General features: G+C 44.2%; 3 protein-coding genes across 6 annotated transcripts in view; 1 reads left to right on the top strand and 2 right to left on the bottom strand.

Annotated features, from left to right (window-relative positions):
- LOC121581628 (protein APCDD1-like) overlaps positions 1-3301 on the top strand; it is a 14397-nt gene extending 11096 nt beyond the window's left edge. Inside the window, exons 6-7 of the mRNA XM_041897117.2 lie at positions 2255-2576; positions 2731-3301. Of these exons, the coding sequence (XP_041753051.2) occupies positions 2255-2576; positions 2731-3188 (780 nt within the window). The 3' untranslated portion in view covers positions 3189-3301. The remainder of the gene's footprint in view (positions 1-2254; positions 2577-2730) is intronic.
- Positions 3302-18129: 14828 nt separating this feature from the next.
- On the bottom strand, positions 18130-41573 carry LOC121580564 (vesicle-associated membrane protein-associated protein A). Of its 2 annotated transcripts, none has more exons than XM_041895504.2 (6): positions 41420-41573; positions 34031-34183; positions 33543-33646; positions 26964-27044; positions 20893-21087; positions 18130-18876 (listed from the first exon to the last, which is right to left on the bottom strand). In XM_041895504.2, the coding sequence occupies exons 1-6, from the start codon at positions 41475-41477 to the stop codon at positions 18703-18705; spliced, it is 765 nt and encodes a 254-aa protein (XP_041751438.1). In that variant the 5' UTR covers positions 41478-41573; the 3' UTR covers positions 18130-18702. The 2 variants fall into 2 exon arrangements, with proteins under 2 accessions (XP_041751438.1, XP_041751439.1); XM_041895505.2 differs by having other exon boundaries at positions 20893-21084.
- A 7483-nt stretch (positions 41574-49056) lies between these two features.
- Positions 49057-71333, bottom strand: LOC121580563 (ras-related protein Rab-31). 3 transcript variants are annotated; one of them, XR_006661714.1, is made up of 8 exons: positions 71129-71333; positions 58720-58799; positions 58337-58418; positions 55484-55555; positions 53782-53888; positions 51275-51384; positions 49979-50673; positions 49057-49937 (listed from the first exon to the last, which is right to left on the bottom strand). XR_006661714.1 is itself a non-coding variant. In XM_041895503.2 (7 exons), exons 1-7 carry the CDS (start codon positions 71162-71164, stop codon positions 50576-50578), a joined length of 585 nt encoding a protein of 194 aa, XP_041751437.2. In that variant the 5' UTR covers positions 71165-71333; the 3' UTR covers positions 49057-50575. The 3 variants fall into 3 exon arrangements, 1 of the variants encoding a protein (XP_041751437.2); XR_006661715.1 differs by having other exon boundaries at positions 49057-49650; positions 50061-50673; XM_041895503.2 differs by having other exon boundaries at positions 49057-50673.
- Between the last annotated feature and the right edge of the window lie 756 nt (positions 71334-72089).

Below are 72089 nucleotides of genomic sequence, written 5' to 3'. Positions count from 1 at the left end.
GATCAATTGTAAAACATTATCTGTAGATACATTTAAAAACATTATCTGTAGATACATTTAAAAACATTATCTGTAGATACGTTTAAAAACATTATCTGTAGATACATTTAAAAACATTATCTGTAGATACGTTTAAAAACATTATCTGTAGATACATTTAAAAACATTATCTGTAGATACATTTAAAAACATTATCCGTAGATACATTTAAAAACATTATCTGTAGATACATTTAAAAACATTATCTGTAGATACATTCTAAAACATTATCTGAAGATACATTCTAAAACATTATCTGTAGATCAATTATAAAACATTATCTGTAAATAAATTATTATCTGTAGATAAGTTGTAAAAGTATTCTCTGAAGATGGTAATTCCTGAGCCAGTACAGGAACAATAGATAGTGGGGAGAGAGTCTCATTCTGGTCCACACAATTTTTGCAAACAATTTAATTTAGTCAGGTAAATGTATTCAAACTCACATTTCACGATATGACATAGTGGTTGGCAACCTTTTAGGCTTTACATTAGAAATGTGCTATTTTTCATGGTTTTTCATCCATGTTTAAAGACATGCTCTGGAACTTTGGCGACTACTAAGTATTTTCTTTAAACCTCCCGCTTTGGGATGTGTCAATGTGTAGTTCATACATGCATAATATATGAGCAGAATTACTGTCTTTTAATTAGCCACAAAATATTAGTTTGAAAGAAACTGTTTTTCTGGAAGCTGTGCTGCACCATTTTCCCTACATTTCCCCCCACATGGGCCATCCCCCTTTACAATTTGCATTCAACCAATGAGCTCCAGCCCCTCGCCATATGAATGACAGCTAGCAAGATGCACAGCATGCACCCACAGTGAGAGAGAGAGAGCAGTGACGTGGTGCACATATCAAATTTCAGGGACCACTTTTGGCTCGTGAACGCTACTTTGAGAACTACTGGCTAGAAAGTACACAAAAGTATCGGAGAATCCCTTTAAGTACTACTGAACGAAGAGCCGTTAGCGGAGCCCAAATGAACAGCTCATTTATAGGTGAGCGGAGCCAAAAGATCCGGAAAGCACATCACTGTCTAGGACTAAGAGTTATATATGATTAATTCAGCTAAAGATTCGTACCGCTAAAGATCCGCGCTGTTGGGCGATTGAAATGTCAAGGTAAATTTCCGGTTGAGCCGACATCTGCAGCGTTTACCGTGAATGCAGTCTCCGCTAACGCGGGAACATTGCCTTTCAATTTCTATCGCACTAGTAGCGCAGATCTTCAGCACTACGGATTGAATCCAGCCCTAGAACTAGCTTCTAATTAGCATCAGTTTGACACACAGAGCATATTAAATAGAGATGCCTCTGGACAATACCTCATCGTTTTATAAAACACATCAGTTATAATCATCAGCTCACCAGCCCAGCCCATCCAGACACAGACAGGTTATGTTTTCATTTTTTATTGCCAAGGTGATTATATCCTGTCCATTAATGTTAAGTGGGTATAGCTGGGCTGGTGAGCCTGTTAGCCTGTGTCTCAAATGGTACCCTATTCCCTTCAGTAGTGCACTATATAGGGAATAGGGTACCATTTGGGATGCACTCCTGTGGTTATTGGGTGGATCTGAGCGGCGACGTAAGAACGGCGAGGCAGCAGACTCAGTTTTTACTCCCATTTTTAGTAAAAAAAATACAAATAAATAAATAAACAATGATATATATATATACACACACACAACAACAACAACAACAACAACAACAACAAAAAAGTGGTCAATGCAGATAGTCCAGGTAGCCATTTCATTAGCTATTTAGCATTCTTGTTTAGCAGTCTTATGGCTTGGGGGTAGAAGCTGTTCAGGGTCCTGTTGGTTCCAGACTTGGTGCATCGGTACCGCTTGCCGTGCGGTAGCAGAGAGAACAGTCTATGGCTTGGGTGGTTGGAGTCTTTGACAATTCTTTGGGCCTTCCTTTGACACCGCCTGGTATAGAGGTCCTGGATGGCAGGAAGCTCGGCCTCAGTGATGTACTGGGCCGTACGCACCACCCTCTGTCGGGTGCCTAGCAGTTGACATACCAAGCGGTGATGCAGCCAGTCAATATGCTCTCAATGGTGCAGCTGTACAACGTTTTGAGGATCTGAGGTCCCATTGTCAAATCTTTTTCGGCCTCCTGAGGGAAAAGAGGCGCTGTATTACTAAAATAATACTTTGAGTGAATTACCCCTTTAACTCTCTGAATCTTCTTTTCCTCCTCCAGAACCATGACAACGGCTGCGTCGCCTGTCATATCATCTATCGGTCAGATGAGTTCCGCCCTCCCATCCTGGTGCCGCGGGCGGACATGACAGTGGGGCTGTATGGCCAGTGGGTGAGCCAGCGCTGCGAGGTCCGCCCTGAGGTCCTCTTCCTGACCCGTCACTTATTCTTCCATGACAACAACCAGACCTGGGAGGGTCACTACTACCACTACTCTGACCCCGTCTGCAAACACCCCTCCTTCAGTATCTACGCTAGAGGGAGGTACAGCCGAGGGACGCACTCTACTAGAGTTATGGGAGGCACAGAATTTGTCTTCAAAGGTAAAGGTTGAGGTTAAACCCTGTTGAGGTTAATTTTGAAGTGTGTGGTTGAGATGCTGATCTGTGCATTTCAGAAAATGTTTTATCAATGATCTTGATCTCTTGCATTCTTTCTCTCCCCCCCCCCTCCCTCCCTCCCTCCCTCCCCCTTCAGTGAACCACATGCGTGTGATGCCCTTGGACCTGGCCACCACCTCCCTCCTCAACGTGTTCAACGGTAACGAGTGCGGCGTCCAGGGCTCCTGGGAGGTCGGAGTTGAACAGGACGTCACCCTGACCAATGGCTGCGTGGCGTTGGGGATACGCCTCCCGCACACAGAGTACGAGCTGTTCCGGATGGAGCAGGACGCCCACGGACGATACCTCCTCTACAACGGACAGAGACCCTCCGACGGGTCCAGCCCCGACCGGCCGGACAAACGAGCGACCTCGTACCAGATGCCCCTGGTCCAGTGTTCCGCTAGCAGTCGGAGGTCAGAGGGCATGGGAGGGGAGGACGAGGACCAACCCCTGAGGCTGAGTAATGGTGGAACGACGTGGAACCAGAACAGCAGGAACTTTTCTGCCGTTCTCGCATCGTTGGTTTCACTTCTGTTGTTCCAGTGCCATTAGTTAAGGAATAGACTGACTGACTAAAGTATGTTTTTTTTTTTACATAGAGACACTGACGAGAGAGATTATAGTGTGAGTGTGAGTGTACTGTGGACCGTGATTATAGTGTGAGTGGACTGTGGACCGTGATTATAGTGTGTGTGTACTGTGGACCGTGATTATAGTGTGAGTGTGAGTGTACTGTGGACCGAGATTATAGTGTGAGTGTGAGTGTACTGTGGACCGTGATTATAGTGTGTGTGTACTGTGGACCGTGATTATAGTGTGTGTGTGAGTGTACTGTGGACCGTGATTATAGTGTGTGTGTGAGTGGACTGTGGACCGTGATTATAGTGTGAGTGTACTGTGGACCGTGATTATAGTGTGTGTGTGAGTGTACTGTGGACCGTGATTATAGTGTGTGTGTACTGTGGACCGTGATTATAGTGTGTGTGTGTGTGTGTACTGTGGACCGTGATTATAGTGTGTGTGTGTGTGTACTGTGGACCGTGATTATAGTGTGTGTGTGTGTGTGTACTGTGGACCGTGATTATAGTGTGTGTGTGTGTGTACTGTGGACCGTGATTATAGTGTGTGTGTGTGTGTACTGTGGACCGTGATTATAGTGTGTGTGTACTGTGGACCGTGATTATAGTGTGTGTGTGTGTGTGTGTACTGTGGACCGTGATTATAGTGTGTGTGTGTGTGTACTGTGGACCGTGATTATAGTGTGTGTGTGTGTGTGTGTGTACTGTGGACCGTGATTATAGTGTGTGTGTGTGTGTGTGTACTGTGGACCGTGATTATAGTGTGTGTGTGTGTGTGTACTGTGGACCGTGATTATAGTGTGTGTGTGTGTGTGTGTACTGTGGACCGTGATTATAGTGTGTGTGTGTGTGTGTACTGTGGACCGTGATTATAGTGTGTGTGTGTGTGTGTGTACTGTGGACCGTGATTATAGTGTGTGTGTGTGTGTGTACTGTGGACCGTGATTATAGTGTGTGTGTACTGTGGACCGTGATTATAGTGTGTATGTGTGTGTGTACTGTGGACCGTGATTATAGTGTGTGTGTGTGTGTGTGTACTGTGGACCGTGATTATAGTGTGTGTGTGTGTGTGTGTACTGTGGACCGTGATTATAGTGTGTGTGTGTGTGTGACTGTGGACCGTGATTATAGTGTGTGTGTGTGTGTGTACTGTGGACCGTGATTATAGTGTGTGTGTGTGTGTGTACTGTGGACCGTGATTATAGTGTGTGTGTGAGTGTTGTACTGTGGACCGTGATTATAGTGTGAGTGTGTGTGTGTGTACTGTGGACCGTGATTATAGTGTGTGTGTGTGTACTGTGGACCGTGATTATAGTGTGAGTGTGTGTGTGTGTACTGTGGACCGTGATTATAGTGTGTGTGAGTGTACTGTGGACCGTGATTATAGTGTGAGTGTGTGTGTGTGTACTGTGGACCGTGATTATAGTGTGTGTGTGTGTACTGTGGACCGTGATTATAGTGTGTGTGTGTGTGTGTACTGTGGACCGTGATTATAGTGTGTGTGTGTGTTACTGTGGACCGTGATTATAGTGTGTGTGTGTGTGTGTGTACTGTGGACCGTGATTATAGTGTGTGTGTGTGTGTGTGTGTACTGTGGACCGTGATTATAGTGTGTGTGTGTGTGCTGTGGACCGTGATTATAGTGTGTGTGTGTGTGTACTGTGGACCGTGATTATAGTGTGTGTGTGTGTACTGTGGACCGTGATTATAGTGTGTGTGTGTGTGTACTGTGGACCGTGATTATAGTGTGTGTGTGTGTGTACTGTGGACCGTGATTATAGTGTGTGTGTGTGTGTTACTGTGGACCGTGATTATAGTGTGTGTGTGTGTGTACTGTGGACCGTGATTATAGTGTGTGTGTGTGTGTGTGTACTGTGGACCGTGATTATAGTGTGTGTGTGTGTGTACTGTGGACCGTGATTATAGTGTGTGTGTGTGTACTGTGGACCGTGATTATAGTGTGTGTGTGTGTGTACTGTGGACCGTGATTATAGTGTGTGTGTGTGTGTACTGTGGACCGTGATTATAGTGTGTGTGTGTGTGTACTGTGGACCGTGATTATAGTGTGTGTGTGTGTGTGTGTACTGTGGACCGTGATTATAGTGTGTGTGTGTGTGTGTGTACTGTGGACCGTGATTATAGTGTGTGTGTGTGTGTGTGTACTGTGGACCGTGAGAGAGGATTCAACCCCTGAGAGGACTAACTACTGTAGCTTTCCTGTGGGAAAGGAGACCGCTTGGTGACTTAACGCACTTGGACTTTTAAAAGCTCTTTTTGGCTCTTTGAACGTTGTGGAAGCTATGGAAACTGGGGTTGACAAAGGTGGAGAGCAAGTGGAGAGAAGAAGAAGGTGAGTTGAGGGCGAGTTGAGAGAGGAGAGCGAGTGGAGACTAGTTCCATTGATGCCTGGGTTCCTTTGATTTGAACTCCATTATTACCAAAGACGTGACACTGCTGCACCACCGTAACTGCACTTTAGTAGGGTGGATATGGAGAATTATAAACTGGGTAGTTGGAGCCCTGAAAGCTGTGGTATATCAGACACTATACTGTACAACGGGTATGACGCATAACTACTTGTTTACTGTTATAATTACGTTGGTAGCCAGTTTATAATAGCAGTAAGGCACCTCGGGGGTTTGTGGTATATGGCTTGCGAAATCATTCACCCCCCTTGGGCATTTTTCCTATTTTGTTGCCTTACAACCTGGAATTAAAATTGATTTTTTGGTGGGTTTGTATCATTTGATTTACACAACATGCCTACCACTTTGAAGATGCAAAATATATTTTATTGTGAAACAAACAAGAAATAAGACAAAAAAACAGAAAACTTGAGCGTGCATAACTATTCACCCCCCCCCCAAAGTCAATACTTTGTAGAGCCAACTTTTGCAGCAATTACAGATGCAAGTCTCTTTGGGTATGTCTCTATAAGCTTGGCACATCTAGCCACTGGGCTTGTTGCCCATTCTTCAAGGCAAAACTGCTCCAGCTCCTTCAAGTTGGATGGGTTCCGCTGGTGTACAGCAATCTTTAAGTCATACCACATTCTCAATTGGATTGAGGTCTGGGCTTTGACTAGGCCATTTCAAGACATTTAAATGTTTCCCCTTAAACCACTTGAGTGTTGCTTTAGAAGTATGCTTAGGGTCATTGTCCTGCTAGAAGGTGAACCTCCGTCCCAGTCTCAAATCTCTGGAAGACAAAAACAGGTTTCCTTCAAGAATTTTCCTGTATTTAGCGTCATCCATCATTCCCTCAATTCTGACCAGTTTCCCAGTCCCTACTGATGAAAAACATCCCCACAGCATGATGCTGCCACCACCATGCTTCACCGTTGGGATGGTGTGCTCGGGGTGATGAGAGGTGTTGGGTTTGCGCCAGACATAGCGTTTTCCTTGATGACCAAAAACTCAATATTAGTCTCATCTGACCAGAGTACCTTCTTCCATATGTTTGGGGAGTCTCCCACATGCCTTTTGGCGAACACCAAACGTGTTTGCTTATTTTTTTCTTTAAGCAATGGCTTTTTTCTGGCCACTCTTCCGTAAAGCCCAGCTCTGTGGAGTGTACGGCTTAAAGTGGTCCTATGGACAGATACTCCAATCTCCGCTGTGGAGCTTTGCAGCTCCTTCAGGGTTATCTTTGCTCTCTTTGTTGCCTCTGATTAATGCCCTCCTTGTTTTGGTGGGCGGCCTTCTCTTGCAGGTTTGTTGTGGTGCCACATTTTTTAAATAATGGATTTAATGGTGCTCCGTGGGATGTTCAAAGTTTCTGATATTTTTTTATAACCCAACCCTGATCTGTACTTCTCCACAACTTTGTCCCTGACCTGTTTGGAGAGCTCCTTGGTCTTCATGGTGCCGCTTACTTGGTGGTGCCCCTTGCTTGGTGGTGTTGCAGACTCTGGGGCCTTTCAGAACAGGTGTATATACACTGAGATCATGTGACAGATCATGTGACACTTAGATTGCACACAGGTGGACTTTATTTAACTAATTATGTGACATCTGAAGGTAATTGGTTGCACCAGATCTTATTTAGGGGCTTCATAGCAAAGGGGGTGAATACATACAGTGGGGAAAAAAAGTATTTAGTCAGCCACCAATTGTGCAAGTTCTCCCACTTAAAAAGATGAGAGGCCTGTAATTTTCATCATAGGTACACGTCAACTATGACAGACAAATTGAGAAAAAAAATCCAGAAAATCACATTGTAGGATTTTTTATGAATTTATTTGCAAATTATGGTGGAAAATAAGTATTTGGTCACCTACAAACAAGCAAGATTTCTGGCTCTCACAGACCTGTAACTTCTTCTTTAAGAGGCTCCTCTGTCCTCCACTCGTTACCTGTATTAATGGCACCTGTTTGAACTTGTTATCAGTATAAAAGGCACCTGTCCACAACCTCAAACAGTCACACTCCAAACTCCACTATGGCCAAGACCAAAGAGCTGTCAAAGGACACCAGAAACAAAATTGTAGACCTGCACCAGGCTGGGAAGACTGAATCTGCAATAGGTAAGCAGCTTGGTTTGAAGAAATCAACTGTGGGAGCAATTATTAGGAAATGGAAGACATACAAGACCACTGATAATCTCCCTCGATCTGGGGCTCCACGCAAGATCTCACCCCGTGGGGTTCAAAATGATCACAAGAACGGTGAGCAAAAATCCCAGAACCACACAGGGGACCTAGTGAATGACCTGCAGAGAGCTGGGACCAAAGTAACAAAGCCTACCATCAGTAACACACTACGCCGCCAGGGACTCAAATCCTGCAGTGCCAGACGTGTCCCCCTGCTTAAGCCAGTACATGTCCAGGCCCGTCTGAAGTTTGCTAGAGTGCATTTGGATGATCCAGAAGAGGATTGGGAGAATGTCATATGGTCAGATGAAACCAAAATATAACTTTTTGGTAAAAACTAAACTCGTCGTGTTTGGAAGACAAAGAATGCTGAGTTGCATCCAAAGAACACCATACCTACTGTGAAGCATGGGGGTGGAAACATCATGCTTTGGGGCTGTTTTTCTGCAAAGGGACCAGGACGACTGATCCGTGTAAAGGGAAGAATGAATGGGGCCATGTATCGTGAGATTTTGAGTGAAAACCTCCTTCCATCAGCAAGGGCATTGAAGATGAAACGTGGCTGGGTCTTTTCAGCATGACAATGATCCCAAACACACCGCCCGGGCAACGAAGGAGTGGCTTCGTAAGAAGCATTTCAAGGTCCTGGAGTGGCCTAGCCAGTCTCCAGATCTCAACCCCATAGAAATCTTTGGAGGGAGTTGAAAGTCCGTGTTGCCCAGCGACAGCCCCAAAACATCACTGCTCTAGAGGAGATCTGCATGGAGGAATGGGCCAAAATACCAGCAACAGTGTGTGAAAACCTTGTGAAGACTTACAGAAAACGTTTGACCTGTGTCATTGCCAACAAAGGGTATATAACAAAGTATTGAGAAACTTTTGTTATTGACCAAATACTTATTTTCCACCATAATTTGCAAATAAATTCATTAAAAATCCTACAATGTGATTTTCTGGAAAAAAATCTCATTTTTAAGTGGAGAACTTGCACAATTGGTGGCTGACTAAATACTTTTCTTCCCCACTGTATGCACGCACCACTTTTCCGTTATTTATTTTTTGTAATTTTTTGAAACAAGTAATTTTTTTAATTTCTCTTCACCAATTTGGACTATTTTGTGTGTGTCCATTACATGAAATCCATTTAAATTACAGGTCGTAATGCAACAAAATAAGAAAAATGCCAAGGGGGATGAATACTTTTGCAAGGCGCAGTACACATGCGGAGTGTCACTTAGACACGGCGGTTGGAACCAAAAGGTCAAAGGTCGTGTTTCTTCTTATTATCATCCTTTAGTAGTGGTTTCTTTTTTTTTCTTTTTTTCCCCCAGCTTTAATATTGAAGATGCAGTTGAAGTCGGAGGTTTACATACACTTTAGCCAAATACATTTAAACTCAGTTTTTCACAATTCCTGACATTTAATCCTAGTAAACATTCCCTGTCTTAGGTCAGTTAGGATCACCACTTTATTTTAAGAATGTGAAATGTCAGAATAATAGTAGAGAGAATGATTTATTTCAGCTTTTATTTCTTTAATCACATTCCCAGTGGGTCAGAAGTTTACATACACTCAATTAGTATTTGGTAGCATTGCCTTTAAATTGTTTAACTTGGGTCAAACGTTTCAGGTAGCCTTCCACAAGCTTCCCACAATAAGTTGGGTGAATTTTGGCCCATTCCTCCTGACAGAGCTGGTGTAACTGAGTCAGGTTAGTAGGCCTCCTTGCTCACACACGCTTTTTCAGTTCTGCCCACACATTTTCTATAGGATTGAGGTTAAGGCTTTGTGATGGCCACTCCAATACCTTGACTTTGTTGTCCTTAAGCCATTTTGCCACAACTTTGGAAGTATGCTTGGGGCCATTGTCCATTTGGAAGACCATTTGCGACCAAGCTTTAACTTCCTGACTGATGTCTTGAGATGTTGCTTCAATATATCCACATAATTGTCCTTCCTCATGATGCCATCTATTTTGTGAAGTGCATCAGTCCCTCCTGCAGCAAAGCACCCCCACAGCATGATGCTGCCACCCCCGTGCTTCACGGTTGGGATGGTGTTCTTCGGCTTGCAAGTTACCCCTTTTTCCTCCAAACATAACGATGGTCATTATGGCCAAACAGTTCTATTTTTGTTTCATCAGACCAGAGGACATTTCTCCAAAAAGTACGATCTTTGTCCCCATGTGCAGTTGCAAACCGTAGTCTGGCTTTTTTATGGCGGTTTTGGAGCAGAGGCTTCTTCCTTGCTGAGCGGCCTTTCAGGTTATGTTGATATAGGACTTGTTTTACTGTGGATATAGATACTTTTGTACCTGTTTCCTCCAGCATCTTCACAAGGTCCTTTGCTGTTGTTCTGGGATTGATTTGCACTATTCGCACCAAAGTACGTTCATCTCTAGGAGACAGAACGCGTCTCCTTCCAGAGCGGTATGACGGCTGCGTGGTCCCATGGTGTTTATACTTGCGTACTATTGTTTGTACAGATGAACGTGGTACCTTCAGGTGTTTGGAAATTGCTCCCAATGATGAACCAGATTTGTGGAGGTCTACAATTTTTTTTTCTGAGGTCTTGGCTCATTTCTTTTGATTTTCCCATGATGTCAAGCAAAGAGGCACTGATTTTGAAGGTAGGCCTTGAAATACATCCACAGGTACACCTCCAATTGACTAAAATGATGTCAATTAGCCTATCAGAAGCTTCTAAAGCAATGACATCATTTTCTGGAATTTTCCAAGCTGTTTAAAGGCACAGTCAATTTAGTGTATGTAAACAAAGAGGGACTTCGCCATTAATTGCAATTCATCTGATCACTCTTCATGATATTCTGGAGTATATGCAAATTGCCATCATCAAAACTGAGGCAGCAGACTTTGTGAAAATTACTATTTGTGTCATTCTCAAAACTTTTGACCACGACTGTACATATATACATATATATCCTTTTAAAAAATGTATTTCCATTTATTACTTTCCAACCCCGCCACCCCTTCCCTAATTGGAGTAAACTAGTGAACAACAACGCTTAGGCCTCTACTTCCAGCTTATACATACTATATACATTTTATGGACACAGTCAATTTTACAATAATTATATTTTGTTTGTTTTTACTCCTGAGCTTCCTCTACCCTCAACCTCTCTGATCATTTTCATGATGTCCATCCGGTTTGCTTCTATATGCCATATCTTTCTAACTGTGCTCTTTCACAAAATCTCTCAACCTATAACCTATATACTTATTATGGACACAGTATGCTTACATTATTAGTTATCTTGTTGTTATTAGTTGTTGTTAGTTGTTATTAGTCCCATCCTTCAACTCCATTCAACACATCCCATCTATCTCTCTTAACACCATCCATATTGGATTTCTATTTGCCATATAATTTAACTGTACTGTGATGTTTTACAAAAGTTCTGAACCTTTCTATTCTCATTGTTTCTACAGATTGTAAATTGAAAATAAACATTTTTGCTAAAAGTATTATTATGTTATTGATCGATTGACTATGACTTTTCAGATCACCCAGTAATGCTATCTGCAGGGTTAGCTCCAGGTAAATATTGCAATCCTTTAGCCATTCCTGGACCTGTGTCCAAAAACAAGCTACAAATGGACAGTACCAAAACAAATGATCTAATGATTCTGTCTCTTCGCAGAAAAATCTACAGAGCTGGGAAGATTGTATCCCCCATATAAATAACATTCTAATGAGTAGGTGTTCTAAAATTTATGACAGGGAGTGTATATATTTTTTAAGTAATACTTTTGACAGCCAACATTCTAACTCCGGCCATAACCTTTGGACTATAACATTCCCAGAAGGCATGAATTATTGAGTCATTGTTAGTTTTACACTTAAGACATGACTCTGTCGTTGTGTTGTAGAATTTGTGAATTTTGTCTCTTGTATAATACATTCTGTGCGTTAGTTTATACTGGATTAGGCGTACATTTGCATTAACTGTAATTCCGTTAGTTATGTTCCAACATTCCCGCCATCTTGTGTCAGTCTTGGTTCCAATAGTTTACAGTCCAAAATTGCTTTTTAATCCAGTCATGGAAATAAATGTATTTCATGTTACCAAGTAATTTACGATTTCCATGCCTTTAGTTTTCCATGTGGACCAATTTACCGGTGAATTCTTAAAAGCTATCCAAGGTTTATTCCATAGGGTTGTGTTTTTATGGAGCGATATTGGTTCTTGTAGAATACGTTTCATTTTCTTCCATATTGTTACAGTGTTCCTATTTAGTGCATTTAACTATATGTCGCAAGTAAAAAGCTCTGGGTGGTGAGTTGATACAATTCCAAGTCCGAAGATTAAAACCACCCTTTAGACTTCGGAAGATGTAAAACTTATTTTTATTCTATTGAGTTTTATTTGCCCATATAAAGTCTCTTATGACGAGCATACTTTTTTTAAAAGAACGTCTTCGGTATTACCGAAAATAAATATAACACCTTCATACCTGTAAGATTTATGGTAAGATTGTTCCCTTTAATTAGATCTGCTTTCATATTGTTGAGTAATGGGATAAAGTTACCTTTATTTGTTTGTCCCTTATAAAGCATCCTGAGGATTTGTTATGGTTTATGGTCCACTTAAAGGATTGCTGTACATCATGAATTATTCATTTTCCTATTGCCATTATTTCAGGGGTTTTCCACGTAACATTATTCTTTAACAAGGGGGGGGGGTTGAGTTTTCAGTATTGGTCAGGTATAATCAGGAGATCATCTGTAAATAAGTTTGGTGTATATTCATGTTTATCAATACTGATACCTGTTACGTTTGGGTCCTGTCTAATTCTTTCTGCAAGAGGTTCAATTGCCAGTGCAAACATGAGGGGGGAGAGAGGACATCCCTGTCTTGTGCCCCTTTCTAAAGCAATTTCATCAGATAATGGATTGTGTGTGTGTGTATACTTTTGCTTTAGGACATTTATATAATATTTTTTATTAAATTTATTATTTTAGCTGGAAACTTTCAAAGTTTTGAATAGAAATGGTCATTCAAGAAGGTCGAAAGCCTTTTCGGCATCAACAGCCATTATTGATAAATCTATGTCTTGTTTTTTAGCGTATTGAATTAAACTGAAACATGTTCTTGTATTAGTTTGTGTCTATTTTTAATTAAACTCTGTTTGATTGATACGTATCAAGTCTGGTAAGACTTTTGCCATTCTACTGCTTATGAGATTTGTTATTATGTTATTGTCACAATTTATTAAACTTATGGGTGTGTAATCAGCAGGGGACTCTCCAGATTTTCCTGGTTTTTAATATAACTGAAATAACACTTTGATACATGGACCTAGGAAGGGCTGAATTGAGTGACGTGTGTTGTCATTTGTGTAAATAGGGGGACTACTTTGTCCCAAAATGTTAAATAGAATTCTATGAAAAAGCCGTCCATTCCTGGTGCTTTTCTCTGTGTGAACGTTTTAACAGGTGTCTAACATTTATTTTTGGGTGATCTCCGTTTTTAGTGATTATTTGGCTATTTGAAGAATCCCAAATATAAAAATATATTTTGATTTGTTTAAAATTGTTATGGTTACTACATGATTCCATATGTGTTATTTCATAGTTTGTCTTCACTATTATTCTACAATATAAAAAAATAGTAAAAATAAAGAAAAACCCTTGAATGAGTAGGTGTGTCCAAACTTTTGACTGGTACTGTATGTGCAAACTGTTTAGACTGGGAAGCATAGGGTAAGCTTAACAGGCTTTGCAAGTGTGGTTCCCTTGCACGCGCTGAATACATGTAATTCAACTGCTGAAAATCCTCTTTCTTACTGGCCAACTGATGTTCTTGTGTAGTTTATATTCAATAGTATTTTTTTTATTTAACATTTAGAACCAGGGATGGGCAACTGGCGGCCCACGGCTCCAATATATATAGCGACTTGTGTCTGAATTGCCACCCAAACTCTTAAGTCCAAAACAACAACTCTGGATTTGGGGTTGTAAATATTCTGATCAGTCTCTGTAGAATATATGCAACTAGCCTGGTTACCTGTAGCTTCATCTCTCGTGGGAAAGACTACGTAAACACAAATCTGACCAATTACGCAATACTTTAGTTCCGGGTTACACGAGATTACCTGTAGCTAGGTCCAGTGAATAGATATTGTAGCACATTTGGGGGCAGCCCAGACTGTCAAGCCAACAATTTACCCGCTACGCCAAGAGGACCGAACCGCTAGACGCGAGTTCGCTAGGTATTGGGTTAAGGTTTCTACATTACCCCCTTCCTTCTGGAGAGTGTCATAGAGGAAGAGGCGAAGCCAGAGGGGTAACTCTGCCCAAAATCTCTCTCCTCCAGTGGCGTTTTTTCACCCACCAAGCGAGGAGTTTTTGTATGGGAGGTTAATGACTGTCAAATTTGGTCAACAAAAATGTTATGGCTTATTTGATCGAATATAAGTTTTGTGATGATTAGGTTGTTATGAGTGTATTGATATAAGTAGGACATGTGACATCCTGGCAACTTTGAGAAAAAACACTATAATCCAGAGTTGTCTCTGTTGAAAACTTTCTATGCATATTCATGAGGATAGCATAGCATCTCACGCTCCATTGAATACAGGCGGTTGACGTCAACACCCCTCATCAAATATTATAATAACGAGATATATCCACCAATCCACAGAGAGGAAGAGGCGGGAGCTTGACTATTCCCATTGTTAGGGAGGAGACATACAGTACCAGTCAAAAGTTTGGACACACCTACTCATTCAAGGGTTTTTCCTTATTTTTACATTGTAGAATAATAGTGAAGACATCAAAACTATGAAATAACACATATGGAATCATGCAGTAACCAAATAAGTGTTAAACAAATCAAAATATATTTTAGATTTGAGATTCTTCAAAGTAGCCACCCTTTGCCTTCATGACAGCTTTGCACACTCTTGGCATTCTCTCAACCAGCTTCATGAGGTAGTCACCTGGAATGCATTTCAATTAACAGGTGTGTTAAGTGAGACGCAGAGTTTGTGAACGGATGATCTCCACATGTGTGGTTCCCACCATGAAGCATGGAGGAGGTGGTGTGATGGTGTGGGGGTGCTTTGCTGGTGACACTGATTGATTTAGAATTCAAGGCACACTTAACCAGCATGGCTAACACAGCATTCTGCAGTGATACGCCATCACATCTGGTTTGGGCTTAGTGGGACTATCATTTGTTTTTCAACAGGACAATGACCCAAAACACACCTCCAGGCTGTGTAAGGGCTATTTGACCAAGAAGGAGAGTGATGGAGTGCTGCATCAGATGACCTGTCCTCCACAATCACCCGACCTCAACCCAATTGAGATGCTTTGGGATGAGTTTGACCACAGAGTGAAGGAAAAGCAGCCAACAAGTGCTCAGCATATGTGGGAACTCCTTCCAAGACTGTTGGAAAAGCATTCCTCACGAAGCTGGTTGAGAGAATGCCAAGAGTGTGCAAAGCTGTCATCAAGGCAAAGAGTGGCTACTTTGAAGAATCTAAAATATATTTTGATTTGTTTAACATTTTTTTGGTTACTACATGATTCCATATGTGTTATTTCATAGTTTTGAGGTCTTCACTATTATTCTACAATGTAGAAAATAGTAAAAATAAAGAAAAACCCTTGAATGAGTAGGTGTGTCCAAACTTTTGACTGGTACTGCACGTATGTCGTCATTATATCCAAATCTGAGTGTGTCCCTCACGTGTACACGTCTCTCCAATGGCCTCACGGGCGCCATCCCACTACTGACACCAATGTAGCGAATTCAGGGCACAGCCCCGACCGGGACTCGAACCCTGTCCAGCGACTATCAAGCAAACACCTTAACCGTTACGCCAAGAGGTCCGAACCTCTTGACAAGGTCGCTAGGTGTTGGGTTAAGGTCGCTACAACGTTAATTCCATGTTACGAAACAAACATGTGTCGGCTACATGGGTGATGTGATGTATGATGAGTGTATATTCTAAGAGAACACATTGTTTTCAGCTTTATTTCTTCCATTTTTAAAACCATTGGAGGGACAGGGTTGTAAAAAGGAGACCTTCTTGATTTTCATTTGACTCCAAAAGGAAGGGAGGGATATAATATGATTTGTATTGAGAAAAAGAACAATAATATAATATTAATAATATAAAGTCTGCATTGTTATTGTCAGGGATAGGAAATGACAGGTAGGACAGGACAGGTAGGACAGGACAGGTAGGACAGGAAGGTGTTATATTATAGTATTATATCCCAGATGGACTAGAAACATTCCCCAGAGAGAAAGTAGAGAAATTACAAACAGATGAAGTAGTCTACGGCCGCGTCCCTTTATGGTGCATTACTCTGACTAGGGTCCATCGGGCTCTGGTCACAAGTAGTGCACTATACAGGAAACAGGATGCAATGCAACAGGTAGTGAGGCGGTCGGTATTTGATGATTGAAGAAGTAGTGCTCTCCAATTTATCTTAAAATGATTAAAATAACATTTACAAGACACATAACATTCCATTCAACACAACACAGAGAGAACAATTGGTTTATTCCACTGCTTCAGGACCATGGTGACTCTATGTCCCCCCCAAATGATACCCTAGTACCTAGTGTACTACTTTTGACCAGAACCAGACAGAACCGGACATTAGGTTAGGACTAGGCAACTGTATCCTGGCCTGGGGCAGAGGACTGGAGGTTAGGTTAGGACCAGGGCTACTGTATCCTGGCCTGGGGCAGAGGACCGGAGGTTAGGTTAGGACCAGGGTACTGTATCCTGGCCTGGGGCGGAGGACTGGAGGTTAGGTTAGGACCAGGCTACTGTATCCTGGCCTGGGGCGGAGGACTGGAGGTTAGGTTAGGACCAGGCTACTGTATCCTGGCCTGGGGCCGAGGACTGGAGGTTGGGTTAGGACCAGGCTACTGTATCCCTGGCCTGGGGCCGAGGACTGGAGGTTAGGTTAGGACCAGGCTACTGTATCCTGGCCTGGGGCAGAGGACTGGAGGTTAGGTTAGGACCAGGCTACTGTATCCTGGCCTGGGGCAGAGGACTGGAGGTTAGGTTAGGACCAGGCTACTGTATCCTGGCCTGGGGCAGAGGACTGGAGGTTAGGTTAGGACCAGGGTACTGTATCCTGGCCTGGGGCCGAGGACTGGAGGTTAGGTTAGGACCAGGGTACTGTATCCTGGCCTGGAGCAGAGGACTGGAGGTTAGGTTAGGACCAGGGTACTGTATCCTGGCCTGGGGCGGAGGACTGGAGGTTAGGTTAGGACCAGGCAATTGTAGACCTGGGCTCAAATAGTATTGTCTCTTATCAAAAGTAGTGCACTACATAAGGGATAGTGTGCCATTTGGGATGCGTCCTAAACTGTCCTCCATGTTGATTGATAGTGTACTACTTCCTGTATGTCCCAAATAGCAGTCTATTCCTTTTATAGTGCACTAACTTTTGACCAGGGCACCTAGGGCATTACATTACCTATAAGGGCTCTGGTCTAAAGTAGTGCACTATATAGGGAATAGGGTGCCATTCTCTGGTCTAAAGTAGTGCCCTATATAGGGAATAGGGTGCCATTCTCTGGTCTAAAGTAGTGCACTATATAGGGAGCCATTCTCTGGTCTAAAGTAGTGCACTATATAGGGAATAGGGTGCCATTCTCTGGTCTAAAGTAGTGCACTATATAGGGAGACATTCTCTGGTCTAAAGTAGTGCACTATATAGGGAATAGGGTGCCATTATCTGGTCTAAAGTAGTGCACTATATAGGGAATAGGGTGCCATTCTCTGGTCTAAAGTAGTGCACTATATAGGGAATAGGGTGCCATTCTCTGGTCTAAAGTAGTGCACTATATAGGGAATAGGGTGCCATTCTCTGGTCTAAAGTAGTGCACTATATAGGGAATAGGGTGCCATTCTCTGGTCGAAAGTAGTGCACTATATAGGGAATAGGGTGCCATTCTCTGGTCTAAAGTAGTGCACTACATAGGGATAGGGTGCCATTCTCTGGTCTAAAGTAGTGCACTATATAGGGAATAGGGTGCCATTCTCTGGTCTAAAGTAGTGCACTATATAGGGAATAGGGTGCCATTCTCTGGTCTAAAGTAGTGCACTACATAGGGAATAGGGTGCCATTCTCTGGTCTAAAGTAGTGCACTATATAGGGAATAGGGTGCCATTCTCTGGTCTAAAGTAGTGCACTATATAGGGAATAGGGTGCCATTCTCTGGTCTAAAGTAGTGCTCTATATAGGGAATAGGGTGCCATTCTCTGGTCTAAAGTAGTGCACTATATAGGGAATAGGGTGCCATTCTCTGGTCTAAAGTAGTGCACTATATAGGGAATAGGGTGCCATTCTCTGGTCTAAAGTAGTGCACTACATAGGGAATAGGGTGCCATTTGGGACTCACATATCACATCCCTCCACAAACTTGTCTGTCCCTCCATCAAAGAACAGACACACACAAACAAGGAGCAACCTTCCTTCCTTCCTTCCTTCCTTCCTTCCTTCCTTCCTTCCTTCCTTGTGTGTACTAACCGTGTATAAGACCTTGTAAAAAGGCAGTGGGCCTCTGGTACATCTGATGCTGTACAGACAGACAACGTGGTCACTGCAGACAGATGTAGGTTCACAGCACTACTTCTGATATGGCTAAGTCAACAGCAATACTCTTCTTCTTCGTTAGTCAGTTCCATCCGGGCATTTTGATTCCCGGAGCTAAGGGGTTGTCGTGGGATACGGCAGGCGTTGTGTGTCTCAGAGGGCGCAACATCCGAAATGGCACCCTATTCCCTATGTAGTGCACTACTTTTGACCAGAGTTCCATGGGACTCACCCGCGTGAGGGCCCTGGTCAAAAGTAGTGCACTACATAGGGAATAGGGTGCCATTTCAGAGCCAGCCCCAGCCTACAAGACGAACTTCCCGATGAAGAAGCCGATGAAGATGGCTGCTATGACGACGAGGAGGGAGGGCAGGGACGCTGCGGTGGTGTGTTGCATCATGGAGGAGGAGGAGCCTGTCTGGTTTGATGTCATGTGATCGGAATGCTGGGCAGCCCTTCTCATTCTAACACCGTCGTCCTGGAAACGAAAAAGAGAAGGGGGCGGGGACACATCAAATACTACATTAAAGAACTAGTGATAAAGAAACTAGTAGTAGTTGTTCTCTTTTACAAACAAATTGTCGCAGCCAAACCTTTCATCTGGTTCTCCTTAAAAGACCTAACCGTTAAATTGTTCATCTCTGACCCTTAACTTTAGTTGGTTGTTTACAGAGACCGAGGTTTATTCAAACATGGAGGTTTCTGTACAGAACAACTAGTTGTCTTTTAAAATACGATGAAGAGTTCTTTGGTTCTTTATTCTAACCTTGAGTTGTCTGTTCTCATCGGTCACCTTCATCTAGAACCATAACCTACAGACATCAGCCTGCTGTTCATCTAGAACCATAACCTACAGACATCAGCCTGCAGTCTGTTGTTCATCTACAACCCTAACCTACAGACATCAGCCTGCAGTCTGTTGTTCATCTAGAACCCTAACCTACAGACATCAGCCTGCTGTTCATCTAGAACCATAACCTACAGACATCAGCCTGCAGTCTGTTGTTCATCTACAACCCTAACCTACAGACATCAGCCTGCTGTTCATCTAGAACCATAACCTACAGACATCAGCCTGCTGTTCATCTAGAACCCTAACCTACAGACATCAGCCTGCTGTTCATCTACAACCATAACCTACAGACATCAGCCTGCAGTCTGTTGTTCATCTACAACCCTAACCTACAGACATCAGCCTGCAGCTGCAGTTCATCTAGAACCATAACCTACAGACATCAGCCTGCAGTCTGTTGTTCATCTACAACCCTAACCTACAGACATCAGCCTGCAGTTCATCTAGAACCCTAACCTACAGACATCAGCCTGCAGTCTGTTGTTCATCTAGAACCCTAACCTACAGACATCAGCCTGCTGTTCATCTAGAACCATAACCTACAGACATCAGCCTGCAGTCTGTTGTTCATCTAGAACCCTAACCTACAGACATCAGCCTGCAGTCTGTTGTTCATCTAGAACCCTAACCTACAGACATCAGCCTGCAGTCTGTTGTTCATCTAGAACCCTAACCTACAGACATCAGCCTGCAGTCTGTTGTTCATCTAGAACCCTAACCTACAGACATCAGCCTGCAGTCTGTTGTTCATCTAGAACCCTAACCTACAGACATCAGCCTGCAGTCTGTTGTTCATCTAGAACCATAACCTACAGACATCAGCCTGCAGTCTGTTGTTCATCTAGAACCATAACCTACAGACATCAGCCTGCAGTTCATCTAGAACCATAACCTACAGACATCAGCCTGCTGTTCATCTAGAACCATAACCTACAGACATCAGCCTGCAGTCTGTTGTTCATCTAGAACCATAACCTACAGACATCAGCCTGCAGTTCATCTAGAACCATAACCTACAGACATCAGCCTGCAGTCTGTTGTTCATCTAGAACCATAACCTACAGACATCAGCCTGCAGTCTGTTGTTCATCTAGAACCCTAACCTACAGACATCAGCCTGCAGTCTGTTGTTCATCTAGAACCATAACCTACAGACATCAGCCTGCAGTTCATCTAGAACCCTAACCTACAGACATCAGCCTGCAGTCTGTTGTTCATCTAGAACCCTAACCTACAGACATCAGCCTGCAGTCTGTTGTTCATCTAGAACCCTAACCTACAGACATCAGCCTGCAGTCTGTTGTTCATCTAGAACCCTAACCTACAGACATCAGCCTGCAGTTCATCTAGAACCACAACCTACAGACATCAGCCTGCAGTCTGTTGTTCATCTAGAACCCTAACCTACAGACATCAGCCTGCAGTCTGTAGTTCATCTAGAACCCTAACCTACAGACATCAGCCTGCAGTCTGTTGTTCATCTAGAACCCTAACCTACAGACATCAGCCTGCAGTTCATCTAGAACCCTAACCTACAGACATCAGCCTGCTGTTCATCTAGAACCCTAACCTACAGACACCAACCTGCAGTCTGTTGTTCATCTACAACCCTAACCTACAGACATCAGCCTGCCGTCTAACCTTGAGTTGTCTGTTCTCGTCAGTCAGTTTGCCCATCTCAGCCTGCAGTCTCTTGCACTCCTCTGACAGTTTCTTCATCTCAGAGTCGTCCACGGAGGCGCTGACCGTCTTTGACGACGCCGCTGCTACCACGGGTCCGTCCGCTGCCTTGGAGAAGTTCTGCACGGCCACGTCGCTGCTCCCTTCCACGTCCTTCTGGAAGCGTCGAGAGAAACCACTCCCTTATTCTCCATCTAGTGTTTTACTTTCTGAACAGGGACCACAGGGCTATACAGGGGTACAGGGGGCTATTTGGGACGCAGCCTAAGGCTCATTCCGCAGACATGGAGAATGTTTAAGAAAACCCACTAAACAGAAACCCAGCAGCAACATTAGGGTCAGACTCAATCAGATCAAGCGTTCACCGGCAATGGTAGACACCCGCTGCTCTTGTGATCATTGTGGCCAGCACCCGCCCCACGCGTTAGATGTTCAGAATGTTAAAAGTGTAACCTACACACAAAATTACACTCAATTATTTATTTATTTTCTCATTAAACTAAATAATCGAGGTGAGGTTTAGAGGTACCTCTCACATTCTAGTGTTCGAACTTGTAAAACAAGGCTGTATGAGATTTCTGTCAATGCGATGCCGTGCAGCCAATGGCAATGTCCGCTTTAGGTATAATGCTGGCAGCCACTTGTGGATTGGACAGCTCGAACACAGTTCCACCTCCGCCAAAACAACCGCTATGCAGATGTTGGCTAAAGCGGATCTGATTGAGTCGAGCCCTAGGTGTGTCCTTAGCCTGGTCCCAGATCAGTTTGGCCTGTATGTCGCAAGCAGATCTGGTACCAGGCTACTGTATCCTGGCCTGGGGCGGAGGACAGGTTAGGACCAGGCTACTGTATCCTGGCCTGGGGCAGAGGACAGGTTAGGACCAGGCTACTGTATCCTGGCCTGGGGCGGAGGACAGGTTAGGACCAGGCTACTGTATCCTGGCCTGGGGGCGGAGGACAGGTTAGGACCAGGCTACTGTATGCTGGCCTGGGGCGGAGGACTAGAGGTTAGGTTAGGACCAGGCTACTGTATCCTGGCCTGGGGCAGAGGACAGGTTAGGACCAGGCTACTGTATCCTGGCCTGGGGCGGAGGACAGGTTAGGACCAGGCTACTGTATCCTGGCCTGGGGCGGAGGACTGGAGGTTAGGTTAGGACCAGGCTACTGTATCCTGGCCTGGGGCGGAGGACTAGAGGTTAGGTTAGGACCAGGCTACTGTATCCTGGCGTGGGGCGGCGGACTAGAGGTTAGGTTAGGACCAGGCTACTGTATCCTGGCCTGGGGCAGAGGACTGGAGGTTAGGTTAGGACCAGGGTACTGTATCCTGGCCTGGGGCAGAGGACTAGAGGTTAGGTTAGGACCAGGCTACTGTATCCTGGCCTGGGGCGGAGGACTAGAGGTTAGGTTAGGACCAGGCTACTGTATCCTGGCCTGGGGCGGAGGACTAGAGGTTAGGTTAGGACCAGGCTACTGTATCCTGGCCTGGGGCGGAGGACTAGAGGTTAGGTTAGGACCAGGCTACTGTATCCTGGCCTGGGGCAGAGGACTAGAGGTTAGGTTAGGACCAGGCTACTGTATCCTGGCCTGGGGCGGAGGACTAGAGGTTAGGTTAGGACCAGGCTACTGTATCCTGGCCTGGGGCGGAGGACTAGAGGTTAGGTTAGGACCAGGCTACTGTATCCTGGCCTGGGGCAGAGGACTAGAGGTTAGGTTAGGACCAGGCTACTGTATCCTGGCCTGGGGCGGAGGACTAGAGGTTAGGTTAGGACCAGGCTACTGTATCCTGGCCTGGGGCGGAGGACTGGAGGTTAGGTTAGGACTAGGCTACTGTATCCTGGCCTGGGGCAGAGGACTGGAGGTTAGGTTAGGACCAGGGTACTGTATCCTGGCCTGGGTCAGAGGACTAGAGGTTAGGTTAGGACCAGGCTACTGTATCCTGGCCTGGGGCGGAGGACTAGAGGTTAGGTTAGGACCAGGCTACTGTATCCTGGCCTGGGGCAGAGGACTGGAGGTTAGGTTAGGACCAGGCTACTGTATCCTGGCCTGGGGCGGAGGACTAGAGGTTAGGTTAGGACCAGGCTACTGTATCCTGGCCTGGGGCAGAGGACTGGAGGTTAGGTTAGGACCAGGCTACTGTATCCTGGCCTGGGGCAGAGGACTGGAGGTTAGGTTAGGACCAGGCTACTGTATCCTGGCCTGGGGCAGAGGACTGGAGGTTAGGTTAGGACCAGGCTACTGTATCCTGGCCTGGGGCAGAGGACTGGAGGTTAGGTTAGGACCAGGCTACTGTATCCTGGCCTGGGGCCGAGGACTGGAGGTTAGGTTAGGACCAGGTTACTGTATCCTGGCCTGGGGCCGAGGACTGGAGGTTAGGTTAGGACCAGGTTACTGTATCCTGGCCTGGGGCAGAGGACTGGAGGTTAGGTTAGGACCAGGCTACTGTATCCTGGCCTGGGGCAGAGGACTGGAGGTTAGGTTAGGACCAGGCTACTGTATCCTGGCCTGGGGCAGAGGACTGGAGGTTAGGTTAGGACCAGGCTACTGTATCCTGGCCTGGGGCAGAGGACTGGAGGTTAGGTTAGGACCAGGCTACTGTATCCTGGCCTGGGGCGGAGGACTGGAGGTTAGGTTAGGACCAGGCTACTGTATCCTGGCCTGGGGCAGAGGACTGGAGGTTAGGTTAGGACCAGGCTACTGTATCCTGGCCTGGGGCAGAGGACTGGAGGTTAGGTTAGGACCAGGCTACTGTATCCTGGCCTGGGGCAGAGGACTGGAGGTTAGGTTAGGACCAGGCTACTGTATCCTGGCCTGGGGCAGAGGACTGGAGGTTAGGTTAGGACCAGGCTACTGTATCCTGGCCTGGGGCAGAGGACTGGAGGTTAGGAGTTAGGACCAGGCTACTGTATCCTGGCCTGGGGCAGAGGACTGGAGGTTAGGTTAGGACCAGGCTACTGTATCCTGGCCTGGGGCAGAGGACTGGAGGTTAGGTTAGGACCAGGCTACTGTATCCTGGCCTGGGGCAGAGGACTGGAGGTTAGGTTAGGACCAGGCTACTGTATCCTGGCCTGAGGCAGAGGACTGGAGGTTAGGTTAGGACCAGGCTACTGTATCCTGGCCTGGGGCAGAGGACTGGAGGTTAGGTTAGGAGATTGTCCATACTAGACATGGGTTCAAATGGTATTCGTTTCCACTTCAAAACACTTTAGCGGATGTTTGATTGAGCTTGTCTGGCAGCAATGGAATCAATGGATTAGTAGCACTAGTGCATACTTTAGTCACTGATCAGTCAACGACATGTCATAGTGACACAGTGAAGGAAAGAGGATGGGAAATACACTCTGGAACACTGAGTACACAGGAAGAGGATGGGAAATACACACTCTGGAACACTGAGTACACAGGAAGAGGATGGGAAATACACTCTGGAACCCTGAGTACACAGGAAGAGGATGGGAAATACACTCTGGAACACTGAGTACACAGGAAGAGGATGGGAAATACACACTCTGGAACACTGAGTACACAGGAAGAGGATGGGAAATACACTCTGGAACACTGAGTACACAGGAAGAGGATGGGAAATACACTCTGGAACCCTGAGTACACAGGAAGAGGATGGAACACAGGAAGAGGATGGGAAATACACTCTGGAACCCTGAGTACACAGGAAGAGGATGGGAAATACACTCTGGAACACAGGAAGAGGATGGGAAATACACTCTGGAACCCTGAGTACACAGGAAGAGGATGGGAAATACACTCTGGAACCCTGAGTACACAGGAAGAGGATGGGAAATACACTCTGGAACACAGGAAGAGGATGGGAAATACACTCTGGAACCCTGAGTACACAGGAAGAGGATGGGAAATACACTCTGGAACACTGAGTAAACAGGAAGAGAGTTCTAAGTGAGCCCTTTTGTTTTTAAATCTACTGCTGACAAATCTGTCTGTCTGTCTGTCTGTATCCTCACAAACCTGCGGTGTCTTTCTGACTTTAACCTCAGAGCTGGGGGCTGTCCTGAACCCCTGTAGATCCCTCCTGTTGCCAACACTGCCTGGCGGGGTGGGGGGCAGACCTAGCCCCAGTCTGCTGCTGAAGGGGGTACGGAACTCTCCACCACCCGGGGCAGGGGTGCCCCGGGGGGGCAGGCGAGACCCCCTCTCATAGCCTGGCTCTCCTGAGAACATGGAGGAGTGTCTGCCCGACTGCACTGGGGTAGTTAACCCTGCTGATCCTCTAGTGAAGGACCTATTCTCCTGGCCCTGAGCTGCTGACCTGGGGGAGGGGGAGGGAGGGAGAGGGAGGGAGAACTATGGGGGAGGGAGGAGAGAGAGCCATGGGGGGAGGGGGAGGGAGGGAGAGAGAGCCATGGGGTGAGGGGGGAGGGAGGGAGAGAGAGCCATGGGGTGAGGGGGAGGGAGGGAGGGAGAGCCATGGGGTGAGGGGGAGGGAGGGAGGGAGAGCCATGGGGGAGGGAGAGAGAGAGAGCCATGGGGGAGGGAGAGAGAGAGATGGGGGGGGGGGGGAGAGAGAGCCATGGGGTGAGGGGGAGGGAGGAGAGAGAGCCATGGGGTGAGGGGGAGGGAGGGAGAGAGAGCCATGGGGTGAGGGGGAGGGAGGGAGAGAGAGCCATGGGGGGAGGGGGGAGGGAGGGAGAGCCATGGGGTGAGGGGGAGGGACGGAGAGCCATGGGGGAGGGGGAGGGAGGGAGGGAGAGCCATGGGGTGAGGGGGGAGGGAGAGGCGCCATGGGGTGAGGGGGGAGGGAGGGAGAGAGAGCCATGGGGTGAGGGGGAGGGACGGAGAGCCATGGGGGGAGGGGGAGGGAGGGAGGGAGAGCCATGGGGTGAGGGGGGAGGGAGAACTATGGGGTGAGGACAAATTCAGGGTGTGTTTTCAGAGCTTGGCAGAGTATCGGTTTTAACATGCCTGAAGAAGTGTTTTAACCTCTTAGGAGACACATCAACAATGTGTTTGTCCCAAACGTTACCCTACGGGCCCTGGATAAAAGTAGTGCACTACATAGGGGAAAAGGTGCCATTTGGGACGCATTGATATGACAACACTATGACCTCCAACGACCTAAACAGAAAAGAATGTGCATCTGGAACAAACACACCGATGGGGATTCCCTCTAGAATAGGGAAAACCTGCTCCGGCGGTACTTATCAGACTGCATAGAGAACATGTTGAGAGGACTGACGAACGACAAAGACATTCGATAACTGAGAACAGACATGTTAAATGTAAAAGCAGCAACATCTGCCTACTATGGAATTTCCCTCCTCATTTGGAGACGGTAAGCTGGGTTTCCTTCCAATTGGCGACAGAATTTCATGCGAATATTCTAAAGTCAGCATAGGAAAAAACTGACTTTTTAGCAGATAAATTGCTGTGCGTGATGACACAGTGCATATAAAAGCACTTTTGAGCCTTAAGAGTTCACGTACAGAATAAAATATAAAAACGGTTTCCATTTTCAACTCGAAGATGGTTTCGTCACAAAAAAAAAAAAACTGTTGCGATAAACAGCTAAACTCGCCCAATCTGTTTTGTCCGCACGCTCTCTAGAGACAACAGTCCGCCGATCAAGTGGACAAGGTAGGTTAACATGATGATCGTCATGTCACCAGCTTCATTTTTTAATGATCGTCTGCCCTCCTGGATATCTAGAGGAAATTTACATGAAAATCATCATCATCAGCACAAGTTATAAAGTTAATCGTAACTAAAAAGATATCACACCTTGTCTAGCGTATTTTGTTTCGTCGACGTCGGGAAGTTTTAGCGACAAATTTGCCGTTTCCATAAGGACTTTTTTTATGCATTCATCCGCATGAAATAGTTGGATGGAAACTTGGTACTAATCGTTAAAACTGTAAACTGGGCCTCCTCCCCTTTTAAATATTAGCTACACATCTACCAGGTCAGTTTGAACGCTTTCGACGAACAGTAAACAGCTCAGAAAAACACGGTGGAGTTTGGGTTGGAAACGTAGGATACTCTCTCCGTCCGGCAGCAGGACTTACCACTTTATTGTTTTCAGAAGGCAGGTCGAATACACATCTCAGCTTGGAATCCATGAGGTCATCTGGTTTCACATCTTTCCACTGGAGGAGGGGAGGAATACATACCGCATGTTATTCATCAGACTAAAACTACTATTAGCTGGACTTTATCCACACACACACACAGTACATAAACGCACGCAGACACACCGTCATACTAGGGTTGGGCAATATTACGACAGCATCGTCTTTCGACGATGATTGACAGCCGTCGTCGATGGCGACGACACCGTGATGTGACAGACGATGGTTTAGCCTTTTTGAATTTAAACGAGTCGGGCAGTGCAGCACACGAGTGTCATTCCGAGTAATTTTCACATTGCTATTTCCTATTTCAATAAATATGTTATCTAGCCTACAGAACGCAAGAGAAGAATGTAGTCTAGACAGAGCGGAGAATTCCACCAAAGCAGTCAGAAAATATTGTCTCCATCTCTGTCAGATATATTTCACATAAATGGCTTTTGTATTTTATAGAAAGAAATACAAGTATTTATACACAATCTGCTCTGAAGTATTTATCCACAATCTGCTCTGAAGTATGTCTGGTCCTGGAGTGTCTTAACAAAATGAAACCAAAATATTTAGTCTGACTTCATCCAGTTTCCTGAAAAATGTATATGCGGGATATGCATATTTAACGAGATAATGTCCCATTTGCATATTGTAATATCATATTTCAGAAAAATTGTAATACAAGAAAGTACTATATTTGGTAAAAGATGATTTTCATATGATAAACGGGGGAGAAAATCCCTATTAGGGTGTGGTGCCTGGCCTTAAAAAGGTAGACTCAGCGATATGACGTAGACGCAGAAAATAAATAGCATAGTGGTACATTTCCGCAACTACTTAGAGCGTTAAAGCGCGAGGCTCAACTTTTCCGCTGTTTTGGACCCCTGGCTAGAGTAGAAAATACCACAACTCTGTTGCTGCCCTCTGCTGGACTAGAGGGGAAACTACCACAATTATGTTGCTGCCCTCTGCTGGACTAGAGGGGAAACTACCACAATTCAGATAGGTGGATCTCAACTGGTTTTGTTGGGGGGTTTTTGTTGCCAAAATGCAATTTGGAAAACAGTTTAATGTTACACTGATAGTAAATGTACCAATTATATGATAAGGGAACAACAGTCCCACCTTTTACACTGTAAATAATTCAATTTTTCCCATATTCTTATTATAGGTCCCCTGTAGCTCAGTTGGTAGAGCATGGCACTTGCAACGGCAGGGTTGTGCGTTCGTTTCCCACGGGGGGGGCAGTATGAAAAATGTATGCACTCACTAACTGTAAGTCGCTCTGGATAAGAGCATCTGCTAAATGACTAAAATGTAAATGTAAGAATGTTAGGCTCACTGGTTTGAGGCCACAAAATCAACCTAATCCGCTAAATAGCGCTGCTAATAACATATAGAAAATACTGTGATTGAAGAAAAATACACTGAAGACAAATATAAACGCAACATTCAACATTTTCAAAGACTGATTGTCAATTGAAATAAATTAGGCCCTAATCTATGGATTTCACATGACTGGGAATACAGATATGCATCTCTTGGTCACAGATACCTTTAAAAAAAAGGTAGGGGCGTGGATCAGAAAACCAGTCAGTATCTGGTGTGACTACAATTTGCCTCATGTAGCGTGACATCTTCTTCGCATAGTGTTGATCAGGCAGTTGATTGTGGAATGTTGTCCCACTCCTCTTCAATGGCTGTGCGAAGTTGCTTGATATTGGCAGGAACTGGAACATGCTGTCGTACACGTCGATCCAGAGCATCCCAAACATGCTCAATGGGTGACATGTCTGATGGGGGACCAGTATGAAAAATGTATGCACTCACTGACTACTGTAAGTCGCTCTGCTTAAGAGCGTCTGCTAAATTACTCAAATGTAAGTGTCTGGTGAGTATGCAGGCCATGGAAGAACTGGGACATTTTCAGCTGCCAGGAATTTTGTACAGATCCTTGCGACATGGGGCCGTGCATTATCATGCTGAAACATGAGGTGATGGCGGCGGATGAATGGCACGACAATGGGCCTCAGGATCTCGGCATTTAAATTGCCATCAATAAAATGCAATTGTGTTAGTTGTCCGCAACTTATGCCTGCCCATACCCCCACAGCCACCATGGGGCACTCTGTTCCAGGGATGTCCCAGACAGAAAAATAAATCTTGGTCGACGAGAGTCGTCTGTTCTTTCGACCAATCGGTTGGTCTAAATTTTATAATGGGTATTTTTCCATCTCTAGCCACACCCTCTGTGTTAATAAAATCAACTATCTGTAGGCTACTGAGCTTCTCTGATGCTTTAAGCACTGTGATTAAATATGAAGACACACAAATGACTCAAGAGGGAGCTAGAGATCAATATAGCCTAACCAGAAGACTACCCGCTGCTGCTGGCTTTTGCAGATTCTGCCTTTAAGCTCCTGAAGTTGTCGGTAATAGGCTACACCAGCGGTCGGCAACCTTTTCCATTTGGAGTGCCAAGTTATCGTAACATTTCTACTGATCTGCGTGCCAGTTACGATTTTCATATGCACATTTGTCTTCATATACATCTCAAAATCAATGTCATGTGGTTAATCAAAACTATATCTAAATGAAAATGATACAAACCTAAAAAGTAACTTCTATTGCCATTGCCAATATGGAACAATAGCCTACATAAAGCCAACAAATAAAAATATTGCAGCCCACAAGTAGAAAATATCCTGATAAAAATAAATATCCTATAAATCACATTGGCTACGCATGGCCTGTCAGCAAGGAACTTGAAACATTGTATCAACTATTAACTTGGGTCAGCCTGAAGCTCCTTGAAACATTGTATAAACTATTTACTTGGGTCCAGCCTGAAGCTCCTTGCAACATTGTATAAAATATTCTGGGCCCTCAGAGTTTCCTGCCAGTGAGCTCCAGACAAACAGACACAGCTTTAGGCTATTTGGGATAAAAAGTAAATCAGGTAGACCTATTTTATGACGTTTCCACCGACCTGAGCATGACATTTATTTCCCCTTTCATGCTGAGTGGTTATCGAAAGGGAGAGAGCTGGAAAGATTTTTCAAATAGGCTACGTTGAGGAACTATTGTCACTCAATGGATGCAAAAACAGACTTCCGTTAATTACTGTTTGCGGCGAAGAAAAAATGACTTTGTCTTAACTCCCCATCACTGTGGAGCTTCTCAATCAGAAATAGTATCAGATCCCCAAATGGGCACATTTATAGGTAGCCTAGGCCTACTTCTATGCGTAATCAAATGAGTAGCTATTTTTTTTCTCAACACTTTTTTTGTTGTTTTATTTTTACTTTTTTTGTTAAAAATAAATGCACTGTTGGTTAAGGGCTGTAAATAAGCATTTCACTGTAATGTCTGCACCTGTTGTATTCGGCGCATGTGACCAATAAAATGTGATTTGATTTAATCAAATGAGTATCCTTACTCAAGATTGACAGGAGCGCTCCAAAGAAAAGACAAAGAGAAAATTGACAACTCGTCAATGAAATTAAGTAAACCAAAACTTTGCGCTCTGCAAACAACATGTCCACTCCTACAATGCCAACGGTAAACCTGTAATAATAATAATAATAATAATACATACAGAAATTACCGTAACCAAACAAACTATGAGAATTATGGGTAAATATACTACTGGTGTGCCGCCGCAATGGATTAGTCCACTGAGACAGGAGTCTCGTGTGCCATAATTTTTAAAATATATATATTTGCCACAAAATCTTGGTTGACCAACAGACTATCGACCAGTCGACTAAATGGGGTCAGCCCTACTCTGTTCACAATGTTGACGTCAGCAAACCGGTCGCCCACACGACGCCATCAGCCAGAAACCGGGATTCATCCGTGAAGAGCACACTTCTCCAGGGCGCCAATGGCCATTGAAGGTGAGCATTTGACCTCTGAAGTCGGTTACGATGCTGAACTGCAGCCAGGTCAAGACCCTGGGGACGACGAGCACGCAGATGAGCTTCCCTGAGACGGTTTCTGACAGTTTGTGCAGAAATTATTTGGTTGTGCAAACCCACAGTTTCATCAGCTGTCCGGGTGGCTGGTTTCAGACGATCCCGCATGTGAAGAAGCCGGATGTAGAGGTCCTGGGCTGGCGTGGTTACACGTGGTCTGTGGTTGAGGCTGGTTGGACGTACAGCCAAATTCTCTAAAACGACGTTGGAGGCGGCTTATGGTAGAGAAATTAACATTCAATTATCTGGCAACAGATGTGGTGGACCTTCCTGAAGTCAGCATGCCAATTGCACGCTCCCTCAAAACATCTGTGTCATTGTGTTGTGTGACAAAACTGCACATTCTAGCGTGGCCTTCTATTGTCCCCAGCACAAGGTGCGCCTGTGTAATGATCATGCTGTTTAATCAGCTTCTTGATATGCCACACCTGTCAGGTGGATGGATCATCTTGGCAAAGGAGAAATGCTCACTAACAGGGATGTAACCACATTTGTGCCCAAAATTTGAGAGAAATAGAGCTTTTATTTCAGCTAATGAAACATGGGACCAACACTTTACATGTTGCGTTTATATTTGTGTTCAACAAAAATAAACAACATGTAGTGTTGGTCCCATGTTTCTTACCCAGACACTCGCGACCCATTCAAAACCTCCCGTGACCCAAATCTGGGACACGACCCACCAGTTGAGAATCGCTGTCATAGATAATACATTACAGTATGTTCATCTTGAACAGGGTTCTCCAACCCGGTTCCTGGAGAACTACCCTCCTGTAGATTTTAACTCCAACCCTGTTCCTGGAGAACTACCCTCCTGTAGGTTTTAACTCCAACCCTGTTCCTGGAGAACTACCCTCCTGTAGGTTTTAACTCCAGCCCGGTTCCTGGAGAACTACCCTCCTGTAGATTTTAACTCCAGCCCGGTTCCTGGAGAACTACCCTCCTGTAGATTTTAACACCAACCCTGTTCCTGGAGAACTACCCTCCTGTAGGTTTTAACACCAACCCTGTTCCTGGAGAACTACCCTCCTGTAGGTTTTAACACCAAACCGGTTCCTGGAGAACTACCCTCCTGTAGGTTTTAACACCAACCCTGTTCCTGGAGAACTACCCTCCTGTAGGTTTTAACACCAAACCGGTTCCTGGAGAACTACCCTCCTGTAGGTTTTAACACCAACCCTGTTCCTGGAGAACTACCCTCCTGTAGGTTTTAACACCAAACCGGTTCCTGGAGAACTACCCTCCTGTAGGTTTTAACACCAACCCGGTTCCTGGAGAACTACCCTCCTGTAGGTTTTAACACCAACCCTGTTCCTGGAGAACTACCCTCCTGTAGGTTTTAACACCAACCCTGTTCCTGGAGAACTACCCTCCTGTAGGTTTTAACACCAAACCGGTTCCTGGAGAACTACCCTCCTGTAGGTTTTAACACCAACCCTGTTCCTGGAGAACTACCCTCCTGTAGGTTTTAACACCAAACCGGTTCCTGGAGAACTACCCTCCTGTAGGTTTTAACACCAACCCTGTTCCTGGAGAACTACCCTCCTGTAGGTTTTAACACCAAACCGGTTCCTGGAGAACTACCCTCCTGTAGGTTTTAACACCAAACCGGTTCCTGGAGAACTACCCTCCTGTAGGTTTTAACACCAACCCTGTTCCTGGAGAACTACCCTCCTGTAGGTTTTAACACCAACCCTGTTCCTGGAGAACTACCCTCCTGTAGGTTTTAACACCAAACCGGTTCCTGGAGAACTACCCTCCTGTAGGTTTTAACACCAACCCTGTTCCTGGAGAACTACCCTCCTGTAGGTTTTAACACCAAACCGGTTCCTGGAGAACTACCCTCCTGTAGGTTTTAACACCAACCCTGTTCCTGGAGAACTACCCTCCTGTAGGTTTTAACACCAAACCGGTTCCTGGAGAACTACCCTCCTGTAGGTTTTAACACCAAACCGGTTCCTGGAGAACTACCCTCCTGTAGGTTTTAACACCAAACCGGTTCCTGGAGAACTACCCTCCTGTAAGTTTTCACTCCAACCTTAAAATCGAGCACCTGATGCTAATAATTAGCTGGTTGATGAGCTGAATCAGGTTAGTTACAACTGGGGTTGGAGTGAAAACCTACAGGAGGGTCTCTCTCCAGGAACAGGGTTGGAGTTTTTTTTTTTACATTTTAGTCATTTAGCAGACGCGCTTATCCAGAGCGACTTACAGTTAGTGAGTGCATAAATGTTCCTACTTTTTTCGTACTGGTCCCCCCGTGGGAATCTAACCCACAACCCTGGCGTTGCAAGCGCCATGCTCTACCAACTGAGCCAAACAGGACCCAGGAACAGGGTTGGAGAACCCGCTCCAGCAGTTGGAACAGGGTTGGAGAACCCGCTCCAGCAGTTGGAACAGGGTTGGAGAACCCGCTCCAGCAGTTGGAACAGGGTTGGAGAACCCGCTCCAGCAGTTGGAACAGGGTTGGAGAACCCGCTCCAGCAGTTGGAACAGGGTTGGAGAACCCGCTCCAGCAGTTGTAGATGACTGTAAGAACCAGACTCACCATAGCATCCAGCTCAGACTCATTAGGGGGAGCAAAGATGCTCTGGACCATGAATTTGTGTTTACTTTTCTCATTGGGGTCGTAGTCAAAGGGCTGGAGCATTACTGGAACAGATTGATTGAAGAAAAAGTCACATATCTCAGCAAAAAAACAAAAACAAACATGTGCTTGAATTACGCTATGAATCTAGTCCTGACTGGACTAAAAAAAAGCACCAGATTCTCCATTGAACATGTTTAATAGACCAGGACATGCTGGACAACCTAATACAGTTAACATCATTTTCCTACTTCAGGTACAATTATCATTAATCAGAACCCTCCATCCATCCGATAATAATAAATGTATGAATAATGGCACCCTGGACTGTGTGTCAGGAAAACTGTCCGTTACAGTACAAGCTAATTGCATGGGATGATTTGCAATATGATTCCAATACTATTTAAATTCCAGCCTGAGAGTTCCGTCACGTGACCCATTTGACTCACCAGAGATGGTGACGATGACGCCTGCATCGATGATGCCGCTGTTTGGCCGTACGCAGTATCTCCTGGGAGCTGTGGTCTTCACTTTGAAACATACTCTTTTATCAGATGGGTTCTTCAGCGTCAGGCTGGTGGTGACTACATCTGTAAAGGGACCTGGTAGAGGGAGAGAGGGGGGGGTAGAGAGAGAGGCGGGGAGAGAGCGAGACAAGGTTTGGATCAAAACAACAGAATTAATTTGACATGATCCAGTATCTGTTATAATATGTATTCCCTGTCCTCTAGGGCAGTGGTACCAAGCTGTGGGAACCACTTATTTTAGTTACTCACTCCGGCTTTCAACTTACTGATGAAAGTTGTAATAGTAGAATGCACAAGGTGCAATTTAGAAATTGGGTAGTGCATCATCCATGTTCCTGTCATTGCATACCTTAAGAGTAGGGGTTCCGTACAGCATTGGGGAACATCCCGCGCCTTCCCTGCACGCTCCACGTCTATTTCAATGGGCACAAGCACTGTTCACGACTGTTCCCACCCCTCTGTTCACGACTGTTCCCACCCCTCTGTTCACGACTGTTCCCACCCCTCTGTTCACGACTGTTCCCACCCCTCTGTTCACGACTGTTCCCACCCCCCTCTGTTCACGACTGTTCCCACCCCTCTGTTCACGACTGTTCCCACCCCTCTGTTCACGACTGTTCCCACCCCTCTGTTCACGACTGTTCCCACCCCTCTGTTCACGACTGTTCCCACCCCTCTGTTCACGACTGTTCCCACCCCTCTGTTCACGACTGTTCCCACCCTTCTTGTTGGTGGAGAGAATTTAGCAGGTTTAAAAGCTTTATTCCTGCAATTCTACACATTTTGTCATGGAGGAAATGTTGCAGTCTAAATTCTCTCCACCAACAAGAAGGGTGGGAACAGTCGTGAACAGAGGGGTGGGAACAGTGCTTGTGCCCATAAAAATACACAGAACCTCCCATTACAACCTCAATTTTGATTATTATTTGTGTACGTACTTGTTTGACATTTTTGCTGCACTGTTAGGAGCTAGTAACATAAGCATTTAGCTGCACCCACTATAAACATCTGATAAACTGTATATATACACTCAACCAATCAACTTCGATTTGAAAAGTGCCTTTTAGTCCAGGACTTATCTTTGTCCGGGACACCGGCCACCAACACATACAAAAAAATAAAATAAAACGCAACATGTAAAAGTGTTGGTCCCATGTTTTATGAGCTGAAATAAAAGATCCCAGAAATGTTCCATACACTAAAGGCTTATTTCTCTACAATTTTGTGCACAAATATGTTTACATCCCTGCTAGTGAACATTTCTAATTTTTCAAGATAATCCATCCACCTGACAGGTGTGGCATATCCAGAAGCAGATTAAACAGCATGATCATTACACAGGCGCACCTTGTGCTGGGGACAATAAAAGGCCACTCTAAAATGTGCAGTTTTGTCAAACAAGTTGAGGGAGCGTGAAATTGGAATGCTGACTGCAGAAATGTCCACCAGAGCTGTTGCCAGATAATTGAATAATCATTTCTCTACCGGCCTCGTCGTGTTACGGACAACGAACCCAAATGCATTTTATCGATGGCAATTTCAATGCAGTAGGGCTATCCCCGACTAAAACAAATATTGGTCAACCAAGAGTCCTCTGTTCTTTGAAACAATCGATTGGTTGAAACATTTTTAAACGTGTATTTTTCCATATAGAGACACATCCTATATGTTTTAATAATAATAATAATAATAAGCCATTTAGCAGACGCTTTTATCCAAAGCGACTTACAGTCATGTGTGCATAAATTTTTTTTTAAACGTATGGGTGGTCCCGGGGATCGAACCCACTACCCTGGCGTTACAAGCGCCGTGCTCTACCAATTGAGCTACAGAGGCCCACGTTGAGCTACAGAGGACCACATCAAATCAACTATATTCACTGTCTGATGCTTTAAGCGCTCTGTTATATTATATTAAGTTATTATATTATATTAAGTTATTATATTATGTTATATTAACTTAATATCATATAACATAACAACTTATATTAAGATATTATATTATATAACTGCAGGGAAATTGTGTTTTTGTGCATGAACTGTATTCCAACGTGAAAGCATTCAAAGGCCAAACGTATGTTGTTCTCCAGACAAATGAGCAGCCGGTCTCTCGCTCATTTTCCGACACTGGCCGCACTGAACGCGCCCACATCACAGTGCCGCACTGAGACACACACTAGCACTTTGATCGAAGTTCCCAAACATTAAAAAGCACACCCAAAGGATGCTTGTTTTTTCGGGTCCACGTGTGTGTGAACAAACGTTCTCAGTCATGAATTACAACAAATCCCGTCACAGGTCAAATTTAACAAATTACCACTCGTCAGCTGTTCTGAGAATCTCTACATCAAAAGATGACACCAGACTTTGATGCCCTTGCCAAGAGAGGTGACCAGACCCATTGTTCACATTAAGACTCGAATAACCTGACTGACTGGGGTATGCAAGGATTATGCTTTTTCATGGTGATGGTTATGCAGTGAGAATTGTCCAGCAATGCACTTGGATACAGGTAATAACTAAAAATCAGTCAGATTTGGGGTGAGGTGATTGGATAACTGTAAATATGGCTCACAATGGAGATGAGAATTGTTCCTTGATATGCTTTCAAAAACAGACCGTTCCAAATGAAACGGATGCTCTATCAAATCTAGAATCGTTTTTTTTTTCACATCTGCTGTTACATTTTCAGTCTCAAGTCATATTTTTAGTTTGCATATTGTGACTAAGTTTGTACTTTACAAGGGTATAGATGCAGGATCTGTGTGTGTTTGACTGTCTGTGATGTTATAAATTATATCAATTTTGTGAAAATCTTGAAAAATGTGCTCACAAAAATAAAACAAGGGTAGCGATGGTACAAGGGTAGAATTGTTCTGCAAGCATATGTACACCTACAGCACACTAGTAGTTGCGTGTCAATGTGAAAATGAATTTAAAAAAGGCTTCACATGTTTTGTCACGCACTTGGTTTCAAAAACTCAATGTGGCCCTTGAGCCAAAAAGGTTAGTCCACCCCTGATCTAGACCGTTGTGTCTAGGCCATTCATGACCAAAATCTGAAAACTTAATTTACCAGTATACAAACAACAGCTGACTATAAACACGCCATTCTCATACATAAACGTTGTCCGAGGCTGCAAGCCAAATCCAAATCAATGAAACCAATTAAGCTTCCCTCAGCTCAGCTAATGTCATTTGGGTCGGGATCCCATGTCCTCCATATCGGAGATGGAAGGTCAACGGCTGCATTGACACAGGCAGCCCAACACTGACCTTTTGCCACTAATTTGTCTTTTGACCAATCCGATCAGATCTTTTGCCAATAACTGGGCTGCCTGTGTAAACGCTGCCTGATTGGTTGAATGACTCCGGTTAAAGCCAAGGGGAGATGTTAACATTATTAGCCATTAGTCGACATCCCAAATGGTACCCTATTCCCTATGGGCCCTGCTCAAAAGTAGTGCACTGCATAGGGAATAAGGTGCCGTTTGGGAGGTAACCTTAGCCTACTGCTGCTCTCTCCATCTTGTGACAGCTGGTCTTCTCATTAGGACCTTAACTAAAGTCAGCATAGTCCTAACATGGTCCGGCTTTGATGGCTAGGGATGGGGTGATGTTCTGTTCTTTCATGTTGCCGACACAGCTGGAGGCCAAGTCACCAAAGTCCAATAAACTCAAATCACACCAATTAGTAGCTAGTTAGCCCATTAGAGATGAATGGACGTTGTTGTGGTGTACTTGGTTTCACTGCTTAGAGGTTTGTTATGGCATGTTTTGCTGTGACCTGGCTTGAAAATAACACTGTTCCAGATCAAGGGATCAAGACATTTCAGTTAGTATATATATATATATATATATATATATTTTTTATGAATAAAATATGTTAACAAAATTCCACTTTGATATTATGGGGTATTGTGTGTAGGCCAGTGACACAATCTCAATTTAATCAATTTTAAATTCAGGCTGTAACACAACAAAATGTGGAATTTGTCAAGGGCTATGAATACTTTCTCTAGACCCTGTATATTTTGTTGTGTTACAGCCTGAATTTAAAATTGATTAAATTGAGATTGTATCAATACACCCAGTCATTACAGAGTACAGGTGTCCTTCCTAACTCAGTAGCCGAAGAGGAAGGAAACCGCTCAGGGATGTCACCATGAGACCAATGGTGACTGTAAAACAGTTAGAGTTTATTGGCTTTGATAGGAGAAAACTGTTGTAGTTACTCCACAATACTAACATAAATGACAAGAGTGAAAAGAAGGAAGCCTATTCAGAATAGAAATACTCCAATACAAGCATCCTGTTTGAAATAAGGCACTAAAAGTACATTGAACAAAAATATTTTTTTTTTTAACATGCAACAATTTCAATGTGTGTGTGAGCATATGTAGAGTGTGTGTGTGTGAGCATATGTAGAGTGTGTGTGTGTGTGTGAGCATATGTAGAGTGTGTGTGTGTCTGTTGGAGTGGCAGTGTAGTGTGTGGGTAAGAGTCCAGTGCGTGTGCATAGAACCAGTGCAAGAGAGTCAGTGAATGATGACTTTAATTAAAATGTACCTAATATTTACTCTGCCATTGCATAGCTGTGCCTGTGACAGGTCCCACAAAACAGCTGTTGATGTGTTGCCCACCAACAACACTTTTATTTGGCAACACCATTTGTCTTTCAATGACTGAATGTTGTTTTCAGAACATCAGAATCCCATCTGAACATCTAAAAATGTCTGCACTTTACACGGGGTTAGACATTGTAATCGGACATTGTAAACTAATGTCAACCTACAGCGATGTGACACTGTCAACATCACCAGCATTGGAGCCAAAGAGCAAGTAGCCTCTCCTTTAACTAGCTAGCTAGTACGTACAACTAGTGTGAAGGTAAGACAATCAGTGTATTTTAACAGTTTCGACACGTCTTAATTCAGTTTCAGAGTGTTCGGACTTCTGAACACAACCATGTAGCTACAGCCCTGCCTGATAGCAAGAACCGTTTTTAGCTCAGCAGTGACTAACTTCATTCCAAGGAATAGCTAGCTAACTAAGTTGGTCATAAATGAGTGTGCTCTGCGTACAGTACTCAAGAGTATTGCGCAACAGTCAGTGAGAGACAATCGTGGACTCTGGAATCACAACTAACTGTTTCCATTCAATCATTTATCTTTGGTTAGCAAGCCAGTCAATTTCCCAAAACATACACCTCCGGTCAAAAGATTTAGAACACCTACACATTCAAGGGTTTTTCTTTATTTTTTAAACTATTTTCTACATTCTAGAATAATAGTGAAGACATCAAAACTATGAAATAACACATATGGAATCATGTAGTTCTTCCATGGCCTGCATACTCACCAGACACTTACATTTGAGTAATTTAGCAGACACTCTTACGCAGAGCGACTTACAGTAGTCAGTGAGTGCATACATTTTACATACTGGTCCCCCATCAGACATGTCACCCATTGAGCATGTTTGGGATGCTCTGGATCGACGTGTACGACAGCGTGTTCCAGTTCCTGCCAATATCAAGCAACTTCGCACAGCCATTGAAGAGGAGTGGGACAACATTCCACAATCAACTGCCTGATCAACTCTATGCGAAGAAGATGGTAGTCGCGCTACATGAGGCAAATGGTGGTCACACCAGATACTGACTGGTTTTCCGATCCACGCCCCTACCTTTTTTTAAGGTATCTGTGACCAACATATTCATATCTGTACTCCCAGTCATGTGAAATCCATAGATCAGGGCTTAATGAATTTATTTCAATTGACCGATTTCCTTATATGAACTGTAACTCAGTAAAATCGTTGATATTTTTGCATGTTGCGTTTATATTTTTGTTCAGTGTATTTTTATTTTGTACGACATCTTCAGTTTGGAAAGGTTTAAAATTGCACTTCTGGACGATTCGGGGATGGTGATGAAAAAGGTTAGTCACGAGCCCTGTTGCTAGGTAGCTTACATTGGCCAGAAAGTTGAAGTCAGAGGGGAGAAAGAGGAACCGATTAACTCCATTACTTACTATCAAATTATAATAGTAGTGATTGATTAATTGTAGAATAAAACTCTTGATGTATTAGTCTCATGATGCATCTCCTCTCTCTCTTTTCTTTCCATCTTGCTCCAGAGGGATGGATGGATGACTGGGACATCAGGCTGCAGCCACACATTAATTTAGATTTTGTATTAAATAAGATAAGCCAAAATGCAAACTGTTGGGGCTTCTCGATTTGTAATACTCCAGTTGAAAATACGATTATTTTAGAGAAATAATTACTTGACTTAACACTATTTCTCAAAGTTTAACATTGTTTTAGTTCACCATTTCAGAATGTTTTCTGAAAAAGGACATTTTTGCTAGACCTGACAACCCTGATATACAGCTAGCCATAGATCCTACTAATACTCTAATTACTAATTATATGCAGCTAGCTATAACGGCTAACGTTACAGGAGAGCCTGGGTGAGTTCAAACTTAAGACAGCTTTCTACCAACTTTGACGGATAAGTTACATTAGCTAACGTTAACTTGGCTAGCTATCTTGCTAGTTAATGACTGTTTGACAGGCAGGCCACCATTTATTAACGTTAGTTAGCTAGTTAGGTGTCCTCTGTCCCGGTATGCTAGTTCTTGGTTAGAATAACTAGCTAATAATAGCTAATTTCGATGCCGCCAGGAACCGTTTGCATCATGTTAACGTTAACTAGTTTTCGATTACCTACGCTAGCTAGCTAGCTAGTTAGTTAGTTGCAAACTCCAGCGTTAACGTTAGCTAGGCACCCCAGGCATTCCTTATCTGGACATTCTGTCACAGGGAACGGGTAAAAATGGCATACAGTCAGAGGCAAAACGATTCGGCACAGTTTATGAGAATAAACCAAGACCCACGCCGGTTGACCACGTCACTACAGTACCGGGGATTCACACAGCGGCCCGTCTCGGTCGTCACTAGTTACCACAGCCAGTATTGAACCCCGCCCATTTCTACAATTTATCTTCTTAAAATCTAACCCTAACCTTAACCACACAGCTAACCTTATGCATAACCCTAATCTTAAATTAAGACCAAACTGATATTTTTTTTGTTTTCATTAACTTTTACGATAGCCAATTTTGACTTTATGGCTGTGGTAACTAGTGACAACCGCCCGTCTCCTTTCCCTAACTCAAAATGGCGGGGTTGGCCAGCTAACCTTAGCAACGAAACTAACCGGACCAGGGAGTGTGAAATCATTCGAGAGAAATCTTGGCTCGTCTTAACGACATAAAAAACTGTCAGCGGTATTAAACGCACTTACCTTTAAATCTGAGGTCAGAGGGGGGGTCGAGAACAAGGACCTGCTCCAACTTTGACATATTTAGCTGGAGTCGTCAGGGAGTCACTGACAGTTGAAAATCCTACTGAATGAGTCAGTCGCTGACTGGTCTCTGGCCTTAGAACCTGAACGTGCACACGCCACGGGAGCGACTATTTGAACGCGCGATTCTAGTGCGCGCTCACGACGCAGCGGGTCTCTAAGCGATACAGAAACACATTTTGTTGGGAGCTGATTTGACGAGTTAGTTAGCTATTTATTATTTTTGAGCTATTTCAGTTAACTTCACTTGAGCTATTGGGTATTTTGTTAAAAAGGGTTATTTCAGCTGTTCGTCTATTTCATACTGTGTTCTAGTCATGGCTCCTCATCCTATGTAACTACTGCTGTACACACATTTTACATTTACATTTACGTCATTTAGCATATACGGTCCATATTGCCTGTACACACATATATATATAATATTTTTGTGAACGGGGTGGTGTATCTAATAAACTGACCACTGAGTGTAAATATAAACAAAGCATTCGGAAAGTATTCAGACGCTTGACTTTTTCCACATTTTGTTACACTACAGCCTTATTCTAAAATGAATTAAATTGTTTTTAATCAATCTACACACAATACCCCATAATGACAAAGAAAAAACAGGTTTTTAGACATTTTTGCAAATGTACATAAAAAAAAAAAACGGAAATACCTTATTTCCATAAGTATTCAGACCCTTTGCAATGAGACTCGAAATTGAGCTCAGGTGCATCCTGATCCATTGATCATCCTTGAGATGTTTCTACAACTTGATTGGAGTCCACCTGTGGTAAATTCAATTGATTGGACATGATTTGGAAAGGCACACACCTGTCTATATAAGGTCCCACAGTTGACAGTACATGTCAGAGCAAAAACCAAGCCATGAGGTCTAAGGAATTGTCCGTAGAGCTCCGAGACAGGATTGTGTCGAGGCACAGATCTGGGGAAGGGTACCAAAACATTTCTGCAGCATTGAAGGTCCCCAAGAACACAGTGGCCTCCATCATTCTTAAATGGAAGAAGTTTGGAACCACCAAGACTCCTTCTAGAGCTGGCCGCCTGGCCAAACTGAGCAATCGGGGGAGAAGGGCCTTGGCCAAGGAGGTGACCAATAACCCGATGGTCACTCTGACAGAGCTCCAGGCAAAGAGTTCTCGCTCTCTATCTATCTATCTATCTATCTATCTATCTATCTATCTATCTATCTATCTATCTATCTATCTATCTATATATATATATATACAGTGGGGAAAAAAAGTATTTAGTCAGCCACCAATTGTGCAAGTTCTCCCACTTAAAAAGATGAGAGAGGCCTGTAATTTTCATCATAGGTACACGTCAACTATGACAGACAAATTGAGAAATAAAAATCCAGAAAATCACATTGTAGGATTTTTAATGAATTTATTTGCAAATTATGGTGGAAAATAAGTATTTGGTCACCTACAAACAAGCAAGATTTCTGGCTCTCACAGACCTGTAACTTCTTCTTTAAGAGGCTCCTCTGTCCTCCACTCGTTACCTGTATTAATGGCACCTGTTTGAACTTGTTATCAGTATAAAAGACACCTGTCCACAACCTCAAACAGTCACACTCCAAACTCCACTATGGCCAAGACCAAAGAGCTGTCAAAGCACACCAGAAACAACATTGTAGACCTGCACCAGGCTGGGAAGACTGAATCTGCAATAGGTAAGCAGCTTGGTTTGAAGAAATCAACTGTGGGAGCAATTATTAGGAAATGGAAGACATGCAAGACCACTGATAATCTCCCTCGATCTGGGGCTCCACGCAAGATCTCACCCCGTGGGGTCAAAATGATCACAAGAACGGTGAGCAAAAATCCCAGAACCACACGGGGAGACCTAGTGAATGACCTGCAGAGAGCTGGGACCAAAGTAACAAAGCCTACCATCAGTAACACACTACGCCGCCAGGGACTCAAATCCTGCAGTGCAGACGTGTCCCCCTGCTTAAGCCAGTACATGTCCAGGCCCGTCTGAAGTTTGCTAGAGTGCATTTGGATGATCCAGAAGAGGATTGGGAGAATGTCATATGTCATATGGTCAGATGAAACCAAAATAGAACTTGTCGTGTTTGGAGGACAAAGAATGATGAGTTGCATCCAAAGAACACCATACCTACTGTGAAGCATGGGGGTGGAAACATCATGCTTTGGGGCTGTTTTTCTGCAAAGGGACCAGGACGACTGATCCGTGTAAAGGAAAGAATGAATGGGGCCATGTATCATGTGATTTTGAGTGAAAACCTCCTTCCATCAGCAAGGGCATTGAAGATGAAACGTGGCTGGGTCTTTCAGCATGACAATGATCCCAAACACACCGCCCGGGCAACTAAGGAGTGGCTTCGTAAGAAGCATTTCAAGGTCCTGGAGTGGCCTAGCCAGTCTCCAGATCTCAATCCCATAGAAAATCTTTGGAGGGAGTTGAAAGTCCGTGTTGCCCAGCGACAGCCCCAAAACATCACTGCTCTAGAGGAGATCTGCATGGAGGAATGGGCCAAAATACCAGCAACAGTGTGTGAAAACCTTGTGAAGACTTACAGAAAACGTTTGACCTGTGTCATTGCCAACAAAGGGTATATAACAAAGTATTGAGAAACTTTTGTTATTGACCAAATACTTATTTTCCACCATAATTTGCAAATAAATTCATTAAAAATCCTACAATGTGATTTTCTGGATTTTTTTTCCTCATTTTGTCTGTCATAGTTGACGTGTACCTATGATGAAAATTACAGGCCTCTCTCATCTTTTTAAGTGGGAGAACTTGCACAGTTGGTGGCTGACTAAATACTTTTTTTCCCCACTGTATATATATATATATATACAGAGAATGGTGCGTCAAACAAAAAACATCCAGTCAGCGGCAGTCCTCTGGGCGAAAACCGCTCGTTGATGAGAGAGGTCGAAGGAGAATGGCAAGAATCGTGCAAGCTAACAGGCGGGCCACAAACAGGCAAATAATGGCGCAGTACAACAGTGGTGCAGAACGGCATCTCAGAACGCAGAACTCGTCAGTCCTTGTCACGGATGGGCTATTGCAGCAGACGACCACCACGGGTTCCACTCCTATCAGCTAAAAACAAGAAGAAGCGGCTCCTATGGGCACACGATCACCAACACTGGCAATTGAGGAGTGGAAAAACATCGCCTGGTCTGACGAATCTCGGTTCGAGTCAGGATTTGGCAAGTCCATGGACCCATCCTGCCTGGTGTCAACGGTACAGGCTGGTGGCGGTGGTGTAATGGTGTGGGGAATGTTTTCCTGGCACACGTTAGGTCCCTTGATACCAATTGAGCAACAAATGTTTCGGACACCTTGTAGAATCCATGCCCCGAATAATTCAGGCTGATCTGGAGGCAAAGGGGGATCCGACCTGATAATAGATGGATGTACCTAATAAACTGGCCGCTGAGTGTATATAATCCGGACTCTGACATCGCTCATTCTGATACTTCTTAATTTCTTGTTTTTTTTGTCATCCGACAAATAGCATGTCAAAATAAACGTACCGCCGTTTCAGATAGGATGTTTGGGCACCCCACCTATATGATGGTAGTAAGAGGGAGACCCCACCTATATGACGGTAGTAAGAGGGGGACCCCACCTATATGATGGTAGTAAGAGGGGGACCCCACCTATATGATGGTAGTAAGAGGGAGACCCCACCTATATGACGGTAGTAAGAGGGGGACCCCACCTATATGATGGTAGTAAGACCCCACCTATATGATGGTAGTAAGAGGGGGACCCCACCTATATGATGGTAGTAAGAGGGGGACCCCACCTATATGACGGTAGTAAGAGGGGGACCCCACCTATATGATGGTAGTAAGAGGGGACCCCACCTATATGATGGTAGTAAGAGGGGGACCCCACCTATATGATGGTAGTAAGAGGGGGACCCCACCTATATGACGGTAGTAAGAGGGGGACCCCACCTATATGACGGTAGTAAGAGGGGGGACCCCACCTATATGATGGTAGTAAGAGGGGACCCCACCTATATGACGGTAGTAAGAGGGGGACCCCACCTATATGATGGTAGTAAGAGGGGGACCCCACCTATATGACGGTAGTAAGAGGGGGACCCCACCTATATGATGGTAGTAAGAGGGAGACCCCACCTATATGACGGTAGTAAGAGGGGGACCCCACCTATATGACGGTAGTAAGAGGGGGACCCCACCTATATGATGGTAGTAAGAGGGGGACCCCACCTATATGACGGTAGTAAGAGGGGGACCCCACCTATATGATGGTAGTAAGAGGGGGACCCCACCTATATGACGGTAGTAAGAGGGGGACCCCACCTATATGATAGTAGTAAGAGGGAGACCCCACCTATATGACGGTAGTAAGAGGGGGACCCCACCTATATGATGGTAGTAAGAGGGGGACCCCACCTATATGATGGTAGTAAGAGGGAGACCCCACCTATATGACGGTAGTAAGAGGGGGACCCCACCTATATGATGGTAGTAAGACCCCACCTATATGATGGTAGTAAGAGGGGGACCCCACCTATATGATGGTAGTAAGAGGGGGACCCCACCTATATGACGGTAGTAAGAGGGGGACCCCACCTATATGATGGTAGTAAGAGGGGACCCCACCTATATGATGGTAGTAAGAGGGGACCCCACCTATATGATGGTAGTAAGAGGGGGACCCCACCTATATGATGGTAGTAAGAGGGGGACCCCACCTATATGATGGTAGTAAGAGGGGGACCCCACCTATATGATGGTAGTAAGAGGGGGACCCCACCTATATGACGGTAGTAAGAGGGGGACCCCACCTATATGACGGTAGTAAGACCCCACCTATATGATGGTAGTAAGAGGGGGACCCCACCTATATGATGGTAGTAAGACCCCACCTATATGATGGTAGTAAGAGGGGGACCCCACCTATATGATGGTAGTAAGAGGGGGACCCCACCTATATGACGGTAGTAAGAGGGGGACCCCACCTATATGATGGTAGTAAGAGGGGGACCCCACCTATATGATGGTAGTAAGAGGGGGACCCCACCTATATGATGGTAGTAAGAGGGGACCCCACCTATATGATGGTAGTAAGAGGGGGACCCCACCTATATGATGGTAGTAAGAGGGGGACCCCACCTATATGACGGTAGTAAGAGGGGGACCCCACCTATATGACGGTAGTAAGAGGGGGACCCCACCTATATGATGGTAGTAAGAGGGGGACCCCACCTATATGATGGTAGTAAGACCCCACCTATATGATGGTAGTAAGAGGGGGACCCCACCTATATGATGGTAGTAAGAGGGGGGACCCCACCTATATGATGGTAGTAAGAGGGGACCCCACCTATATGATGGTAGTAAGAGGGGACCCCACCTATATGATGGTAGTAAGAAGGGGACCCCACCTATATGATGGTAGTAAGAGGGGGACCCCACCTATATGACGGTAGTAAGAGGGGGACCCCACCTATATGACGGTAGTAAGACCCCACCTATATGATGGTAGTAAGAGGGGGACCCCACCTATATGATGGTAGTAAGACCCCACCTATATGATGGTAGTAAGAGGGGGACCCCACCTATATGATGGTAGTAAGAGGGGGACCCCACCTATATGACGGTAGTAAGAGGGGGACCCCACCTATATGATGGTAGTAAGAGGGGGACCCCACCTATATGATGGTAGTAAGAGGGGGACCCCACCTATATGATGGTAGTAAGAGGGGGACCCCACCTATATGATGGTAGTAAGAGGGGGACCCCACCTATATGATGGAAACACTCCAGTTGTGGATCTGTGGGATTGTCATTGTCATTCTATGAAGAGATGAAGAACAAGAGACAATAGAAATGACCCTTTATTTTATACAGATTCATATATCAAATGTTAAATCTGGTCTGTATAGGTTATAGAAAATGCTTTAACTTCACTCAAGCACACAAAAATGTAACATTTTAAACTATGAATAACAGTCTATTTCATATTCGATTTTGTCTACAGCGGCAAAACTAAAAGAAAGGCCCTTGTTTACATTGGACTGTGATGGCAGGCATTCAGCTTAAGAAACGTGCAAGTCTAGTTTGATCAGATTATCGATTGTTGCCACACCTGGACATTGGTCAAGTTTGTACAGAACAGTCCAGAACAGTCCAGAACAGTAGAGAACAGTCCAGAACAGTCCAGAACAGTCCAGAACAGTAGAGAACAGTCCAGAACAGTCCAGAACAGTCCAGAACAGTACAGAACAGAACAGTCCAGAACAGTCCAGAACAGTACAGAACAGTATTGTGAGTTAACATCTCATGGTGCATACCTGTACACTGACAAATTCCAAATATTGTATAAAATCCTGATAGTAAAAAATAATTATATCTACCCACAAAGTACAAAAATTTTACAAAATGGCACTGCAGGTCTGCAAGGAGTGTTGCTGTAAACTCCATATTCCAGACCGTTCTGTGTACATTTCAAACAACTGTAGCAATTCAGCTATTGATGGGCAATTGTAAGGGAATGTAGTCATCAAAAACTAATACTGAATCAACATTTTTCCATGAAAAAAGTGCTCAAACTACAAATAAAATGACATAAAAGCAGTCGAATCCAAAAGCCTATGGGCCCCGTTTTTCTACACCGACGCAGTGGTTTGCCAATCTGTCTATGCATCTGGCCTATAGAGCTCGCCGGCTTGTAGTCATAAAAAACAGAAATGGGTTAGCATTTCCTACCTCTGGTTCGTTGGGCATTCCTATGGGGGAAATGAACGGTTGAAAAGAATGGGGTTTTGGGATCTACGCCGAAAATAAGGTCTGAGGTTAACACAAGCTTAAGAGATCTTCTACATTTCTGTAGGGGCACAATTGGCCCAGCGTCGTCCAGGGTAGGGGAGGGAATGGCCGGCAGGGATGTAGCTCAGTTGGTAGAGCATGGCGTTTGCAACGCCAGGGTTGTGGGTTCGATTCCCACGGGGGGCCAGTATGAAAAAAATTACAAAAAATAATAATAATGTATGCACTCACTAACTGTAAGTCGCTCTGGATAAGAGCGTCTGCTAAATGACATAATAGCAGTCGGTTAACATGACCTTTATTAATTATTTTAGTCATTTAGCAGACGATCTCTGACATACAGGACCAATTATGGTTAAGTGCCTTGCGCAAGGGCACATAGACAGATTTTACACCTAGTCGGCTCTGGGATTCAAACCAGCGACCTTTCGGTTACTGGCACAAAGCTCTTAACCGCTAGGCTACCTGCCGCCCTATGATGCCTTTATGAGCTCATGCAACTTAGTCCTTCGTATACATTATGAACATCTTATACAGTAAATATTCTACGTGTGTGCTATACAGGCCTGTACATATACCAGCATTCAATGGGAAAAAGACAACGACGGTCGGTGAGACCGAATTCATGCAATAAATGGATATGAAGTCCTATCTATGTAATACTGGAGACACAATGCAACAATACAATCACTGGATCTACACATCTGTTGATTGCATGTTTGGAATGAGAATTCACAATCTCTATATCGTACAAAGTATTTAGAATGTAATCTCAAGTCTGTGTCACAAGTCATTTTTATTAAACATCATTCAACTCAACTAGATTATTCCCTATTTGTGCAATTTATCCAATGTTCATGTTCAGCGAGTTAGAGATGAGATGTAACATATTTAGATTTCCAAAATCGGGTTGCTTCTTTTTTTTCTCTTTTTCCAAAAATGATGAAATGTTTGTTTTTCACTGTGCTGCTGCATGTGTACTGAAAACATATCCCAATATGTATCATACTATTCCGTGTAACTTCAGGGTTCATTTTATTAGGGTATTTTGATCTCTAACACACAAAACTGTACTGGTTCCTCTCTACAGCACACCTTACCAAGGCACAGGAGTAGATCTGAGAGGAGGACTGGATAGGTGGAATAGGTACAACATGACGAAATGTCCAACTAGCTTTCTATGGGCTATAGGGGAGAGGTTCTGGGCCTGGACACTGTTTACTACGCTATAGGGGTGAGGTTCTGGACCTGGACACTGTTTACTACGCTATAGGGGAGAGGTTCTGGGCCTGGACACTGTTTACTACGCTATAGGAGAGAGGTTCTGGACCTGGACACTGGACACTACGCTATAGGGGAGAGGTTCTGGACCTGGACACTGTTTACTACGCTATAGGGGAGAGGTTCTGGACCTGGACACTGGACACTACGCTATAGGGGAGAGCTTCTGGACCTGGACACTGTTTACTACGCTATAGGGGAGAGGTTCTGGACCTGGACACTGTTTACTACGCTAAAGGGGAGAGGTTCTGGACCTGGACACTGTTTACTACGCTAAAGGGGAGAGGTTCTGGACCTGGACACTGTGTACTACGCTATAGGGGAGAGGTTCTGGACCTGGACACTGTTTACTACGCTATAGGGGAGAGGTTCTGGGCCTGGACACAGTTTACTACGCTATAGGGGAGAGGTTCTGGACCTGGACACTGTTTACTACGCTATAGGAGAGAGGTTCTGGACCTGGACACTGGACACTACGCTATAGGGGAGAGGTTCTGGACCTGGACACTGTTTACGGTTCTGGGCCTGGACACTGTTTACCAAGCTATAGGGGAGAGGTTCTGATCTATCACAAGCCAAAGCCTTGTTGTCCTCCTCTCTTTCGCTGAGACCAATGTATATGCAAGGTATGCATTGTGGACTGTCGAAGGGACAATCAGGAGCAGAGCTATGCATTGTGGACCGTGTGTCAAGAGGATGTGTGGACTTGATCCATGGAACTGTGTAATGTGTGGAAACCAAAGAGAGCGATAATCTCACTGGCAATCGGATGCTGAATTCCAAACCGACCCCTTGCCCCCCTAACCCCAGGGCCTAGCAACTTCATACACGATCTGAAAGTATAGGATTGGTGTAAGCAATGTGGTAACATGATAATACCTCCACCTTGCCCTTAGATAAGATAGGTAGAATTTACTACACCAGTCCCCCTTCAGATCTACAGAAATGCCTAGGGGGGTAGGGTGCTAGTGGGGTAGGGTGCTAGGGGTCTATTTGGGACTCAGAAGTGGTCTTACTAGCAGCAGCGTTTGTTAGACGGAGGGGGCTGCCGGGTTATCTTGAAGGACTCGTTGCTGTCTAAATCTGGATTCTCCAGGGGCGGAATCTGTTTACCTGAAACACAACACAACGTGTATCATTACGTAAAGAGAGACGCAAATTATTACGCTGTGATTGCTTCTCAAATGGCACCCTTTTTCCCATGCATAGTGCTGTCAAAAGTAGTGCGCTACAATAGGGTGCCATTTGGGAAGAATCCTGATTGCCATCTGAGAAGGTTTCATGGAAGCTTGGATTCATCCCTAAGAGAGCTGCTAACAGGCGCTGTGCTGAATGGTGCTAATCTGTCTTAAAGGGTTGCATAGAATGTTGAGATTTATAATTTATGTCTTAAAACAAACAGATATCAAAAGATATTCACAACACATGCTTTATAGTGAACAAAAAAATGACTTTGCAGAATAAAGATCTTGGGGATGCATAACAATAAGGGGATTGGGGTCAATTCAGGAAGTTATTTGATTTGAAAATAAAACAACTTTTGACATAGATAACTTATTATTGTCACTCAATTTTACTTCCTGAATGAACTGACTTCAATTCAAATTGAACCCAACCCCCTGACAACAATGAATGATAAATAAACCATATTTCACGTGGTTGGACGGAATGAAACACCTTGCCAAGAGAAACTGAGTGAACTAGAAATACTTACTGATCTTCTGAAAGAGCTCCTCCACGTTGACAGCGTTTCTGGCGCTGGTCTCCATGAAGATGGCCGCAATGGACTCAGCAAAGTCCTTAGCTTCCTTCATAGGAACTTCCCTGTTAAAAGGAGACACTACAGTGAAGTACTGGGGTTGACTCATCAACAGGGTTCCCATTGCAAACATAGCTTTTAACGTGGTGGTGGTGGTGGGGGGGGGAGGTTACACACTCCTGAGAACAACGTCAGCTGAAAAGTCTTCAAGTTGTTAACTAAACAAAAAAAAGGTGCTCCGTCAGTAAGCTCTCATTTCCTGGTGTTCTGGAATTCAGAATGACCACTTCCTAGTCAGAGAAGCAGTAACACGCAACCCCGGGGTGGTAATGCAGTACAGAGCTGTACAGCAGTGAAGTACTGATACATTAAAAAATACTTTGAATGAGCTCAATGACTATCTCTCGGACTTTATATTGCACAGAAAAAATACCAAGGCTGAGCAAACAAGTTAGTGAACTGTAGCTCCCATGTAATGTAAGAGGACTGGCACCGCCTCATCTACTGTTGTATAACTGGGCATGTCATGCTTGTATATTGCAGAATGGCTCAGAGATGAACATTGCTCTAATTGGGTCAGTAATGAGTCCTGCTTCACATCTCCATACTCATTCATCAGTGTCATGACTGGTGACAGAAACTCTCGTCAGCACAGAAGTGAAACAGAACCCAATTCTTAACAGTACCTTTAAGATCTGGAGAGATATTAGCAAAAAATCTTGGGAGAAAGGATTACTCCTCTGCTCTGACTCACCTTATTAATAACAAGGTCTATCTACCTGGCGTTTCTGATAGCATTTTCTACCTCTGGTACCAGAAAGGTATAAGGCCAAAAATCAGATATGTTTGATGGTGACACGTTGCTATCGTTTCTGAAAATCCAACAAAAATGTGCTGTACCACACAGACAATTCTTTGGGTATCTGCAAGTAAGACATTTGATGGAATCCAAGATGGCGTTCTCCCCACAGAACCCAATACGAACCCTATAGTGGACAATCTCCTGTTGAAAGCTGAAAGACCTAAACACTTTATTTCTTCATTTCATATTGCTATACACTCTAATGTTGAAAGTAACTCAAGTGCTCTGATTTAGGGTCTGGGAAACGGAGCCGGGAAGAGGCCCAGAAATTCTAAATTGGACAAAGGCTCGAAGCAAGACAAACTGATCACCTGCAACAAGACAAACTGATCACCTGCAACAAGACAAACTGATCACCTGCAACAAGACAAACTGATCACCTGCAACAAGACAAACTGATCACCTGCAACAAGACAAACTGATCACCTGCAACAAGACAAACTGATCACCTGCAACAAGACAAACTGATCACCTGCAACAAGACAAACTGATCACCTGCAACAAGACAAACTGATCACCTGCAACAAGACAAACTGATCACCTGCAACAAGACAAACTGATCACCTGCAACAAGACAAACTGATCACCTGCAACAAGACAAACTGATCACCTGCAACAAGACAAACTGATCACCTGCAACAAGACAAACTGATCACCTGCAACAAGACAAACCGATCACCTGCAACAAGACAAACCGATCACCTGCAACAAGACAAACCGATCACCTGCAACAAGACAAACTGATCACCTGCAACAAGACAAACTGATCACCTGCAACAAGACAAACTGATCACCTGCAACAAGACAAACTGATCACCTGCAACAAGACAAACTGATCACCTGCAACAAGGTGCCATATATGCAGTATAAGATTCAAGGGTTCATGGGATTCTCTGACACCTGTTGGAAGTGGAGAAGGAAAAAGGCCCTCGTCTGTTCTGGACTTTCCCATTCATTACAATCTTCTAAGGAAAATGTCAAAACGGAGCTGGAGGGCACGTTCAGATGTCGTATGAGAATGGACCCGTGGTTATTTGTCCTGGGTGTCGTCGGCAACAGGCTTTTACTTACCTTAGCACAGCTCAATCTTCCTAACAAATTACTCTTTGTGGGCCGCAAATGCATTCTCCTTAACTGGATAAAAGACCAGCCACCAACCATAACTCATAACATAATTTAAAGTGTTACCGCTGGAGAAAATGAGTGCTATATTTAGGAACAAGGAAGGGGATTTCTATACAATATGGGACCCATTTTTGCTATCTCTTCCCCCTAATATTGCATATACAGTACCCTGAGAAGTGTCAATATAAAAATACAATGAATCTATGGGTCAACTTGACCCTGGTCACCTTGACTCCGTATTTACAGTCAAATTGAGAAAGTAATAAAAAGAAAAATCCCTAGAGCAGAGACCTGAAAGTGACTGTAGAATTCTTATTGTTAGTGTGTTCTCGTTTACTGCCATTGTATTGTCTTGGTGTTGTGTCCTGTTTCTTGTTTCAAATGCATGTACATACTACGTACAATCTGTTTATGATGTTGACCTGAACAAGAACATTTAAAAAATATATATATATTTTACAAAAATGATTGATACCTGATGTCCCCCAAGTCGTTCTTGTTCCCTGCGATGGCTACAACGATGTCCTCAGGACCATGTTCCTTCAGCTCCTTCACCCATTTCTTCAGTGTCTGGAAAGAGTCCTGGCAGACAGGCAGGCAGGCAGGCAGGCAGACAGACAGACAGACAGACAGACAGACAGACAGACAGACAGACAGACAGGCAGACAGGCAGGCAGGCAGGCAGACAGACAGACAGACAGACAGACAGGCAGACAGGCAGGCAGGCAGGCAGGCAGGCAGGCAGACAGACAATACAATGGCCAGGTTACACTTTACTCCAGGGCTGATGGGTCAAACTTGGCTTTTTATACAAAGCCTAATGTCTCTAGCCTGGGCCTGTATTCATAAAGCATCTCAGAGTAGGACTGCTGATCTAGGATCAGGTCTTCCCTGTCCATATAATCTGATTCACAATGATCTAGGATCAGGTCTTCCCTGTCCATATAATCTGATTCACAATGATCTAGGATCAGGTCTTCCCTGTCCATATAATCTGATTCACAATGATCTAGGATCAGGTCTTCCCTGTCCATATAATCTGATTCACAATGATCTAGGATCAGGTCTTCCCTGTCCATATAATCTGATTCACAATGATCTAGGATCAGGTCTTCCCTGTCCATATAATCTGATTCACAATGATCTAGGATCAGGTCTTCCCTGTCCATATAATCTGATTCACAATGATCTAGGATCAGGTCTTCCCTGTCCATATAATCTGATTCACAATGATCTAGGATCAGGTCTTCCCTGTCCATATAATCTGATTCACAATGATCTAGGATCAGGTCTTCCCTGTCCATATAATCTGATTCACAATGATCTAGGATCAGGTTTTCCCTGTCCATATAATCTGATTCACAATGATCTAGGATCAGGTCTTCCCTGTCCATATAATCTGATTCACAATGATCTAGGATCAGGTCTTCCCTGTCCATATAATCTGATTCACAATGATCTAGGATCAGGTCTTCCCTGTCCATATAATCTGATTCACAATGATCTAGGATCAGGTCTTCCCTGTCCATATAATCTGATTCACAATGATCTAGGATCAGGTCTTCCCTGTCCATATAATCTGATTCACAATGATCTAGGATCAGGTCTTCCCTGTCCATATAATCTGATTCACAATGATCTAGGATCAGGTCTTCCCTGTCCATATAATCTGATTCACAATGATCTAGGATCAGGTCTTCCCTGTCCATATAATCTGATTCACAATGATCTAGGATCAGGTCTTCCCTGTCCATATAATCTGATTCACAATGATCTAGGATCAGGTCTTCCCTGTCCATATAATCTGATTCACAATGATCTAGGATCAGGTCTTCCCTGTCCATATAATCTGATTCACAATGATCTAGGATCAGGTCTTCCCTGTCCATATAATCTGATTCACAATGATCTAGGATCAGGTCTTCCCTGTCCATATAATCTGATTCACAATGATCTAGGATCAGGTCTTCCCTGTCCATATAATCTGATTCACAATGATCTAAAAGGCAGATCAGCGCTGATACTCCGAGAAGCTTTATGAATAGGGGCCCTTTGCCTCAGATCTGTTTGGCATGACAATGAAGACGGGAGTTGGCAAGACGGTACAAATAGATCTGGGGACCAGGCTGTAATGTCTGTAGTCTGGGATCCACACTGAATATTGATCCGTTCCTTACCAGTTTGGTGATGTCATAGACTATGACAGCAGCGGCAGACCCTCTGTAGTACATGGGAGCTAGCGAGTGGAACTGGAATACAACCATACATTAAGTTACAGTTGGTAGTAGAGAACAGCATAAATTCCTATCTGCACAAGCGCAGTTGCAGTTCATTGGCCGATATTATAGCGTTATAACTAAGGTTATAACTGTTTGGTATCGCCTATAGATATTCATGGAACATTCCAGGCATGTGCCAACTCTCTTAGCTTTAGTTTGGAAAAATAAAGATTCTAAGTTCAAAATACAAACAGGAAAAGCAACAATGTTGGACAAAGGGACGATGAGATAACCAAGTGATTTAACAGTGATTTAACAGTGATTTAACAGTGATTTAACAGGGAGGATGAGATAACCAAGTGATTTAACAGTGATTTAACAGTGATTTAACAGTGATTTAACAGGGAGGATGAGATAACCAAGTGATTTAACAGTGATTTAACAGTGATTTAACAGGGACGCTGAGATAACCAAGTGATTTAACAGTGATTTAACAGAGATTTAACAGTGATTTAACAGGGAGGATGAGATAACCAAGTGATTTAACAGTGATTTAACAGGGAGGATGAGATAACCAAGTGATTTAACAGTGATTTAACAATGATTTAACAGTGATTTAACAGGGAGGATGAGATATCCAAGTGATTTAACAGTGATTTAACAGGAATGATGAGATAACCAAGTGATTTAACAGTGATTTAACAGGGAGGATGAGATAACCAAGTGATTTAACAGTGATTTAACAGTGATTCAACAGGAACCAAGTGATATTTTAATTTACTCACACACACACACATGCACGCACACACACAGACACACACGTCCATTTACAGTGGGGAAAAAAAGTATTTAGTCAGCCACCAATTGTGCAAGTTCTCCCACTTAAAAAGATGAGAGAGGCCTGTCATTTTCATCATAGGTACACGTCAACTATGACAGACAAATTGAGAAAAAAAATCCAGAAAATCACATTGTAGGATTTTTAATGAATTTATTTGCAAATTATGGTGGAAAATAAGTATTTGGTCAATAACAAAAGTTTCTCAATACTTTGTTATATACCCTTTGTTGGCAATGACACAGGTCAAACGTTTTCTGTAAGTCTTCACAAGGTTTTCACACACTGTTGCTGGTATTTTGGCCCATTCCTCCATGCAGATCTCCTCTAGAGCAGTGATGTTTTGGGGCTGTTGCTGGGCAACACGGACTTTCAACTCCCTCCAAAGATTTTCTATGGGGTTGAGATCTGGAGACTGGCTAGGCCACTCCAGGACCTTGAAATGCTTCTTACGAAGCCACTCCTTCGTTGCCGGGCAGTGTGTTTGGGATCATTGTCATGCTGAAAGACCCAGCCACGTTTCATCTTCAATGCCCTTGCTGACGATACATGGCCCCATTCATTCTTTCCTTTACACGGATCAGTCGTCCTGGTCCCTTTGCAGAAAAACAGCCCCAAAGCATGATGTTTCCACCCCCATGCTTCACAGTAGGTATGGTGTTCTTTGGATGGAACTCAGCATTCTTTGTCCTCCAAACACGACGAGTTGAGTTTTTACCAAAAAGTTCTATTTTGGTTTCATCTGACCATATGACATTCTCCCAATCCTCTTCTGGATCATCCAAATGCACTCTAGCAAACTTCAGACGGGCCTGGACATGTACTGGCTTAAGCAGGGGGACACGTCTGGCACTGCAGGATTTGAGTCCCTGGCGGCGTAATGTGTTACTGATGGTAGGCTTTGTTACTTTGGTCCCAGCTCTCTGCAGGTCATTCACTAGGTCCCCCCGTGTGGTTCTGGGATTTTTGCTCACCGTTCTTGTGATCATTTTGACCCCACGGGGTGAGATCTTGCGTGGAGCCCCAGATCGAGGGAGATTATCAGTGGTCTTGTATGTCTTCCATTTCCTAATAATTGCTCCCACAGTTGATTTCTTCAAACCAAGCTGCTTACCTATTGCAGATTCAGTCTTCCCAGGCTGGTGCACGTCTACAATTTTGTTTCTGGTGTCCTTTGACAGCTCTTTGGTCTTGGCCATAGTGGAGTTTGGAGTGTGACTGTTTGAGGTTGTGGACAGGTGTCTTTTATACTGATAACAAGTTCAAACAGGTGCCATTAATACAGGTAACGAGTGGAGGACAGAGGAGCATCTTAAAGAAGAAGTTACAGGTCTGTGAGAGCCAGAAATCTTGCTTGTTTGTAGGTGACCAAATACTTATTTTCCACCATAATTTGCAAATAAATTCATTAAAAATCCTACAATGTGATTTTCTGTATTTTTTTTTCTCAATTTGTCTGTCATAGTTGACGTGTACCTATGATGAAAATTACAGGCCTCTCTCATCTTTTTAAGTGGGAGAACTTGCACAATTGGTGGCTGACTAAATACTTTTTTTCCCCACTGTACACCCCACCCTTGTGAGTCATCATGCCACAACAGTACTATGAACCTTGAACCCTGACTTTCTCAGTGTGTCCCAGAATAACCAATCACGTCATCCCTTAGAAAGGGAAGTAATCTCACCATGATACTTAGTCGCCATGTGACTGTGTAAGACTTGAGAAGGCTCTGGATACATACTTTGGGAACCAAGAAGTAAACAGTGAAAAGGGTTGCCATGCCAACTCTCTCCATTGACCCCTGGAACCAGCCTTTACCTCCTGGCAAGCAGTAAAGCTACTGTGGGAGATTTTGTTTTAATGAAACTTAAACAACGTGGACAGAATTTTATAATCTCCCCCGAATGAGTTTGGCTCAAGCTGGCAACCCTAAACAGATGAAGGACGAGCAAAGCTGAGGCACCTAACCCACCCTTTCCTGTCCCGCCGTGTCCCAGATGAGGAACTTGTGTAGTTCATTTCCACACGGCACCGTCTTGGTTAGAAATGATGCCCTGCAAGTAACACAGAGAATTATGCCTAGCACTTGGTCTCAACATTATACAACTGTGAACGATACAATACAATAACTGTAATTTCCCTGTGAGGGATGCTGTTTTAGATCAGGGATGGGTAACTTTGATGGGGTGGGGTTGGGGGGTGGGGGGGGTGGGGGGGGCATACAGAAAACGGAACTCATCATGAGGGGACACATTAAATTGATGATTCCTGAAAGGTCTCCGGAACAGGACAGGCTGAAAGCTGATTACACACTTTGTTGCTGCCTATTGCATTGAAGGAGGTATTACAACTTACCCTATCGTCGGACTGATGTTGTGGTCGAAATGGTCTTGCACAAAACGACATACAATACTAGACTTGCCCACTCCTGTATCCTGCAAAAAAAAAAGAGAAAGAAGTTGGTGAAATGCAATGTAGGGGTTGCTCTGTCTGTCTACAAAAGACAAAATAGATGAGAAAAAGACTTGAGAAGATACAGTATGTTATTGCCAAAAGCATCCCAGTAGCCTGTGTCGCTTCTTATTCAAACCAAGAATACAATGTATTTGTTGGTGTATTCATGTAGACCAGGGTTCTTCAATTCCGGTCCTGGAGGGCCGAAACACTTCTGTTTTTTATTTCTACCTGGTAGTTAATTGACACTCACCTGGTGTCCCAGGTCTGAATTAGCCCCTGATTAGAAGGAGAGGATGAAAAACAGAGGTGTTTTGGCCCCCTCCAGGACCGGAATTGAAGAACCCTGATGTAGACCATCACGAAGCAGGCAAGAATAACTAGGCACTTCTGGGTCACAGATTTCTGGAATCCTTCAGAATAAGAGTCCTGTCCTGTATACCTTCTCAATGACTAATTAGGGCTAAATTGATGGGATATTTGCACGATTATTGATATATTTTATACTAGCTATCATACAAAGAATAATTAAAAGATATTATGTGATATATTTATTATATTTTTCAAGCCTAAATGGTCAACAATGTTTTGTTTTGTGTACTCCTATAATTTATCGGACTGTACATAATTGCCTGTACGTTGTGTCGCCGTAAAAAGGGGGTCCATTCTACTCAGGAGCACTTCTAGTTTCCACCCCCCTCTTTCTGCAGCCCTTAAAGACCAATAAGCTTAAATGCAGCACGTTTCTCATATTAGACATTCAGTGCCTTCAGAAAGTATTCACACCCCTTGACCTTTTCCACATTTAGTTGATTTTTTTTTACACTGGCTTACACACAGTAACCCATAATGTCAAAGTGGAATTATGTTTTTAGAAAGTTTTACAAATTAATTAAAAATGAAAAGCTGAAATGTCTTGAGTCAATAAGAATTCAACCCCTTTGTTATGGCAAGATTAAATAAGTTCAGGAGTAAAACATTGCTTAACAAGACACATAATAAGTTGCATGGACTCACTCTGTGTGCAATAATAGTGTTTAACATGATTTTTGAATGACTACCTCATCTCTGTACCCCACACATACAATTATCTGTAAGGTCCCTCAGTCGAGCAGTGAATTTCAAACACAGATTCAACCACAAAGACCAAGGAGGTTTTCCAACGCCTCGCAAAGAAGAGCACCTATTGGTAGATGGGTAAAAATGAAAAAAAAAAAAACAGACATTGAATATCCCTTTAAGCATTGTGAGCTTAATAATTACACTTTGGATGGTGTATCAATACACCCAGTCATTATAACCAAGATAAAGGCGTCCTTCACATCTACAGTGGCTTGCAAAAGTATTCATCCCCCTTGGCGTTTTTCCTATTTTGTTGCATTACAACCTGTAATTTAAATGTATTTTTATTTGGATTTCATGTAATGGACACACACAAAATAGTCCAAATTGGTGTAGTGAAATGCAAAAAATTACTTGTTTCAGAAAATTCTAAAAAATTAATAACGGAAAAGTGGTGCATGCATATGTATTCACCCCCTTTGCTATGAAGCCCCTAAATGAGATCTGGTGCAACCAATTACCTTCAGAAGTCACATAATTAGTTAAATAAAGTCCACCTGTGTGCAATCTAAGTGTCACATGATCTGTCACATGGTCTCAGTGTATAATATACACCTGTTCTGAAAGGCCCCTGTCACGCCCTGGCTCTGGGGACACTGTTATGTTGAGCCAGGGTGTGTAGATAATGTGTTTTGTTTCTATGGGTGCTATTTCTATGTTGGCCAGAGTGGCTCCCAATCAGAGGCAACGAGTGTCAGGTGTTGCTGGCTGTCTCTGATTGGGAGCCATATTTAAACAGTCTGTTTTTCATTGGTGTTTGTGGGATTTTGTTTCTAGTCGGTTGTGTTCGACCGTGAACTGGCACGTTTTCGTTTTGTTGTTTTTGATCGTGTCTCTAATAAAGAGTATGTTTGCCTGCAACGCTGCGCCTTGGTCCTCATCTCTGTTCGACGATCGTGACAGAAAATCCCACCACTACTGGACCAAGCAGCGAGTCGAGGAGCCATCGCCAGGGAAATCCCTAGCAGATCTCCGTGGCAGCCTCGACTGGGTCAAGCCGAGTGAAGAGCAGAGAGAGTGGACTTGGGAACAATGGAGGAAGAGCTTCGACTGGGTCAAGCCAATTGAGGAGCTGAATAGCGGGAGTTGGAGGCAGAAGAGCGAGAGTTGGGCGAGAACTATAGAGGCCTGGCCCACGGGGAGGAGAGACCCCCAGAAATTTTTTAGGGGGGGGCTCACGACGTCGGGGCAGCAGGAGGCCGCGATAGAGCGGTCCAGCGGGTTGGCAGAGGAGGCCGCCAGGTTACGGGGGCCACTGGTCGAAGAGGGGATGGAAGGTGTAGAGGCACGGCGAGAGGTACTGGGGTGTGTTACCAGTCCGGTCCGGCCCGTTCCAGATCCCGGTGTAGGGCCAGTGGTGTGTGTCCCCAGTACGGTCCGGTCTGTTCCTGCTCCCCGCACCAAGTCAGTGGTGCGCTTCGTCAGCCCGGCTCGGCCCGTTCCTGCTCCCCGCACCAAGTCAGTGGTGCGCTTCGTCAGCCCGGCTCGGCCCGTTCCTGCTCCCCGCACCAAGTCAGTGGTGCGTTTCGTCAGCCCGGTTCGGCTCACTCCTGCTCCTCACACCAAGCCAGTGGGTTGCTTTGTCAGTCCGGCACGGCCCGTGCCTGTTCTCCACACCAAGCCAGTGGTGGGCGTCGTCAGTCCGGCACGGCCCGTGCCTGTTCCACTGGTGCCTGGTTCGGCACTGGTCAGATGTTTTACGCCGGAGCTAGAGCAATCCGTTCCATCAGTGTGCAGTCCAGCTCCGGCCAGCGGGGCCAGACCGGACCAGGGGTACTTTGGGGGGTTGGAGAGGGAGCGGGGATCAGGCCCGGAGCCGGATCCGCCGCCTAGGCGGAGTGCCCACCCGGTCCCTCCCCTGTGGTATTTGGTTGACGCGGTCGGAGTCCGCGCCTTTAGGGGGGGGGTACTGTCACGCCCTGGCTCTGGGGACACTGTTATGTTGAGCCAGGGTGTGTAGATAATGTGTTTTGTTTCTATGGGTGCTATTTCTATGTTGGCCAGAGTGGCTCCCAATCAGAGGCAACGAGTGTCAGGTGTTGCTGGCTGTCTCTGATTGGGAGCCATATTTATACAGTCTGTTTTTCATTGGTGTTTGTGGGATTTTGTTTCTAGTCGGTTGTGTTCGACCGTGAACTGTCACGTTTTCGTTTTGTTGTTTTTGATCGTGTCTCTAATAAAGAGTATGTTTGCCTGCAACGCTGGCCTTGGTCCTCATCTCTGTTCGACGATCGTGACAGCCCCAGAGTCTGCAACACCACCAAGCAAGCGGCACCATGAAGACCAAGGAGCTCTCCAAACAGGTCAGGGACAAAGTTGTGGAGAAGTACAGATCAGGGTTGGGTTATAAAAAAATATCAGAAGCTTTGAACATCCCACAGAGCACCATTAAATCCATTATTAAAAAATTTAAAGAATATGGCACCACAACAAACCTGCCAAGAGAGGGCCGCACACCAAAACTCACGGACCAGGCAAGGAGGGCATTAATCAGAGAGGCAACAAAGAGACCAAAGATAACCCTGAAGGAGCTGCAAAACTAAGCCAAAGTGTCTGTAAACAATTGTTGGAAAAATGACTTGTGTCATGCACAAACTACAGTGGGGAAGAAAATAATTTAGTCAGCCACCAATTGTGCATGTTCTCCCACTTAAAAAGATGAGAGAGGCCTGTAATTTTCATCATAGGTACACGTCAACTATGACAGACAAAATGAGAGAAAAAAAATCCGGAAATTCACATTGTAGGATTTTTAATGAATTTATTTGCAAATTATGGTGGAAAATAAGTATTTGGTCAATAACAAAAGTTTCTCAATACTTTGTTATATACCCTTTGTTGGCAATGACACAGGTCAAACGTTTTCTGTAAGTCTTCACAAGGTTTTCACACACTGTTGCTGGTATTTTGGCCCATTCCTCCATGCAGATCTCCTCTAGAGCAGTGATGTTTTGGGGCTGTTGCTGGGCAACACGGACTTTCAACTCCCTCCAAAGATTTTCTATGGGGTTGAGATCTGGAGACTGGCTAGGCCACTCCAGGACCTTGAAATGCTTCTTACGAAGCCACTCCTTCGTTGCCTGGGCGGTGTGTTTGGGATCATTGTCATGCTGAAAGACCCAGCCACGTTTCATCTTCAATGCCCTTGCTGATGGAAGGAGGTTTTCACTCAAAATCTCACGATACATGGCCCCATTCATTCTTTCCTTTACACGGATCAGTCGTCCTGGTCCCTTTGCAGAAAAACAGCCCCAAAGCATGATGTTTCCACCCCCATGCTTCACAGTAGGTATGGTGTTCTTTGGATGCAACTCAGCATTCTTTGTCCTCCAAACACGACAAGTTGAGTTTTTACCAAAAAGTTCTATTTTGGTTTCATCTGACCATATGACATTCTCCCAATCCTCTTCTGGATCATCCAAATGCACTCTAGCAAACTTCAGACGGGCCTGGACATGTACTGGCTTAAGCAGGGGGAAACGTCTCGCATTGCAGGATTTGAGTCTCTGGCGGCGTAGTGTGTTACTGATGGTAGGCTTTGTTACTTTGGTCCCAGCTCTCTGCAGGTCATTCACTAGGTCCCCCCGTGTGGTTCTGGGATTTTTGCTCACCGTTCTTGTGATCATTTTGACCCCATGGGGTGAGATCTTGCGTGGAGCCCCAGATCAAGGGAGATTATCAGTGGTCTTGTATGTCTTCCATTTCCTAATAATTGCTCCCACAGTTGATTACTTCAAACCAAGCTGCTGACCTATTGCAGATTCAGTCTTCCCAGCCTGGTGCAGGTCTACAATTTTGTTTCTGGTGTCCTTTGACAGCTCTTTGGTCTTGGCCATAGTGGAGTTTGGAGTGTGACTGTTTGAGGTTGTGGACAGGTGTCTTTTATACTGATAACAAGTTCAAACAGGTACCATTAATACAGGTAACGAGTGGAGGACAGAGGAGCCTCTTAAAGAAGAAGTTACAGGTCTGTGAGAGCCAGAAATCTTGCTTGTTTGTAGGTGACCAAATACTTATTTTCCACCATAATTTGCAAATAAATTCATTAAAAATCCTACAATGTGAATTTCTGTATTTTCTTTTCTCAATTTGTCTGTCATAGTTGACGTGTACCTATGATGAAAATTACAGGCCTCTCTCATATTTTTAAGTGGGAGAACTTGCACAATTGGTGGCTGACTAAATACTTTTTTTCCCCACTGTACACCCCACCCTTGTGAGTCATCATGCCACAACAGTACTATGAACCTTGAACCCTGACTTTCTCAGTGTGTCCCAGAATAACCAATCACGTCATCCCTTAGAAAGGGAAGTAATCTCACCATGATACTTAGTCGCCATGTGACTGTGTAAGACTTGAGAAGGCTCTGGATACATACTTTGGGAACCAAGAAGTAAACAGTGAAAAGGGTTGGCATGCCAACTCTCTCCATTGACCCCTGGAACCAGCCTTTACCTCCTAGCAAGCAGTAAAGCTACTGTGGGAGATTTGTTTTAATGAAACTTAAACAATGTGGACAGAATTTTATAATCTCCCCCGAATGAGTTTGGCTCATTCGTCAGAAATCTTGCTTGTTTGTAGGTGACCAAATACTTATTTTCCACCATAATTTGCAAATAAATTCATTAAAAATCCTACAATGTGATTCTCTGGATTTTTTTTCTCAATTTGTCTGTCATAGTTGACGTGTACCTATGATGAAAATTACAGGCCTCTCTCATCTTTTTAAGTGGGAGAACTTGCACAATTGGTGGCTGACTAAATACTTTTTTCCCCCACTGTAGATGTCCTAACCGACTTGCCAAAACTATAGTTTGTTAACAAGAAATTTGTGGAGTGGTTGAAAAACTAGTTTTAATGACTCCAACCTAAGTGTATGTAAACCTCCGACTTCAACTGTATGGAAGAAGATACTCTGGTCAGATTAGACTAAAATTGAGCTTTTTGACCATCAAGGAAAACGCTATGTCTGGCGCAAACTCAACACCTCTCATCACCCCGAGAACACCGCCACCACCATGCTGTGGGGATGTTTTTAATCGGCAGGGACTGGGAAACTGGTCAGAATTGAAGGAATGATGGATGGCGCTAAATACAGGGAAATTCTTGAGGGAAACCTGTTTCAGTCTTCCAGAGATTTCCAGAGAAAATCCATTTTAATTCCAGGTTGTAAGGCAACAAAATAGGAAAAATTCCAAGGGCGGTGAATACTTTCGCGAGCCACTGTAAGTTAAACCTAACAAAAAGTGTGCTCAGTTAGCAGAAGGTGTTGCGTATGCCAATTTCCCGTTTAAGGTGGAGCATCAGGCCTTTACTTATTTGGGGATAAAGGTCACACGCTCATTTAAGGCTCTGTTTAAACATAACTTCAAAACACTCCTGGAGCGCACTAAGCAGGATTTCATAAGGTGGTCGTCTCTTCCCATTCCATTTGCAGGTCGCATTTAATTCTGTTAAGATGACTGTACTACCTAGGTTTTTGTACTTATTCCAAATTATTCCCATTTTTCTGCCAAAGTCGATGTTCAAACAACTTCAACTGTATGGAAGAAGGTACTCTGGACAGCTGCATTTCCAACTTCATTTGGAATAAGTCAAATCCACGAATAAGAAAGATATATCTAGAGAGACCTAAGCCCGCAGGCAGGCTGGGTCTTCCCAATTCTTTACACTACTACTGGTCAGCAAATATATCGAAATGTGTTTATTGGGTTTCTACATTTGGAAACAAGGACGGTCCAACCTCCCCACTGCCCCATGAACCTTGGCACCCATGTTTTGAATCCCATTGTCAAGAACTCCCTTAAAATCTGATCCCAATTCCGAAATCACTTCAGCCTTAAACAAGCAAGCTGCTTCTCCCCATTAACATCTAATCATCTCTTGCCAGCGTCGCAGATTGACACAGCATTCCAGTTCTGGCATAGGAATGTTTTTTTGTGACCTATTTGTTGATAACGCATTTGTCTCATTCGATACTCTTTGAGGGTTGACCATAATATTCCCTATGTCCACAATTTTTTTTTAGGTACCTGCAAACTCGCAGCTTTGCTAAATAAAACATGTCCCTTCAGCCCGCTAAGTGTCCAGTCGAGAGGTGCTTGAATCTTAACCCGTATCTGAAGGGCACAGTCACCAGATTATACGACATAATACAGAACATATACAAAATAAATACAGAATCTGCATGGGAGCAAGACGTGGGTGGCGAGCTACCCGATGACGTATGGCAACATAGTATTGATCGTACCTCTTCACACCTCATCTTTTTGCATAAGGCATGTAGAGCGGCAGGTAGCTTAGTGGGTAAGAGCGTTGTGCCAGTAACCGCAAGGTCGCTGGTTCTAATCCCCGAGCCGACTAGGGGAAAAATCTGTCGATGTGCCCTTGAGCAAGGCACTTAACCCTAATTGCTCCTGTAAGTCGCTCTGGATAAGAGCGTCTGCTAAATGACTAAAATATAAATGCATGGGCTCATTCAGTTCAAAGTTTTGTACCGTCTCCATTACTCAAATGACAAAAATATATCCAAACGTTGACCCCAAGTGTTTTGAAATGCCACCAGAGACTGTGGGACACGTGTTCTGGTCATGCCAATCGTTGAGTGGCTTCTGGGACCCCATTTTTTGGGGGGGCATTTCTCACATACAGTGGGAAGTATTTGATACACTGCCAATTTTGCAGGTTTTCCTACTTACAAAGCATGTAGAGGTCTGTAATTTTTATCATAGGTACACTTCAACTGTGAGAGACGGAATCTAAAACAAATATCCAGAAAATCACATTGTATGATTTTTAAGTAATTAATTTGCATTTTATTGCATGACATAAGTATTTGATCACCTACCAACCAGTAAGAATTCCGGCTCTCACAGACCTGTTAGTTTTTCTTTAAGAAGCCCTCCTGTTCTCCACTCATTACCTGTATTAACTGCACCTGTTTGAACTCGTTACCTGTATAAAAGACACCTGTCCACACACTCAATCAAACAGACTCCAACCTCTCCACAATGGCCAAGACCAGAGAGCTGTGTAAGGACATCAGGGATAAAATTGTAGACCTGCACAAGGCTGGGATGGGCTACAGGACAATAGGCAAGCAGCTTGGTGAGAAGGCAACAACTGTTGGCGCAATTATTAGAAAATGGAAGAAGTTCAAGATGACGGTCAATCACCCTCGGTCTGGGGCTCCATGCAAGATCTCACCTCGTGGGGCATCAATGATCATGAGGAAGGTGAGGGATCAGCCCAGAACTACATGGCAGGACCTGGTCAATGACCTGAAGAGAGCTGGGACCACAGTCTCAAAGAAAACCATTAGTAACACACTACGCCGTCATGGATTAAAATCCTGCAGCGCACGCAAGGTCCCCCTGCTCAAGCCAGCGCATGTCCAGGCCCTTCTGAAGTTTGCCAATGACCATCTGGATGATCCAGAGGAGGAATGGGAGAAGGTCATGTGGTCTGATGAGGCAAAAATAGAGCTTTTGTTCTAAACTCCACTCGCCGTGTTTGGAGGAAGAAGAAGGATGAGTACAACCCCAAGAACACCATCCCAACCGTGAAGCATGGAGGTGGAAACATCATTCTTTGGGGATGCTTTTCTGCAAAGGGGACAGGACGACTGCACCGTATTGAGGGGAGGATGGATGGGGCCATGTATCGCGACATTTTGGCCAACAACCTCCTTCCCTCAGTAAGAGCATTGAAGATGGGTCGTGGCTGGGTCTTCCAGCATGACAACGACCTGAAACACATAGCCAGGGCAACTAAGGAGTGGCTCCGTAAGAAGCATCTCAAGGTCCTGAAGTGGCCTAGCCAGTCTCCAGACCTGAACCCAATAGAAAATCTTTGGAGGGAGCTGAAAGTCCGTATTGCCCAGCGACAGCCCCGTAACCTGAAGGATCTGGAGAAGGTCTGTATGGAGGAGTGGGCCAAAATCCCTGCTGCAGTGTGTGCAAACCTGGGGAGGGTGCAACCAGTAAGAATTCCGGCTCTCACATACCTGTTAGTTTTTCTTTAAGAGGGAGGGAGGGAGGGAGGGAGGGAGGGAGGGAGGGGGGGAGGGGGAGGGAGGGAGGGGAGGGGAGGGAGGGAGGGGGGAGGGAGGGAGGGAGGGAGGGAGGGAGGCGGGCGGTCGGGAGGGAGGGCGGGCGGGCGGGGGGAGGGAGGGAGGGAGGGAGGGAGGGAGGGAGGGAGGGAGGGGGGAGGGAGGGAGGGAGGGGGGAATGAGGGGTTGGGGTTGTACTGTTTTTCTATTCTCATATCTGAAAATCTATAAATAAAGTACAAAAAAAAGAATAAACATTGGGCCTTTACACATTTCAATCAACAATTCCAACAGCATGTTTGCCAAAAACTGCTGGCGTTCCAAACAATATATATCTTTTACATTTTTAGTTATTTAGCAGACGCTCTTATCCAGAGCAACTTACAGTTAGTGAGTGCATACATTTTTCATACTGGCCCCCCGTGGGAAACCCACAACCCTGGCGTTGCAAGTTCCATGCTCTACCAACTGAGCTACACAGGACTAATAACGAATGATGTAGCCTATTATAGTCCAGGCTTCAATAATATCCGTCTATGGCTGCACATAGACACATGTAGCATGCAACCTATGACCACATTAGGTGGTTTGGATCGCTGCGTAAAAGCCACAATTTTGGCGTGACAGTCGCATGGATCCTGGATCCAGTTTGAGCAAATGTCTTCTCATATTATTTAAGCTGACATATGGAATTGTTTTACCATTGATCATTTAGCTATTTGATTTGAATTTTAGGACCCCTTTAGGTATGAACATTTTTTGTATTTTGTATTATTTTATAAAATATTAGGCCCTAATCTATGGATTTCACATGACTGTGGAGCCAGGCCCAGCCAATCAGAATGAGTTTCTCCCCACAAGAGGGATTTATTACAGACAGAAATACTCCTCAGTTTCATCAGCTGTCCGGGTGGCTGGTCTCAGACAATCCCGCAGGTGAAGAAGCCGGATGTGGAGGTCCTAGGCTGGCGTGGTTACACGTGGTCTGCGGTTGTGAGGCCGATTGGACATACTGCCAAATTCTCTAAAACAACGTTGGAGGTGGCTTATGGTAGAGAAATTAACATTAAATTATCTGGCAACAGCTCTGGTGGACCTTCCTGCAGTCAGCATGCCAATTGTTCGCTCCCTCAAAACTTGATACATCTGTGGCATTGTGTTGTGTGACAAAACTGCACATTTTAGAGTGGCCTTTTATTGTCCCCCAGCGCAAGGTGCACCTGTGTAATGATCATGCTGTTTAACCAGCTTCTTGATATGCCACACCTGCCAGGTGGTTGGATTATCTTGGCAAAGGAGAAAAGTTCACCAACAGGGATGAAAGCTTTTTGTGCGTGTAGAAAACGGTGATCTTTTATTTCAGCTCATGAAACATGTTACCAAAACTTTACATGTCGCGTTTATATTTTTGTTCAGTGTAAATCATAAGGAATACGGTTTTGAAGAGTCTGTCCTATATCTAGGAGATGTAAGACGGCTCAGGAAATATGTGGTGTTTTGGACACATATTTTAATTGGCACAAAACTACCTCCAACCTTCCATTCATGTGTATGGGTTACCTTCAGACAAGTCACCATCTTTGTTCGTGAGAGTCTCCCCTTTCCACAGGGGGTCATATTAGTTTTTGTAGGCCAAACCGTTCGGACGCTACAGACGTTTTCATCAGAAGACCGATTTATCAGGTCTGACAAACACCGCTGTAGCTCGGCCCCCTTCCACCGCAGATGCGGAAGGCCACAAGGAGGATGCGGTGGATTGAGACACAGCAAAAAACAGATATCTCTAGTTTAAACTGACAGATTTTGATGGGGATTTTTGTTACTATGTTACTTAGATTGACGCACAGGTAGACCGTAAAACTCTTAAAGGGCCACAAGAATCGCAATGAGGACCTTGGAAAGTAGAAGTGCTCCTCAGTAAAAAATAATAATAATATGCCATTTAGCAAGACGCTTTTATCCAAAGCGAGTAAAATGGACCCTCCTTTTACTGTGACACAATGTACAGGAAATTGTGTACGGTGCAACATGTATGTCCAATATGAAAAACATACTGCATTTAAGCTGATTGGCCACACGAAACAAATTGAAAAAACAAACGTCCCATGTAGCTCAGTTGGTAGAGCATGGCGCTTGCAACGCCAGGGTTGTGGGTTCGATTCCCACGGGGGGGCCAGTATGAAAATGTATGCACTCACTAACTGTAAGTCGCTCTGGATAAGAGCGTCAATTAAAATGTACTGAACATCGTGCAATATTGAATGGGCTAAATAACAATGGGATTTAAATGTGTTTTCTAAAGTTGAATATTATTATAATAATGTAATTATTAATATTGTTATTACTATTATTATTAACAGTAGCATTAAAAATTACGTTTTGTTATTTGTATTACTGCTGTTACCATGATAACTATCTGTAATCATTACCTTTAATGTTGTTATACGGTATTGTCAATGCTATAACATTATTTCTGCTATTAAGCCTATTAACTATTTTCCTTTCTTTATATCGTTAAACAAAATTCTAAGTCTGTTAACGTTTCCTAATTAAAATGATAAGAATTTCGATCATTTGCATGATTTTTTTTTACCATCTTCATTGCTGGACTATTATTTTGAAAGGAAATCGCCGAGGTCACGGCTTTATTCTCGCTGGCTCCTCAGAGGTGTCATGTAGAACCTAATGGTCAGACTCCAGCCGGATGGTGACGTAATGGCTGCTAGTTAATAGTCAGAAGAGTCATTCCAGAAATGCAGGGTCAGGGAAAATCACTCAATGGACAAGGACAACAAAACAAACAACGCAGCAGTAAAAGAAACAACGACACATAAAGTTTGACAGATTACAAACGGGATTGTACAGGCCTATAAACTACCCGGGGGGAAAGTTTATGATTAGGTTATGTGGCGTCGCCTCCACATATTTTAATAGAGAAATGTCTCTCAGCGTGCAACGATTCTTCGATAAGATAATAAGATAAGAACAGTTCCGTTTCTATGCGATGTCAAATTATACTAGACAGAAAGGATTTCAAACGGTCGTGTTCTCAGCCTACAAATATTCAGACGGACCGCAGACAGACAAAGAATTTCCAAAGACAATCACCACCCTACCCTATAACTTATTTTACTTACCCCAAGAAGACACACTTTTAGTTCCCGTATGGCCATTTTAAAAGTTTATGGTAACATAGACATACTTCTTCTGTTTCTTTTCAATGCCTTTATCTCTCCATGTTCGCTTACAACGGATTTGTTCTTTAGATAAAATACAGAAACCCAGCCCCTAGACAGGACTAATGCCGCGTTCAAAACAACTGCGATTTTGGAATTCGGAAATCTCAGACTTCCGACTTCAGTGCGTTCAAGACAACTGGGAACTCGGACAAAAAAACTATCCCCGACTGGGAAAAATCGTTTTGAACCGTCACCCAACTCGGAATTCTAAGTAGGAAACTCGGGCATCTTTCTAGAGGTTCAACTTTTCGACTTGAAGATCACTGACGTATAATTCGACCTCGTTTTTCCTCGAGTTCCCAGTTGTCTTGAAAGCACCATCGTCCCAAATATAACGGAAAACAGTTGGGAGCAACCCGAAACGCTCACTGTCACGTGACGGCCGTAACCTCTTCTGTTACTTTTATGTTCAAAGAGAGAGAAAAAACAGACTAGAAAAACTGCAAGAAGACAAGGATGGGACAGAAAGAAATAATTGATTAATTTTCAACTCAGTAAAGCTGTCCCCCAATGGGAGTGAATACTGTGAGTCAAGAGAAGGGATATAAATGAGGAGAGAACAAGCAGTGGAGAATATGACGCGTCGCCGACATGTCCAGGATGTTAGTTACTTCTAGCTGTGGTAATTATTATGTAGCCTGTGTGAAAATGGACTTGCATGGCGTGAGAGTATCACTTTTGTCAAGGCAACATTTAGAGTTTGTTTTATAGTTCCCTATAGAATAGACAGATTTTAAAAGAGCTATAGGGGAGGACTGTGGGCCCCCTCTGTCTGCTTCCTCTTGAGGTTTCCCCCTTTGAGAGATTTGAGAGGTTACTTCCTTATGTGACGCCAACTTGCTCATTGGTCATCAAAGTC

The sequence above is a fragment of the Coregonus clupeaformis genome, chromosome 14, assembly GCF_020615455.1.
Source record: "Coregonus clupeaformis isolate EN_2021a chromosome 14, ASM2061545v1, whole genome shotgun sequence".
Taxonomy (NCBI): Eukaryota; Metazoa; Chordata; class Actinopteri; order Salmoniformes; family Salmonidae; genus Coregonus; species Coregonus clupeaformis.
Note: the sequence above shows the minus strand (reverse complement) of the source record. Positions and strands in the feature narration are given on the sequence as shown.

Bases quoted from the DNA above. Each gene is read 5' to 3' on its own strand.
- LOC121580564 (XM_041895504.2), bottom strand. From the start codon at position 41,477: ATGTCAAAGTTGGAGCAGGTCCTTGTTCTCGACCCCCCCTCTGACCTC. The intron at 27,045-33,542 runs GTGAGTCTGGTT...CCCCTCCTCCAG, and splicing joins AGTCTGAGCTGGATGCTATG to TGGAAAGATGTGAAACCAGA. The intron at 21,088-26,963 runs GTAAGTCCTGCT...CGACGCTTCCAG, and splicing joins CTTCTGAAAACAATAAAGTG to AAGGACGTGGAAGGGAGCAG.
- LOC121580563 (XM_041895503.2), bottom strand. From the start codon at position 71,164: ATGGCCATACGGGAACTAAAAGTGTGTCTTCTTGGG. The intron at 55,556-58,336 runs GTGGGTTAGGTG...GTTGTATTCCAG, and splicing joins ACACGGCGGGACAGGAAAGG to TTCCACTCGCTAGCTCCCAT. The intron at 53,889-55,483 runs GTAAGGAACGGA...CCTGTCTGCCAG, and splicing joins TCTATGACATCACCAAACTG to GACTCTTTCCAGACACTGAA.